Source organism: Melozone crissalis, unplaced genomic scaffold (genome assembly GCF_028551555.1).
Source record: "Melozone crissalis strain CALT ecotype California unplaced genomic scaffold, PUWL_Pcris_2 ptg000005l_1, whole genome shotgun sequence".
Classification (NCBI taxonomy): domain Eukaryota; kingdom Metazoa; phylum Chordata; class Aves; order Passeriformes; family Passerellidae; genus Melozone; species Melozone crissalis.
The window spans coordinates 51617719-51687129 of NW_026535783.1; positions in this window are offsets into that span (position 1 = coordinate 51617719).

Below are 69411 nucleotides of genomic sequence, written 5' to 3' on the forward strand. Positions count from 1 at the left end.
GGGCGCTGCCAGCCCTCTTGCGGCTTCTCTTCCCTGTCTGCCCATCCTCCTTTCTGGGGGGGCTTTTGCTCCTCTTGGCTTCGCTCACAGCCTGGAAATCAAAGAATGCTGTTTCAATGTTTCCTTCCCCTCAGAAAGCTGGAGATGCCTGCGTCCAGCACAAAAATCTCTTGGCCTAAGCAAATCCTTCCAAATCCTCAAGCGCTGAGGAAACGGCTGCCTTTGCCAGCGGGCTGCGGCGGGCTGCCAAGGCAGAGGTTGAAGGGAAATGCTCCTCTTTTCTACTGGCCAAAGGGGTGGGATAAATGTGTGGCTCTCTAGAATTCTACATTTCTTATTTCTACCTCACTGCCTAACATCTATTTCCCTCGGGTTTTCCTCCAGAAAAGTCTAGGGAATGGGATGGAAATGCAGTCAAATTAGGGAAGACAGATGGTTCTACGTTTTATACAAGCCAGAAGAATCTCTCCCTCTCTCTTTCTCTCTCTCTCTCTCACTATTGCCAACGGAATTGCTCTTTGCTGGTAAGGAAAGTCTGAGGGGAGCCACAGCACTGGCAGCTCCTTCTTGGGGAGTATGCTGGGATGCTGCAAAAAGTGCCTGCAAATCTGCAACATCTCCCTGAAGACAGGGATTGCTGATGTCAGGAGGAGTGAAGTGGGGAATGAAGGGTGTGACTGGAGTCAGCAAAGGTGGCAGCCCTTGAGAAAGCCATCTGTAGAGAGTCAAAGCCCATTTGGGTGGTGGTGCGGCTTTCTTGGCTCCAAGTTAGGCTCCAGAATGGCGTATTTCAGGGCAGCAGCACAAGGAAGGCCTGGGCAGCATCTGCTGCACCTTTCCCAGCGCATGGGACGATGTGATGGTGGCAAAGTGGCGACTGGCATGGCTGGCCAGCAGGTTTTCTTCCCTTCTCCCAGTTTCTGCACCCTGCTGGCAGGCCTGGATTTTCTTCCCCCTCACCTGAGCAAGAGTGCTGGCAATTTTATGCTCCTTTTTCCAGGTGTAGTAGTATTCCACACACTGTGCCACGGTCTTAGTCTGGATCTGTTGTGAAGAGAAAAAGAAGGAATCTAAACTTCCTTGGTAGGGTGCATTGGGGAAAAAGTAGAAGATGGAGTAAACTAGGAAGTAAAATCATGAAGTAAATGGAGTAGGGTGTAAAATGAAATCCAGATGGAGAAAGAGAGGCATCATGCAATGTAGTAAACCGTGTATCATGCTAGGTGGTAACACAGGTAATGCACAGATCAACAACAAATGCATCTAGCACAGGTCTTCTTTCCCGGGTTCACTCCAGTTATGGCAGCACAATGTCTTGTGGGAGCACCAGCAGAGCTGTGCGACAAGTCTGGGAGAAGAAATCATCATATTGCAAAGGAGCTTGGAGAAAAGGGCTGGAGAGACAGGATGATCCTTTTGACACAGGCCTTTGATGTCCCGTTTTGTTCCTACTTGAGCAGTTTTGGTACTTGAGAAGAGAGAGACGGAAGCCCAGTGTTTGTTAGCAGATAGAAGCAAGCTTTCCTCGTGATGATCTGCTCAGGTAAAGAATGTGCTGCGGCTTTACCTGCTTCTGGATGAGATGAAAATCCTTGCCGTAGGTGTGGAAAGCCTTTTGGAAGGAGTCCTTCTCCTCAGGTGTCCATCTGTCAGAGCCTGGCAATAAAAAGCAGCAGGTAAATGGATCCCTCGATGCACATGAAGTAGATCGCACTGGCTGCCGAAAGCAAATGGTGGCAGGCCATCATTGACGTGTGAGTAGATGTCTGGTCCCTGAGAAGGTGATGAAGACAAGAGCAGGCATTGCCCAGGGCAAAGGATTGGAAAAGAAGTCAAGCTGAAGGACTAGATGCTGGTGCTTTCCCCAGCCCGCGAGAAGACAAGAGCTTGTGCTGGTGTTAAGCACAATTTGTTGAAGCAGAAACGCATGCCGCAACACTGAAGGGGACGGCAGCATCTGTGAGTGAAGGAAGAAGCTCTGCTTTGCTTACCTGCGTAATGATAACCAGCCAAGGGATGGCCTTGAGGTGTTGCAGGCCCCCCCGAGAGCAACATCTCCAGAGCCTCCTGCAAGATGCAAGGGGAAAAGGCTTTAGCCGCCCCACCACATCCAAAATGAGCCAAAAATCACAGATGCTGCCTTTCAGCTACTTTGCCTCTTCAGACCTTCAAGCAACTGTGTGCCATGTGGGTGAAAGCCTGGGATTTGATCCCAGTGCCTAGTTTTTGCTGCCGCGCCCTTTGATGCTGGTCCCCAAGAGTGGCATTTTGCTCACCAACCCAATGATTTTGCGGCTCCTGAGCCAGAATGGCCTCAGCTGACTGAGGCTTCTGGGAATTTCCCCTCCAAATGTCTTAGAGAAGCCAGAGGTGCAGGCCATTTCCAAGGCAGCAGGCTGCAGGAGCTTGCGCCGCCGCCTCCAGGAGGGAGATTCTCCCTGCTGGAGGCGTTTGGGCTCAGCCGTGACGCAGCTGGAGGAGACCCAGGAGGCAGCACGTGCTCTGCTCCCTGTTAAGAGCCTTCATCAAGGAGCAGGCAGGAAAGGCTGTGCCAGTGGCCGGGCCTTGTGCATTCCCTGTGCCCTGTTGTGTGCGCCCACAGAGCCGCTTCTTACCGGAAGGCTGCCGCGTGCCTGGTGCAGGCAGTGCAGGGCGCGCTCCAGGTCAGCTGCTGGCCCGGGAATGCCACGGGAGCTGGCCATGTCCAGCAGTTCTCTTACTGCAAGCAGAAGAAAAACCCAGGCAAAGTCAGGCTTGAGGCCAGCAAGGGCAAAGGTTGCCATGCAAGGCGGAAGGAAAGGCCAGGAGCTAAAGGCAGCAGCTTGGAGAGCATGAAAAGGAGAGCAAAGACAGGGCCAGCTGAAGCAAGGGCCCCCGCAGTGCTGGCTCTCCCTTCAAAGCAGCTTGTGGAAGAAGAAGTGGAGGCCAATGTCCCCTCTTCCAGTGGCAAATGGGCCTGAGCAATTTGGAGAGCAAGATGCTTGCTCTTTTTCCTGCTCTGCTGCAGAAGCAGAGCATTCTCCTTGCCTCTAAGACTTGTAGATGGGAAGATGGGCGAGACAGGGAGAGAAGCGGAGGCTGCAAAAAGCTGCCTTTCTATGCAAAAGGAGACTTGGAAAGATCCAAGTATGTCAGGGGTGGAAGAAAAGCTTGAAGAGAAGCTACCTCGGTCAGGTTTCTCCATGTCAGAGTCATCTTCCCGCCAGGGCTTCCAGAGCAGGCTTGCAGGCTCTTCATCCTCACTTGGTGCTCTGCTCTGCAGCTCTGGCAGCTCAGCCTGAAAGTCGCTGCCAACATTGATGTGTCTAAAGGAAGAAAGAGGTGGAGGTAAGAAAGGCAAGTGCTGGAGAGAGCCTTCCTGTGGATGCACAGGCTTGAAGCAATCCCAGGCTGACTCTGAAAGAGCAGCTCTCCTCGTGGCCATTGCTCCAGTTTGCTGTCCTTTAAGCCTAGGCCAAAACTCACGGCTGATTGTTGGCTCTTGCTTTCCTTTTCATTGTGCCTGCCCTTTCCACCTGAAAAAGATCCAAAGAATGCTCCAGTTAGAAATGGTTCCGCCAAGGATGTGTCAGTAGGCTTCCTTCTCAACCTCATGGTTGCAAACCCTGAGCTCCTCTGTGCCAGCTCCTTTCTGTTTGCTGTCATTGCCGTGGTTTTGAGGTGGAATTGCCTAGGCAGGAGCCTCTAGCAGTCAGCAGCTTCCTCAGGAGGGGAAGCAGAAGGCCATGCACTACTGTCTTCAGTCCTGGGGCCACTGGCAAGAGGCAAGAGAATGGCCTGCAAGATGTGGCAGTGCAGGCTTAGGGTGGATAGAAGGAAAAGGCTCTTCACGCAGAGGCTGCTTGGCCACTGGAACAGGCTCTGCAGGGAAGGGGTGAGAGCACCAAGGCTGACTGAGCTGCAAAAGTGTTTGGACAGCGCTCTTGGGCACAGGGTGTGATTGTTGAGGCTGCCCTGGGCAGGCCCTGGAGTTGGGCTCAGTGATCTTTGAGAATCCCTTGCAAGGCAGAAAATTCTCTGGTACTGTGATTGTGTTCTTGAGAAGATGGCATTTGACAGCTGCCCCTGAGCATGAGGTAGAAGCAGCCCAGCATGCAGTGAAAAAAGTATCTATAGGATATGAAACTAGAATGTATCTATCAGAGATGTAACTATGGAAGCACATAAGGATTGCTGATACCAGATCATTTTTGAAGTTGAACACGTGTGTTTGAGGACAAGCCCAGTCAAATGGCTCCATGGGCTGAATGAGAGGGATCCCAGAGGAGAAGTGCCATCCTTCTGGTTTTTGCAGGTTTGGAGCAGGTGTGAGCTGAGTCAGGGCATAAGGGGCTTTGTTGACAATGAAGCCCTGAAGTGCTCAGCCATGAAGAATTTGTTTTGGGGTCAGCACAAGCTAGGTTTAGGACTGAAATGGGTGGCAAGAACTTTGAAGCAGGTGATGTGTGGAGGAGGATCGGCAAGTGCACTGTGACAGCTCTCTACATCCCCTATGGAAAGGTCTGTGTTTGCCCGGGAGGCAAGATGACTCCTTTGGAAGGTGCAGCCCGCTTTGAGGTGGAACCTGGTCTGGGGAAAGTGAGCACGCAGGCTGTGTGTGGTGGTTGGTGGGAGAGGCAGCTGGAGCCTCGTGCCCTTGTGTTAGTGCTTTGAGGGCAAACAGGGATTTTCTTACCTTTGACGGTGCCCAAGTGCTGTGGGGATGCCTGGAGGCAGCCGAGGAGACGAGGATGTGGGTGCAGAGGCCGGGTGTGGCGCTGAGTGCGGGAGGTGACTGGTCAGGGACAGTCCAGGAGCTGATCCTGCAGCTGCTGCTCCAGCGCTGCTCCACCAGCCTTTCCACCAAGTGCCGCAGGAGCAGGAGACAACGACCGTTGCTATGGGCACAGCCCAACATTCCATGTAGAAGCCCAGGGGAGCCATGGGACAGAAAGAGGCGTGGGCCACCTCTGGCCCTTTTACTTCTGCTGCTGCAAGCTTGCTCTGAGAGCCTTGCCATTGGGCTTTTCTCCTGAGTCGTCTGAGGAGACGGGCAAAAGCAGTGCAGGGACAGCCCTGGCTCTTCTGGGTGCTTCTCTGCAAGGTGTCTCCAGCTGAACGTGCCCAGGAGCCTGGCTGTGTCCAAGGGCCCAGAACGTCATCTCCTGGCCTGGAGAACCAGCAGGACTGCTGCCACTGGCTCTCCTGCAGCTCTGAGAGGAGCTAGAATTTGCAAGTTGTTTAGCCGAGAGCCAACTCCAAAGCTTCCTCTCAAAGTGGAGGCATTCATGCTGCCCCCTTTCTCACATCTCATTTTGGTGCCCAATAATGTCACTTGATGTTTTCCCTCCTTTGGGCCTCTGAGCTGGTCACTCACCTCATCACTCCTTCCTTGAAACTTAGAGAAAGAGGATGTTTCTCAGGGGAACTGATGGGGACACAGAGACAGGGACAGCAGAGTGGCATTTCTGTAGCAAACATTAATGCAGAATTTCTATATGTCTCTTCCAGCTGCCTTGGAGAAAGTAGCTGTTTGTCGAAAAAGACTCAGGGATTCCTCTAAGAAAGGAACACTGATGGAATTACCTTTCCACACTGATGGCCTTTGCGTTTCTTTTAATACTTAGATGCCAGATAGGACAAAAGCCAGCCAGTTTTGCTGCTTTCCGGCCTATTGTTAAGGCAAAGCAAATCTTGCTTCAGTGCCAATCTTGCTTCCTTGCCAGGCTGCATGTTGGCCACAGGGCAGCAAAGTGAGGGGGCAGCTGTAACAAGTGCCACTGCAAGGCAGATCCTTTGTAGGCTCCAAAGGCCAGCTGCACTGGCTCCATCAGACAAGGGCAAGCTTCCCTGGGCTTCCCAGAAGCAGCCTGGCAATCGCCCCCTGCCTGGCCCCCTCTCCACCCTGCACAGCCCCTGCCACCAAAGCCTTGCTGGGCAGTGCCATTTGCTGGGCTAGATGAAAGAGGGACTTTGCTTCTTCTTTGGTGCAAATACCTAAGCTGTGGGAAGCCAGAGAGAGGATAATGATGCCAGGCGCTCTGCTTTAGCTAAGGAGATGGGTGGAGGCCACGAGCGGGAGAGGGGTCCTTTCAAGAGAAACTGAAACTGAACTGCTGATGCCTTTGTGGTGCAGGTGGATATGAATTGGATAGAATGGCAGGGCTTCTAGAAACGTCCTCCAAGGTGGTCAGGTGCATCAGTCCCCCAAAATGAAACAAAGTTATGTTGCTGGGCTACAAAAAGGACTAAAGCCGTTGCTTTTAGGCCAGAAAAGATGGTGAGAGCAGACAAGTCATTTGGATCCAATTCATTGAATTAAACAAAGCCTCCCTTTCCACTCGCAGCTGAGATTTTTAGGAATCAAAGGATGAAGCGCCAGCGTTATTTCCCTGGCAGTAAAGGAGACACGCCTTTGCCAGTCCTGCCAGCTGAGCAAGGGGCTGGGCCTGGGGGAGGTGGTGCGTGCCCAGATTCTCCTCTCAGGGCAAGTGGCGTGTTTGATTGCCGGAGTGATTTCACACAGACCAAAAGACAAAGTGGAAGAAACATGGTTTAATGATAAAGACAGATTGTGTCTCAACAAAGGCAAAATGACAAAAGTCGGAGCATAGCCAACACCAAGCCTCTAACATTTCCTGATAAATCTAATACTACTAATGAATCTTGAATAATACTCATCTAGCTTAACTAAGAAATTGAGGAGATTCCTATCATGTAAACTAACTAAATAGAATTTCAAGCAGTGTAAAAGCTTAAAAAGCAGTCCTATTCCTATCTAGTCCTATTGACGCCTAACCCTTGCTAGGCCTGCCTGTTAAAGCTGCAGGCTTGTCTAATTTGGTCTTTTCTTCTTGGGGAGAGGCTCTGCTTCTTTGCGAGGGCGATGTCTTCTCCTGTGTTTGTTCCTTTCCTTCATGGTTTCAAACAGCCTGGAAGATAGGAAAGAAACCATCCATTGGTCAATGGAGTACACACCATTAAAGCAAGCAGCAAGATCTCCCTTTTAGTATGAATTTCTGTCTTTTTGGGCAGTGGCACGTTGTGAATTGATCAGAGCATGAGTCCGATCTTTCTTGTTTCAATGCCTTGAAATATCTTCCTCCTTTTGCTGCATCCTCTTTGGAATTTGATCAGCAGCATCAAAGCAAGCTTTGATGGATCTGTTCCTACTTGTATGCAGTGTGTCTTGTTGTTGGGGCAGGGCAAGGTTTCATTGTGAACGCTGGGTTTTAAGGGAGCTGTTTGGGTTTGAGGTGGGTTGTAAGCTTGAGCAGGGCTGCGAGGGGCGATGGTGCAAGCGGCCTGAGGTCGCCCTGCGGCGCCTTTGCAAAGGGTCTGGCTGTTTTAGTGCCAAGGCGCAGGTTGGAGCAGAAAGAGCAGGAACTTGCGCACCGTTTGCACTGGCCGCAGGGAAAGGGGCCTCCCGCCGAAGGGGGCGTCTGGCGCGGTTGGCAGCAGGGACACTGGGCGCTGCCAGCCCTCTTGCGGCTTCTCTTCCCTGTCTGCCCATCCTCCTTTCTGGGGGGGCTTTTGCTCCTCTTGGCTTCGCTCACAGCCTGGAAATCAAAGAATGCTGTTTCAATGTTTCCTTCCCCTCAGAAAGCTGGAGATGCCTGCGTCCAGCACAAAAATCTCTTGGCCTAAGCAAATCCTTCCAAATCCTCAAGCGCTGAGGAAACGGCTGCCTTTGCCAGCGGGCTGCGGCGGGCTGCCAAGGCAGAGGTTGAAGGGAAATGCTCCTCTTTTCTACTGGCCAAAGGGGTGGGATAAATGTGTGGCTCTCTAGAATTCTACATTTCTTATTTCTACCTCACTGCCTAACATCTATTTCCCTCGGGTTTTCCTCCAGAAAAGTCTAGGGAATGGGATGGAAATGCAGTCAAATTAGGGAAGACAGATGGTTCTACGTTTTATACAAGCCAGAAGAATCTCTCCCTCTCTCTTTCTCTCTCTCTCTCTCACTATTGCCAACGGAATTGCTCTTTGCTGGTAAGGAAAGTCTGAGGGGAGCCACAGCACTGGCAGCTCCTTCTTGGGGAGTATGCTGGGATGCTGCAAAAAGTGCCTGCAAATCTGCAACATCTCCCTGAAGACAGGGATTGCTGATGTCAGGAGGAGTGAAGTGGGGAATGAAGGGTGTGACTGGAGTCAGCAAAGGTGGCAGCCCTTGAGAAAGCCATCTGTAGAGAGTCAAAGCCCATTTGGGTGGTGGTGCGGATTTCTTGGCTCCAAGTTAGGCTCCAGAATGGCGTATTTCAGGGCAGCAGCACAAGGAAGGCCTGGGCAGCATCTGCTGCGCCTTTCCCAGCGCATGGGACGATGTGATGGCGGCAAAGTGGCGACTGGCATGGCTGGCCAGCAGGTTTTCTTCCCTTCTCCCAGTTTCTCCACCCTCCTGGCAGGCCTGGATTTTCTTCCCCCTCACCTGAGCAAGAGTGCTGGCAATTTTATGCTCCTTTTTCCAGGTGTAGTAGTATTCCACACACTGTGCCACGGTCTTAGTCTGGATCTGTTGTGAAGAGAAAAAGAAGGAATCTAAACTTCCTTGGTAGGGTGCATTGGGGAAAAAGTAGAAGATGGAGTAAACTAGGAAGTAAAATCATGAAGTAAATGGAGTAGGGTGTAAAATGAAATCCAGATGGAGAAAGAGAGGCATCATGCAATGTAGTAAACCGTGTATCATGCTAGGTGGTAACACAGGTAATGCACAGATCAACAACAAATGCATCTAGCACAGGTCTTCTTTCCCGGGTTCACTCCAGTTATGGCAGCACAATGTCTTGTGGGAGCACCAGCAGAGCTGTGCGACAAGTCTGGGAGAAGAAATCATCATATTGCAAAGGAGCTTGGAGAAAAGGGCTGGAGAGACAGGATGATCCTTTTGACACAGGCCTTTGATGTCCCGTTTTGTTCCTACTTGAGCAGTTTTGGTACTTGAGAAGAGAGAGACGGAAGCCCAGTGTTTGTTAGCAGATAGAAGCAAGCTTTCCTCGTGATGATCTGCTCAGGTAAAGAATGTGCTGCGGCTTGACCTGCTTCTGGATGAGATGAAAATCCTTGCCGTAGGTGTGGAAAGCCTTTTGGAAGGAGTCCTTCTCCTCAGGTGTCCATCTGTCAGAGCCTGGCAATAAAAAGCAGCAGGTAAATGGATCCCTCGATGCACATGAAGTAGATCGCACTGGCTGCCGAAAGCAAATGGTGGCAGGCCATCATTGACGTGTGAGTAGATGTCTGGTCCCTGAGAAGGTGATGAAGACAAGAGCAGGCATTGCCCAGGGCAAAGGATTGGAAAAGAAGTCAAGCTGAAGGACTAGATGCTGGTGCTTTCCCCAGCCCGCGAGAAGACAAGACCTTGTGCTGGTGTTAAGCACAATTTGTTGAAGCAGAAACGCATGCCGCAACACTGAAGGGGACGGCAGCATCTGTGAGTGAAGGAAGAAGCTCTGCTTTGCTTACCTGCGTAATGATAACCAGCCAAGGGATGGCCTTGAGGTGTTGCAGGCCCCCCCGAGAGCAACATCTCCAGAGCCTCCTGCAAGATGCAAGGGGAAAAGGCTTTAGCCGCCCCACCACATCCAAAATGAGCCAAAAATCACAGATGCTGCCTTTCAGCTACTTTGCCTCTTCAGACCTTCAAGCAACTGTGTGCCATGTGGGTGAAAGCCTGGGATTTGATCCCAGTGCCTAGTTTTTGCTGCCGCGCCCTTTGATGCTGGTCCCCAAGAGTGGCATTTTGCTCACCAACCCAATGATTTTGCGGCTCCTGAGCCAGAATGGCCTCAGCTGACTGAGGCTTCTGGGAATTTCCCCTCCAAATGTCTTAGAGAAGCCAGAGGTGCAGGCCATTTCCAAGGCAGCAGGCTGCAGGAGCTTGCGCCGCCGCCTCCAGGAGGGAGATTCTCCCTGCTGGAGGCGTTTGGGCTCAGCCGTGACGCAGCTGGAGGAGACCCAGGAGGCAGCACGTGCTCTGCTCCCTGTTAAGAGCCTTCATCAAGGAGCAGGCAGGAAAGGCTGTGCCAGTGGCCGGGCCTTGTGCATTCCCTGTGCCCTGTTGTGTGCGCCCACAGAGCCGCTTCTTACCGGAAGGCTGCCGCGTGCCTGGTGCAGGCAGTGCAGGGCGCGCTCCAGGTCAGCTGCTGGCCCGGGAATGCCACGGGAGCTGGCCATGTCCAGCAGTTCTCTTACTGCAAGCAGAAGAAAAACCCAGGCAAAGTCAGGCTTGAGGCCAGCAAGGGCAAAGGTTGCCATGCAAGGCGGAAGGAAAGGCCAGGAGCTAAAGGCAGCAGCTTGGAGAGCATGAAAAGGAGAGCAAAGACAGGGCCAGCTGAAGCAAGGGCCCCCGCAGTGCTGGCTCTCCCTTCAAAGCAGCTTGTGGAAGAAGAAGTGGAGGCCAATGTCCCCTCTTCCAGTGGCAAATGGGCCTGAGCAATTTGGAGAGCAAGATGCTTGCTCTTTTTCCTGCTCTGCTGCAGAAGCAGAGCATTCTCCTTGCCTCTAAGACTTGTAGATGGGAAGATGGGCGAGACAGGGAGAGAAGCGGAGGCTGCAAAAAGCTGCCTTTCTATGCAAAAGGAGACTTGGAAAGATCCAAGTATGTCAGGGGTGGAAGAAAAGCTTGAAGAGAAGCTACCTCGGTCAGGTTTCTCCATGTCAGAGTCATCTTCCCGCCAGGGCTTCCAGAGCAGGCTTGCAGGCTCTTCATCCTCACTTGGTGCTCTGCTCTGCAGCTCTGGCAGCTCAGCCTGAAAGTCGCTGCCAACATTGATGTGTCTAAAGGAAGAAAGAGGTGGAGGTAAGAAAGGCAAGTGCTGGAGAGAGCCTTCCTGTGGATGCACAGGCTTGAAGCAATCCCAGGCTGACTCTGAAAGAGCAGCTCTCCTCGTGGCCATTGCTCCAGTTTGCTGTCCTTTAAGCCTAGGCCAAAACTCACGGCTGATTGTTGGCTCTTGCTTTCCTTTTCATTGTGCCTCCCCTTTCCACCTGAAAAAGATCCAAAGAATGCTCCAGTTAGAAATGGTTCCGCCAAGGATGTGTCAGTAGGCTTCCTTCTCAACCTCATGGTTGCAAACCCTGAGCTCCTCTGTGCCAGCTCCTTTCTGTTTGCTGTCATTGCCGTGGTTTTGAGGTGGAATTGCCTAGGCAGGAGCCTCTAGCAGTCAGCAGCTTCCTCAGGAGGGGAAGCAGAAGGCCATGCACTACTGTCTTCAGTCCTGGGGCCACTGGCAAGAGGCAAGAGAATGGCCTGCAAGATGTGGCAGTGCAGGCTTAGGGTGGATAGAAGGAAAAGGCTCTTCACGCAGAGGCTGCTTGGCCACTGGAACAGGCTCTGCAGGGAAGGGGTGAGAGCACCAAGGCTGACTGAGCTGCAAAAGTGTTTGGACAGCGCTCTTGGGCACAGGGTGTGATTGTTGAGGCTGCCCTGGGCAGGCCCTGGAGTTGGGCTCAGTGATCTTTGAGAATCCCTTGCAAGGCAGAAAATTCTCTGGTACTGTGATTGTGTTCTTGAGAAGATGGCATTTGACAGCTGCCCCTGAGCATGAGGTAGAAGCAGCCCAGCATGCAGTGAAAAAAGTATCTATAGGATATGAAACTAGAATGTATCTATCAGAGATGTAACTATGGAAGCACATAAGGATTGCTGATACCAGATCATTTTTGAAGTTGAACACGTGTGTTTGAGGACAAGCCCAGTCAAATGGCTCCATGGGCTGAATGAGAGGGATCCCAGAGGAGAAGTGCCATCCTTCTGGTTTTTGCAGCTTTGGAGCAGGTGTGAGCTGAGTCAGGGCATAAGGGGATTTGTTGACACTGAAGCCCTGAAGTGCTCAGCCATGAAGAATTTGTTTTGGGGTCAGCACAAGCTAGGTTTAGGACTGAAATGGGTGGCAAGAACTTTGAAGCAGGTGATGTGTGGAGGAGGATCGGCAAGTGCACTGTGACAGCTCTCTACATCCCCTATGGAAAGGTCTGTGTTTGCCCGGGAGGCAAGATGACTCCTTTGGAAGGTGCAGCCCGCTTTGAGGTGGAACCTGGTCTGGGGAAAGTGAGCACGCAGGCTGTGTGTGGTGGTTGGTGGGAGAGGCAGCTGGAGCCTCGTGCCCTTGTGTTAGTGCTTTGAGGGCAAACAGGGATTTTCTTACCTTTGACGGTGCCCAAGTGCTGTGGGGATGCCTGGAGGCAGCCGAGGAGACGAGGATGTGGGTGCAGAGGCCGGGTGTGGCGCTGAGTGCGGGAGGTGACTGGTCAGGGACAGTCCAGGAGCTGATCCTGCAGCTGCTGCTCCAGCGCTGCTCCACCAGCCTTTCCACCAAGTGCCGCAGGAGCAGGAGACAACGACCGTTGCTATGGGCACAGCCCAACATTCCATGTAGAAGCCCAGGGGAGCCATGGGACAGAAAGAGGCGTGGGCCACCTCTGGCCCTTTTACTTCTGCTGCTGCAAGCTTGCTCTGAGAGCCTTGCCATTGGGCTTTTCTCCTGAGTCGTCTGAGGAGACGGGCAAAAGCAGTGCAGGGACAGCCCTGGCTCTTCTGGGTGCTTCTCTGCAAGGTGTCTCCAGCTGAACGTGCCCAGGAGCCTGGCTGTGTCCAAGGGCCCAGAACGTCATCTCCTGGCCTGGAGAACCAGCAGGACTGCTGCCACTGGCTCTCCTGCAGCTCTGAGAGGAGCTAGAATTTGCAAGTTGTTCAGCCGAGAGCCAACTCCAAAGCTTCCTCTCAAAGTGGAGGCATTCATGCTGCCCCCTTTCTCACATCTCCTTTTGGTGCCCAATAATGTCACTTGATGTTTTCCCTCCTTTGGGCCTCTGAGCTGGTCACTCACCTCATCACTCCTTCCTTGAAACTTAGAGAAAGAGGATGTTTCTCAGGGGAACTGATGGGGACACAGAGACAGGGACAGCAGAGTGGCATTTCTGTAGCAAACATTAATGCAGAATTTCTATATGTCTCTTCCAGCTGCCTTGGAGAAAGTAGCTGTTTGTCGAAAAAGACTCAGGGATTCCTCTAAGAAAGGAACACTGATGGAATTACCTTTCCACACTGATGGCCTTTGCGTTTCTTTTAATACTTAGATGCCAGATAGGACAAAAGCCAGCCAGTTTTGCTGCTTTCCGGCCTATTGTTAAGGCAAAGCAAATCTTGCTTCAGTGCCAATCTTGCTTCCTTGCCAGGCTGCATGTTGGCCACAGGGCAGCAAAGTGAGGGGGCAGCTGTAACAAGTGCCACTGCAAGGCAGATCCTTTGTAGGCTCCAAAGGCCAGCTGCACTGGCTCCATCAGACAAGGGCAAGCTTCCCTGGGCTTCCCAGAAGCAGCCTGGCAATCGCCCCCTGCCTGGCCCCCTCTCCACCCTGCACAGCCCCTGCCACCAAAGCCTTGCTGGGCAGTGCCATTTGCTGGGCTAGATGAAAGAGGGACTTTGCTTCTTCTTTGGTGCAAATACCTAAGCTGTGGGAAGCCAGAGAGAGGATAATGATGCCAGGCGCTCTGCTTTAGCTAAGGAGATGGGTGGAGGCCACGAGCGGGAGAGGGGTCCTTTCAAGAGAAACTGAAACTGAACTGCTGATGCCTTTGTGGTGCAGGTGGATATGAATTGGATAGAATGGCAGGGCTTCTAGAAACGTCCTCCAAGGTGGTCAGGTGCATCAGTCCCCCAAAATGAAACAAAGTTATGTTGCTGGGCTACAAAAAGGACTAAAGCCGTTGCTTTTAGGCCAGAAAAGATGGTGAGAGCAGACAAGTCATTTGGATCCAATTCATTGAATTAAACAAAGCCTCCCTTTCCACTCGCAGCTGAGATTTTTAGGAATCAAAGGATGAAGCGCCAGCGTTATTTCCCTGGCAGTAAAGGAGACACGCCTTTGCCAGTCCTGCCAGCTGAGCAAGGGGCTGGGCCTGGGGGAGGTGGTGCGTGCCCAGATTCTCCTCTCAGGGCAAGTGGCGTGTTTGATTGCCGGAGTGATTTCACACAGACCAAAAGACAAAGTGGAAGAAACATGGTTTAATGATAAAGACAGATTGTGTCTCAACAAAGGCAAAATGACAAAAGTCGGAGCATAGCCAACACCAAGCCTCTAACATTTCCTGATAAATCTAATACTACTAATGAATCTTGAATAATACTCATCTAGCTTAACTAAGAAATTGAGGAGATTCCTATCATGTAAACTAACTAAATAGAATTTCAAGCAGTGTAAAAGCTTAAAAAGCAGTCCTATTCCTATCTAGTCCTATTGACGCCTAACCCTTGCTAGGCCTGCCTGTTAAAGCTGCAGGCTTGTCTAATTTGGTCTTTTCTTCTTGGGGAGAGGCTCTGCTTCTTTGCGAGGGCGATGTCTTCTCCTGTGTTTGTTCCTTTCCTTCATGGTTTCAAACAGCCTGGAAGATAGGAAAGAAACCATCCATTGGTCAATGGAGTACACACCATTGAAGCAAGCGGCAAGATCTCCCTTTTAGTATGAATTTCTGTCTTTTTGGGCAGTGGCACGTTGTGAATTGATCAGAGCATGAGTCCGATCTTTCTTGTTTCAATGCCTTGAAATATCTTCCTCCTTTTGCTGCATCCTCTTTGGAATTTGATCAGCAGCATCAAAGCAAGCTTTGATGGATCTGTTCCTACTTGTATGCAGTGTGTGTTGTTGTTGGGGCAGGGCAAGGTTTCATTGTGAACGCTGGGTTTTAAGGGAGCTGTTTGGGTTTGAGGTGGGTTGTAAGCTTGAGCAGGGCTGCGAGGGGCGATGGTGCAAGCGGCCTGAGGTCGCCCTGCGGCGCCTTTGCAAAGGGTCTGGCTGTTTTAGTGCCAAGGCGCAGGTTGGAGCAGAAAGAGCAGGAACTTGCGCACCGTTTGCACTGGCCGCAGGGAAAGGGGCCTCCCGCCGAAGGGGGCGTCTGGCGCGGTTGGCAGCAGGGACACTGGGCGCTGCCAGCCCTCTTGCGGCTTCTCTTCCCTGTCTGCCCATCCTCCTTTCTGGGGGGGCTTTTGCTCCTCTTGGCTTCGCTCACAGCCTGGAAATCAAAGAATGCTGTTTCAATGTTTCCTTCCCCTCAGAAAGCTGGAGATGCCTGCGTCCAGCACAAAAATCTCTTGGCCTAAGCAAATCCTTCCAAATCCTCAAGCGCTGAGGAAACGGCTGCCTTTGCCAGCGGGCTGCGGCGGGCTGCCAAGGCAGAGGTTGAAGGGAAATGCTCCTCTTTTCTACTGGCCAAAGGGGTGGGATAAATGTGTGGCTCTCTAGAATTCTACATTTCTTATTTCTACCTCACTGCCTAACATCTATTTCCCTCGGGTTTTCCTCCAGAAAAGTCTAGGGAATGGGATGGAAATGCAGTCAAATTAGGGAAGACAGATGGTTCTACGTTTTATACAAGCCAGAAGAATCTCTCCCTCTCTCTTTCTCTCTCTCTCTCTCACTATTGCCAACGGAATTGCTCTTTGCTGGTAAGGAAAGTCTGAGGGGAGCCACAGCACTGGCAGCTCCTTCTTGGGGAGTATGCTGGGATGCTGCAAAAAGTGCCTGCAAATCTGCAACATCTCCCTGAAGACAGGGATTGCTGATGTCAGGAGGAGTGAAGTGGGGAATGAAGGGTGTGACTGGAGTCAGCAAAGGTGGCAGCCCTTGAGAAAGCCATCTGTAGAGAGTCAAAGCCCATTTGGGTGGTGGTGCGGATTTCTTGGCTCCAAGTTAGGCTCCAGAATGGCGTATTTCAGGGCAGCAGCACAAGGAAGGCCTGGGCAGCATCTGCTGCGCCTTTCCCAGCGCATGGGACGATGTGATGGCGGCAAAGTGGCGACTGGCATGGCTGGCCAGCAGGTTTTCTTCCCTTCTCCCAGTTTCTCCACCCTCCTGGCAGGCCTGGATTTTCGTCCCCCTCACCTGAGCAAGAGTGCTGGCAATTTTATGCTCCTTTTTCCAGGTGTAGTAGTATTCCACACACTGTGCCACGGTCTTAGTCTGGATCTGTTGTGAAGAGAAAAAGAAGGAATCTAAACTTCCTTGGTAGGGTGCATTGGGGAAAAAGTAGAAGATGGAGTAAACTAGGAAGTAAAATCATGAAGTAAATGGAGTAGGGTGTAAAATGAAATCCAGATGGAGAAAGAGAGGCATCATGCAATGTAGTAAACCGTGTATCATGCTAGGTGGTAACACAGGTAATGCACAGATCAACAACAAATGCATCTAGCACAGGTCTTCTTTCCCGGGTTCACTCCAGTTATGGCAGCACAATGTCTTGTGGGAGCACCAGCAGAGCTGTGCGACAAGTCTGGGAGAAGAAATCATCATATTGCAAAGGAGCTTGGAGAAAAGGGCTGGAGAGACAGGATGATCCTTTTGACACAGGCCTTTGATGTCCCGTTTTGTTCCTACTTGAGCAGTTTTGGTACTTGAGAAGAGAGAGACGGAAGCCCAGTGTTTGTTAGCAGATAGAAGCAAGCTTTCCTCGTGATGATCTGCTCAGGTAAAGAATGTGCTGCGGCTTGACCTGCTTCTGGATGAGATGAAAATCCTTGCCGTAGGTGTGGAAAGCCTTTTGGAAGGAGTCCTTCTCCTCAGGTGTCCATCTGTCAGAGCCTGGCAATAAAAAGCAGCAGGTAAATGGATCCCTCGATGCACATGAAGTAGATCGCACTGGCTGCCGAAAGCAAATGGTGGCAGGCCATCATTGACGTGTGAGTAGATGTCTGGTCCCTGAGAAGGTGATGAAGACAAGAGCAGGCATTGCCCAGGGCAAAGGATTGGAAAAGAAGTCAAGCTGAAGGACTAGATGCTGGTGCTTTCCCCAGCCCGCGAGAAGACAAGACCTTGTGCTGGTGTTAAGCACAATTTGTTGAAGCAGAAACGCATGCCGCAACACTGAAGGGGACGGCAGCATCTGTGAGTGAAGGAAGAAGCTCTGCTTTGCTTACCTGCGTAATGATAACCAGCCAAGGGATGGCCTTGAGGTGTTGCAGGCCCCCCCGAGAGCAACATCTCCAGAGCCTCCTGCAAGATGCAAGGGGAAAAGGCTTTAGCCGCCCCACCACATCCAAAATGAGCCAAAAATCACAGATGCTGCCTTTCAGCTACTTTGCCTCTTCAGACCTTCAAGCAACTGTGTGCCATGTGGGTGAAAGCCTGGGATTTGATCCCAGTGCCTAGTTTTTGCTGCCGCGCCCTTTGATGCTGGTCCCCAAGAGTGGCATTTTGCTCACCAACCCAATGATTTTGCGGCTCCTGAGCCAGAATGGCCTCAGCTGACTGAGGCTTCTGGGAATTTCCCCTCCAAATGTCTTAGAGAAGCCAGAGGTGCAGGCCATTTCCAAGGCAGCAGGCTGCAGGAGCTTGCGCCGCCGCCTCCAGGAGGGAGATTCTCCCTGCTGGAGGCGTTTGGGCTCAGCCGTGACGCAGCTGGAGGAGACCCAGGAGGCAGCACGTGCTCTGCTCCCTGTTAAGAGCCTTCATCAAGGAGCAGGCAGGAAAGGCTGTGCCAGTGGCCGGGCCTTGTGCATTCCCTGTGCCCTGTTGTGTGCGCCCACAGAGCCGCTTCTTACCGGAAGGGTGCCGCGTGCCTGGTGCAGGCAGTGCAGGGCGCGCTCCAGGTCAGCTGCTGGCCCGGGAATGCCACGGGAGCTGGCCATGTCCAGCAGTTCTCTTACTGCAAGCAGAAGAAAAACCCAGGCAAAGTCAGGCTTGAGGCCAGCAAGGGCAAAGGTTGCCATGCAAGGCGGAAGGAAAGGCCAGGAGCTAAAGGCAGCAGCTTGGAGAGCATGAAAAGGAGAGCAAAGACAGGGCCAGCTGAAGCAAGGGCCCCCGCAGTGCTGGCTCTCCCTTCAAAGCAGCTTGTGGAAGAAGAAGTGGAGGCCAATGTCCCCTCTTCCAGTGGCAAATGGGCCTGAGCAATTTGGAGAGCAAGATGCTTGCTCTTTTTCCTGCTCTGCTGCAGAAGCAGAGCATTCTCCTTGCCTCTAAGACTTGTAGATGGGAAGATGGGCGAGACAGGGAGAGAAGCGGAGGCTGCAAAAAGCTGCCTTTCTATGCAAAAGGAGACTTGGAAAGATCCAAGTATGTCAGGGGTGGAAGAAAAGCTTGAAGAGAAGCTACCTCGGTCAGGTTTCTCCATGTCAGAGTCATCTTCCCGCCAGGGCTTCCAGAGCAGGCTTGCAGGCTCTTCATCCTCACTTGGTGCTCTGCTCTGCAGCTCTGGCAGCTCAGCCTGAAAGTCGCTGCCAACATTGATGTGTCTAAAGGAAGAAAGAGGTGGAGGTAAGAAAGGCAAGTGCTGGAGAGAGCCTTCCTGTGGATGCACAGGCTTGAAGCAATCCCAGGCTGACTCTGAAAGAGCAGCTCTCCTCGTGGCCATTGCTCCAGTTTGCTGTCCTTTAAGCCTAGGCCAAAACTCACGGCTGATTGTTGGCTCTTGCTTTCCTTTTCATTGTGCCTGCCCTTTCCACCTGAAAAAGATCCAAAGAATGCTCCAGTTAGAAATGGTTCCGCCAAGGATGTGTCAGTAGGCTTCCTTCTCAACCTCATGGTTGCAAACCCTGAGCTCCTCTGTGCCAGCTCCTTTCTGTTTGCTGTCATTGCCGTGGTTTTGAGGTGGAATTGCCTAGGCAGGAGCCTCTAGCAGTCAGCAGCTTCCTCAGGAGGGGAAGCAGAAGGCCATGCACTACTGTCTTCAGTCCTGGGGCCACTGGCAAGAGGCAAGAGAATGGCCTGCAAGATGTGGCAGTGCAGGCTTAGGGTGGATAGAAGGAAAAGGCTCTTCACGCAGAGGCTGCTTGGCCACTGGAACAGGCTCTGCAGGGAAGGGGTGAGAGCACCAAGGCTGACTGAGCTGCAAAAGTGTTTGGACAGCGCTCTTGGGCACAGGGTGTGATTGTTGAGGCTGCCCTGGGCAGGCCCTGGAGTTGGGCTCAGTGATCTTTGAGAATCCCTTGCAAGGCAGAAAATTCTCTGGTACTGTGATTGTGTTCTTGAGAAGATGGCATTTGACAGCTGCCCCTGAGCATGAGGTAGAAGCAGCCCAGCATGCAGTGAAAAAAGTATCTATAGGATATGAAACTAGAATGTATCTATCAGAGATGTAACTATGGAAGCACATAAGGATTGCTGATACCAGATCATTTTTGAAGTTGAACACGTGTGTTTGAGGACAAGCCCAGTCAAATGGCTCCATGGGCTGAATGAGAGGGATCCCAGAGGAGAAGTGCCATCCTTCTGGTTTTTGCAGCTTTGGAGCAGGTGTGAGCTGAGTCAGGGCATAAGGGGATTTGTTGACACTGAAGCCCTGAAGTGCTCAGCCATGAAGAATTTGTTTTGGGGTCAGCACAAGCTAGGTTTAGGACTGAAATGGGTGGCAAGAACTTTGAAGCAGGTGATGTGTGGAGGAGGATCGGCAAGTGCACTGTGACAGCTCTCTACATCCCCTATGGAAAGGTCTGTGTTTGCCCGGGAGGCAAGATGACTCCTTTGGAAGGTGCAGCCCGCTTTGAGGTGGAACCTGGTCTGGGGAAAGTGAGCACGCAGGCTGTGTGTGGTGGTTGGTGGGAGAGGCAGCTGGAGCCTCGTGCCCTTGTGTTAGTGCTTTGAGGGCAAACAGGGATTTTCTTACCTTTGACGGTGCCCAAGTGCTGTGGGGATGCCTGGAGGCAGCCGAGGAGACGAGGATGTGGGTGCAGAGGCCGGGTGTGGCGCTGAGTGCGGGAGGTGACTGGTCAGGGACAGTCCAGGAGCTGATCCTGCAGCTGCTGCTCCAGCGCTGCTCCACCAGCCTTTCCACCAAGTGCCGCAGGAGCAGGAGACAACGACCGTTGCTATGGGCACAGCCCAACATTCCATGTAGAAGCCCAGGGGAGCCATGGGACAGAAAGAGGCGTGGGCCACCTCTGGCCCTTTTACTTCTGCTGCTGCAAGCTTGCTCTGAGAGCCTTGCCATTGGGCTTTTCTCCTGAGTCGTCTGAGGAGACGGGCAAAAGCAGTGCAGGGACAGCCCTGGCTCTTCTGGGTGCTTCTCTGCAAGGTGTCTCCAGCTGAACGTGCCCAGGAGCCTGGCTGTGTCCAAGGGCCCAGAACGTCATCTCCTGGCCTGGAGAACCAGCAGGACTGCTGCCACTGGCTCTCCTGCAGCTCTGAGAGGAGCTAGAATTTGCAAGTTGTTCAGCCGAGAGCCAACTCCAAAGCTTCCTCTCAAAGTGGAGGCATTCATGCTGCCCCCTTTCTCACATCTCCTTTTGGTGCCCAATAATGTCACTTGATGTTTTCCCTCCTTTGGGCCTCTGAGCTGGTCACTCACCTCATCACTCCTTCCTTGAAACTTAGAGAAAGAGGATGTTTCTCAGGGGAACTGATGGGGACACAGAGACAGGGACAGCAGAGTGGCATTTCTGTAGCAAACATTAATGCAGAATTTCTATATGTCTCTTCCAGCTGCCTTGGAGAAAGTAGCTGTTTGTCGAAAAAGACTCAGGGATTCCTCTAAGAAAGGAACACTGATGGAATTACCTTTCCACACTGATGGCCTTTGCGTTTCTTTTAATACTTAGATGCCAGATAGGACAAAAGCCAGCCAGTTTTGCTGCTTTCCGGCCTATTGTTAAGGCAAAGCAAATCTTGCTTCAGTGCCAATCTTGCTTCCTTGCCAGGCTGCATGTTGGCCACAGGGCAGCAAAGTGAGGGGGCAGCTGTAACAAGTGCCACTGCAAGGCAGATCCTTTGTAGGCTCCAAAGGCCAGCTGCACTGGCTCCATCAGACAAGGGCAAGCTTCCCTGGGCTTCCCAGAAGCAGCCTGGCAATCGCCCCCTGCCTGGCCCCCTCTCCACCCTGCACAGCCCCTGCCACCAAAGCCTTGCTGGGCAGTGCCATTTGCTGGGCTAGATGAAAGAGGGACTTTGCTTCTTCTTTGGTGCAAATACCTAAGCTGTGGGAAGCCAGAGAGAGGATAATGATGCCAGGCGCTCTGCTTTAGCTAAGGAGATGGGTGGAGGCCACGAGCGGGAGAGGGGTCCTTTCAAGAGAAACTGAAACTGAACTGCTGATGCCTTTGTGGTGCAGGTGGATATGAATTGGATAGAATGGCAGGGCTTCTAGAAACGTCCTCCAAGGTGGTCAGGTGCATCAGTCCCCCAAAATGAAACAAAGTTATGTTGCTGGGCTACAAAAAGGACTAAAGCCGTTGCTTTTAGGCCAGAAAAGATGGTGAGAGCAGACAAGTCATTTGGATCCAATTCATTGAATTAAACAAAGCCTCCCTTTCCACTCGCAGCTGAGATTTTTAGGAATCAAAGGATGAAGCGCCAGCGTTATTTCCCTGGCAGTAAAGGAGACACGCCTTTGCCAGTCCTGCCAGCTGAGCAAGGGGCTGGGCCTGGGGGAGGTGGTGCGTGCCCAGATTCTCCTCTCAGGGCAAGTGGCGTGTTTGATTGCCGGAGTGATTTCACACAGACCAAAAGACAAAGTGGAAGAAACATGGTTTAATGATAAAGACAGATTGTGTCTCAACAAAGGCAAAATGACAAAAGTCGGAGCATAGCCAACACCAAGCCTCTAACATTTCCTGATAAATCTAATACTACTAATGAATCTTGAATAATACTCATCTAGCTTAACTAAGAAATTGAGGAGATTCCTATCATGTAAACTAACTAAATAGAATTTCAAGCAGTGTAAAAGCTTAAAAAGCAGTCCTATTCCTATCTAGTCCTATTGACGCCTAACCCTTGCTAGGCCTGCCTGTTAAAGCTGCAGGCTTGTCTAATTTGGTCTTTTCTTCTTGGGGAGAGGCTCTGCTTCTTTGCGAGGGCGATGTCTTCTCCTGTGTTTGTTCCTTTCCGTCATGGTTTCAAACACCCTGGAAGATAGGAAAGAAACCATCCATTGGTCAATGGAGTACACACCATTGAAGCAAGCGGCAAGATCTCTCTTTTAGTATGAATTTCTGTCTTTTTGGGCAGTGGCACGTTGTGAATTGATCAGAGCATGAGTCCGATCTTTCTTGTTTCAATGCCTTGAAATATCTTCCTCCTTTTGCTGCATCCTCTTTGGAATTTGATCAGCAGCATCAAAGCAAGCTTTGATGGATCTGTTCCTACTTGTATGCAGTGTGTGTTGTTGTTGGGGCAGGGCAAGGTTTCATTGTGAACGCTGGGTTTTAAGGGAGCTGTTTGGGTTTGAGGTGGGTTGTAAGCTTGAGCAGGGCTGCGAGGGGCGATGGTGCAAGCGGCCTGAGGTCGCCCTGCGGCGCCTTTGCAAAGGGTCTGGCTGTTTTAGTGCCAAGGCGCAGGTTGGAGCAGAAAGAGCAGGAACTTGCGCACCGTTTGCACTGGCCGCAGGGAAAGGGGCCTCCCGCCGAAGGGGGCGTCTGGCGCGGTTGGCAGCAGGGACACTGGGCGCTGCCAGCCCTCTTGCGGCTTCTCTTCCCTGTCTGCCCATCCTCCTTTCTGGGGGGGCTTTTGCTCCTCTTGGCTTCGCTCACAGCCTGGAAATCAAAGAATGCTGTTTCAATGTTTCCTTCCCCTCAGAAAGCTGGAGATGCCTGCGTCCAGCACAAAAATCTCTTGGCCTAAGCAAATCCTTCCAAATCCTCAAGCGCTGAGGAAACGGCTGCCTTTGCCAGCGGGCTGCGGCGGGCTGCCAAGGCAGAGCTTGGAGGGAAATGCTCCTCTTTTCTACTGGCCAAAGGGGTGGGATAAATGTGTGGCTCTCTAGAATTCTACATTTCTTATTTCTACCTCACTGCCTAACATCTATTTCCCTCGGGTTTTCCTCCAGAAAAGTCTAGGGAATGGGATGGAAATGCAGTCAAATTAGGGAAGACAGATGGTTCTACGTTTTATACAAGCCAGAAGAATCTCTCTCTCTCTCTTTCTCTCTCTCTCTCTCACTATTGCCAACGGAATTGCTCTTTGCTGGTAAGGAAAGTCTGAGGGGAGCCACAGCACTGGCAGCTCCTTCTTGGGGAGTATGCTGGGATGCTGCAAAAAGTGCCTGCAAATCTGCAACATCTCCCTGAAGACAGGGATTGCTGATGTCAGGAGGAGTGAAGTGGGGAATGAAGGGTGTGACTGGAGTCAGCAAAGGTGGCAGCCCTTGAGAAAGCCATCTGTAGAGAGTCAAAGCCCATTTGGGTGGTGGTGCGGCTTTCTTGGTTCCAAGTTAGGCTCCAGAATGGCGTATTTCAGGGCAGCAGCACAAGGAAGGCCTGGGCAGCATCTGCTGCGCCTTTCCCAGCGCATGGGACGATGTGATGGTGGCAAAGTGGCGCCTGGCATGGCTGGCCAGCAGGTTTTCTCCCCTTCTCCCAGTTTCTGCACCCTCCTGGCAGGCCTGGATTTTCTTCCCCCTCACCTGAGCAAGAGTGCTGGCAATTTTATGCTCCTTTTTCCAGGTGTAGTAGTATTCCACACACTGTGCCACGGTCTTAGTCTGGATCTGTTGTGAAGAGAAAAAGAAGGAATCTAAACTTCCTTGGTAGGGTGCATTGGGGAAAAAGTAGAAGATGGAGTAAACTAGGAAGTAAAATCATGAAGTAAATGGAGTAGGGTGTAAAATGAAATCCAGATGGAGAAAGAGAGGCATCATGCAATGTAGTAAACCGTGTATCATGCTAGGTGGTAACACAGGTAATGCACAGATCAACAACAAATGCATCTAGCACAGGTCTTCTTTCCCGGGTTCACTCCAGTTATGCCAGCACAATGTCTTGTGGGAGCACCAGCAGAGCTGTGCGACAAGTCTGGGAGAAGAAATCATCATATTGCAAAGGAGCTTGGAGAAAAGGGCTGGAGAGACAGGATGATCCTTTTGACACAGGCCTTTGATGTCCCGTTTTGTTCCTACTTGAGCAGTTTTGGTACTTGAGAAGAGAGAGACGGAAGCCCAGTGTTTGTTAGCAGATAGAAGCAAGCTTTCCTCGTGATGATCTGCTCAGGTAAAGAATGTGCTGCGGCTTTACCTGCTTCTGGATGAGATGAAAATCCTTGCCGTAGGTGTGGAAAGCCTTTTGGAAGGAGTCCTTCTCCTCAGGTGTCCATCTGTCAGAGCCTGGCAATAAAAAGCAGCAGGTAAATGGATCCCTCGATGCACATGAAGTAGATCGCACTGGCTGCCGAAAGCAAATGGTGGCAGGCCATCATTGACGTGTGAGTAGATGTCTGGTCCCTGAGAAGGTGATGAAGACAAGAGCAGGCATTGCCCAGGGCAAAGGATTGGAAAAGAAGTCAAGCTGAAGGACTAGATGCTGGTGCTTTCCCCAGCCCGCGAGAAGACAAGAGCTTGTGCTGGTGTTAAGCACAATTTGTTGAAGCAGAAACGCATGCCACAACACTGAAGGGGACGGCAGCATCTGTGAGTGAAGGAAGAAGCTCTGCTTTGCTTACCTGCGTAATGATAACCAGCCAAGGGATGGCCTTGAGGTGTTGCAGGCCCCCCCGAGAGCAACATCTCCAGAGCCTCCTGCAAGATGCAAGGGGAAAAGGCTTTAGCCGCCCCACCACATCCAAAATGAGCCAAAAATCACAGATGCTGCCTTTCAGCTACTTTGCCTCTTCAGACCTTCAAGCAACTGTATGCCATGTGGGTGAAAGCCTGGGATTTGATCCCAGTGCCTAGTTTTTGCTGCCGCGCCCTTTGATGCTGGTCCCCAAGAGTGGCATTTTGCTCACCAACCCAATGATTTTGCGTCTCCTGAGCCAGAATGGCCTCAGCTGACTGAGGCTTCTGGGAATTTCCCCTCCAAATGTCTTAGAGAAGCCAGAGGTGCAGGCCACTTCCAAGGCAGCAGGCTGCAGGAGCTTGCGCCGCCGCCTCCAGGAGGGAGATTCTCCCTGCTGGAGGCGTTTGGGCTCAGCCGTGACGCAGCTGGAGGAGACCCAGGAGGCAGCACGTGCTCTGCTCCCTGTTAAGAGCCTTCATCAAGGAGCAGGCAGGAAAGGCTGTGCCAGTGGCCGGGCCTTGTGCATTCCCTGTGCCCTGTTGTGTGCGCCCACAGAGCCGCTTCTTACCGGAAGGCTGCCGCGTGCCTGGTGCAGGCAGTGCAGGGCGCGCTCCAGGTCAGCTGCTGGCCCGGGAATGCCACGGGAGCTGGCCATGTCCAGCAGTTCTCTTACTGCAAGCAGAAGAAAAACCCAGGCAAAGTCAGGCTTGAGGCCAGCAAGGGCAAAGGTTGCCATGCAAGGCGGAAGGAAAGGCCAGGAGCTAAAGGCAGCAGCTTGGAGAGCATGAAAAGGAGAGCAAAGACAGGGCCAGCTGAAGCAAGGGCCCCCGCAGTGCTGGCTCTCCCTTCAAAGCAGCTTGTGGAAGAAGAAGTGGAGGCCAATGTCCCCTCTTCCAGTGGCAAATGGGCCTGAGCAATTTGGAGAGCAAGATGCTTGCTCTTTTTCCTGCTCTGCTGCAGAAGCAGAGCATTCTCCTTGCCTCTAAGACTTGTAGATGGGAAGATGGGCGAGACGGGGAGAGAAGCGGAGGCTGCAAAAAGCTGCCTTTCTATGCAAAAGGAGACTTGGAAAGATCCAAGTATGTCAGGGGTGGAAGAAAAGCTTGAAGAGAAGCTACCTCGGTCAGGTTTCTCCATGTCAGAGTCATCTTCCCGCCAGGGCTTCCAGAGCAGGCTTGCAGGCTCTTCATCCTCACTTGGTGCTCTGCTCTGCAGCTCTGGCAGCTCAGCCTGAAAGTCGCTGCCAACATTGATGTGTCTAAAGGAAGAAAGAGGTGGAGGTAAGAAAGGCAAGTGCTGGAGAGAGCCTTCCTGTGGATGCACAGGCTTGAAGCAATCCCAGGCTGACTCTGAAAGAGCAGCTCTCCTCGTGGCCATTGCTCCAGTTTGCTGTCCTTTAAGCCTAGGCCAAAACTCACGGCTGATTGTTGGCTCTTGCTTTCCTTTTCATTGTGCCTCCCCTTTCCACCTGAAAAAGATCCAAAGAATGCTCCAGTTAGAAATGGTTCCGCCAAGGATGTGTCAGTAGGCTTCCTTCTCAACCTCATGGTTGCAAACCCTGAGCTCCTCTGTGCCAGCTCCTTTCTGTTTGCTGTCATTGCCGTGGTTTTGAGGTGGAATTGCCTAGGCAGGAGCCTCTAGCAGTCAGCAGCTTCCTCAGGAGGGGAAGCAGAAGGCCATGCACTACTGTCTTCAGTCCTGGGGCCACTGGCAAGAGGCAAGAGAATGGCCTGCAAGATGTGGCAGTGCAGGCTTAGGGTGGATAGAAGGAAAAGGCTCTTCACGCAGAGGCTGCTTGGCCACTGGAACAGGCTCTGCAGGGAAGGGGTGAGAGCACCAAGGCTGACTGAGCTGCAAAAGTGTTTGGACAGCGCTCTTGGGCACAGGGTGTGATTGTTGAGGCTGCCCTGGGCAGGCCCTGGAGTTGGGCTCAGTGATCTTTGAGAATCCCTTGCAAGGCAGAAAATTCTCTGGTACTGTGATTGTGTTCTTGAGAAGATGGCATTTGACAGCTGCCCCTGAGCATGAGGTAGAAGCAGCCCAGCATGCAGTGAAAAAAGTATCTATAGGATATGAAACTAGAATGTATCTATCAGAGATGTAACTATGGAAGCACATAAGGATTGCTGATACCAGATCATTTTTGAAGTTGAACACGTGTGTTTGAGGACAAGCCCAGTCAAATGGCTCCATGGGCTGAATGAGAGGGATCCCAGAGGAGAAGTGCCATCCTTCTGGTTTTTGCAGCTTTGGAGCAGGTGTGAGCTGAGTCAGGGCATAAGGGGATTTGTTGACACTGAAGCCCTGAAGTGCTCAGCCATGAAGAATTTGTTTTGGGGTCAGCACAAGCTAGGTTTAGGACTGAAATGGGTGGCAAGAACTTTGAAGCAGGTGATGTGTGGAGGAGGATCGGCAAGTGCACTGTGACAGCTCTCTACATCCCCTATGGAAAGGTCTGTGTTTGCCCGGGAGGCAAGATGACTCCTTTGGAAGGTGCAGCCCGATTTGAGGTGGAACCTGGTCTGGGGAAAGTGAGCACGCAGGCTGTGTGTGGTGGTTGGTGGGAGAGGCAGCTGGAGCCTCGTGCCCTTGTGTTAGTGCTTTGAGGGCAAACAGGGATTTTCTTACCTTTGACGGTGCCCAAGTGCTGTGGGGATGCCTGGAGGCAGCCGAGGAGACGAGGATGTGGGTGCAGAGGCCGGGTGTGGCGCTGAGTGCGGGAGGTGACTGGTCAGGGACAGTCCAGGAGCTGATCCTGCAGCTGCTGCTCCAGCGCTGCTCCACCAGCCTTTCCACCAAGTGCCGCAGGAGCAGGAGACAACGACCGTTGCTATGGGCACAGCCCAACATTCCATGTAGAAGCCCAGGGGAGCCATGGGACAGAAAGAGGCGTGGGCCACCTCTGGCCCTTTTACTTCTGCTGCTGCAAGCTTGCTCTGAGAGCCTTGCCATTGGGCTTTTCTCCTGAGTCGTCTGAGGAGACGGGCAAAAGCAGTGCAGGGACAGCCCTGGCTCTTCTGGGTGCTTCTCTGCAAGGTGTCTCCAGCTGAACGTGCCCAGGAGCCTGGCTGTGTCCAAGGGCCCAGAACGTCATCTCCTGGCCTGGAGAACCAGCAGGACTGCTGCCACTGGCTCTCCTGCAGCTCTGAGAGGAGCTAGAATTTGCAAGTTGTTCAGCCGAGAGCCAACTCCAAAGCTTCCTCTCAAAGTGGAGGCATTCATGCTGCCCCCTTTCTCACATCTCCTTTTGGTGCCCAATAATGTCACTTGATGTTTTCCCTCCTTTGGGCCTCTGAGCTGGTCACTCACCTCATCACTCCTTCCTTGAAACTTAGAGAAAGAGGATGTTTCTCAGGGGAACTGATGGGGACACAGAGACAGGGACAGCAGAGTGGCATTTCTGTAGCAAACATTAATGCAGAATTTCTATATGTCTCTTCCAGCTGCCTTGGAGAAAGTAGCTGTTTGTCAAAAAAGACTCAGGGATTCCTCTAAGAAAGGAACACTGATGGAATTACCTTTCCACACTGATGGCCTTTGCGTTTCTTTTAATACTTAGATGCCAGATAGGACAAAAGCCAGCCAGTTTTGCTGCTTTCCGGCCTATTGTTAAGGCAAAGCAAATCTTGCTTCAGTGCCAATCTTGCTTCCTTGCCAGGCTGCATGTTGGCCACAGGGCAGCAAAGTGAGGGGGCAGCTGTAACAAGTGCCACTGCAAGGCAGATCCTTTGTAGGCTCCAAAGGCCAGCTGCACTGGCTCCATCAGACAAGGTCAAGCTTCCCTGGGCTTCCCAGAAGCAGCCTGGCAATCGCCCCCTGCCTGGCCCCCTCTCCACCCTGCACAGCCCCTGCCACCAAAGCCTTGCTGGGCAGTGCCATTTGCTGGGCTAGATGAAAGAGGGACTTTGCTTCTTCTTTGGTGCAAATACCTAAGCTGTGGGAAGCCAGAGAGAGGATAATGATGCCAGGCGCTCTGCTTTAGCTAAGGAGATGGGTGGAGGCCACGAGCGGGAGAGGGGTCCTTTCAAGAGAAACTGAAACTGAACTGCTGATGCCTTTGTGGTGCAGGTGGATATGAATTGGATAGAATGGCAGGGCTTCTAGAAACGTCCTCCAAGGTGGTCAGGTGCATCAGTCCCCCAAAATGAAACAAAGTTATGTTGCTGGGCTACAAAAAGGACTAAAGCCGTTGCTTTTAGGCCAGAAAAGATGGTGAGAGCAGACAAGTCATTTGGATCCAATTCATTGAATTAAACAAAGCCTCCCTTTCCACTCGCAGCTGAGATTTTTAGGAATCAAAGGATGAAGCGCCAGCGTTATTTCCCTGGCAGTAAAGGAGACACGCCTTTGCCAGTCCTGCCAGCTGAGCAAGGGGCTGGGCCTGGGGGAGGTGGTGCGTGCCCAGATTCTCCTCTCAGGGCAAGTGGCGTGTTTGATTGCCGGAGTGATTTCACACAGACCAAAAGACAAAGTGGAAGAAACATGGTTTAATGATAAAGACAGATTGTGTCTCAACAAAGGCAAAATGACAAAAGTCGGAGCATAGCCAACACCAATCTCTAATATTTCCTGATAAATCTAATACTACTAATGAATCTTGAATAATACTCATCTAGCTTAACTAAGAAATTGAGGAGATTCCTATCATGTAAACTAACTAAATAGAATTTCAAGCAGTGTGAAAGCTTAAAAAGCAGTCCTATTCCTATCTAGTCCTATTGACGCCTAACCCTTGCTAGGCCTGCCTGTTAAAGCTGCAGGCTTGTCTAATTTGGTCTTTTCTTCTTGGGGAGAGGCTCTGCTTCTTTGCGAGGGCGATGTCTTCTCCTGTGTTTGTTCCTTTCCGTCATGGTTTCAAACACCCTGGAAGATAGGAAAGAAACCATCCATTGGTCAATGGAGTACACACCATTGAAGCAAGCGGCAAGATCTCCCTTTTAGTATGAATTTCTGTCTTTTTGGGCAGTGGCACGTTGTGAATTGATCAGAGCATGAGTCCGATCTTTCTTGTTTCAATGCCTTGAAATATCTTCCTCCTTTTGCTGCATCCTCTTTGGAATTTGATCAGCAGCATCAAAGCAAGCTTTGATGGATCTGTTCCTACTTGTATGCAGTGTGTCTTGTTGTTGGGGCAGGGCAAGGTTTCATTGTGAACGCTGGGTTTTAAGGGAGCTGTTTGGGTTTGAGGTGGGTTGTAAGCTTGAGCAGGGCTGCGAGGGGCGATGGTGCAAGCGGCCTGAGGTCGCCCTGCGGCGCCTTTGCAAAGGGTCTGGCTGTTTTAGTGCCAAGGCGCAGGTTGGAGCAGAAAGAGCAGGAACTTGCGCACCGTTTGCACTGGCCGCAGGAAAAGGGGCCTCCCGCCGAAGGGGGCGTCTGGCGCGGTTGGCAGCAGGGACACTGGGCGCTGCCAGCCCTCTTGCGGCTTCTCTTCCCTGTCTGCCCATCCTCCTTTCTGGGGGGGCTTTTGCTCCTCTTGGCTTCGCTCACAGCCTGGAAATCAAAGAATGCTGTTTCAATGTTTCCTTCCCCTCAGAAAGCTGGAGATGCCTGCGTCCAGCACAAAAATCTCTTGGCCTAAGCAAATCCTTCCAAATCCTCAAGCGCTGAGGAAACGGCTGCCTTTGCCAGCGGGCTGCGGCGGGCTGCCAAGGCAGAGGTTGAAGGGAAATGCTCCTCTTTTCTACTGGCCAAAGGGGTGGGATAAATGTGTGGCTCTCTAGAATTCTACATTTCTTATTTCTACCTCACTGCCTAACATCTATTTCCCTCGGGTTTTCCTCCAGAAAAGTCTAGGGAATGGGATGGAAATGCAGTCAAATTAGGGAAGACAGATGGTTCTACGTTTTATACAAGCCAGAAGAATCTCTCTCTCTCTCTTTCTCTCTCTCTCTCTCACTATTGCCAACGGAATTGCTCTTTGCTGGTAAGGAAAGTCTGAGGGGAGCCACAGCACTGGCAGCTCCTTCTTGGGGAGTATGCTGGGATGCTGCAAAAAGTGCCTGCAAATCTGCAACATCTCCCTGAAGACAGGGATTGCTGATGTCAGGAGGAGTGAAGTGGGGAATGAAGGGTGTGACTGGAGTCAGCAAAGGTGGCAGCCCTTGAGAAAGCCATCTGTAGAGAGTCAAAGCCCATTTGGGTGGTGGTGCGGCTTTCTTGGCTCCAAGTTAGGCTCCAGAATGGCGTATTTCAGGGCAGCAGCACAAGGAAGGCCTGGGCAGCATCTGCTGCGCCTTTCCCAGCGCATGGGACGATGTGATGGTGGCAAAGTGGCGCCTGGCATGGCTGGCCAGCAGGTTTTCTCCCCTTCTCCCAGTTTCTGCACCCTGCTGGCAGGCCTGGATTTTCTTCCCCCTCACCTGAGCAAGAGTGCTGGCAATTTTATGCTCCTTTTTCCAGGTGTAGTAGTATTCCACACACTGTGCCACGGTCTTAGTCTGGATCTGTTGTGAAGAGAAAAAGAAGGAATCTAAACTTCCTTGGTAGGGTGCATTGGGGAAAAAGTAGAAGATGGAGTAAACTAGGAAGTAAAATCATGAAGTAAATGGAGTAGGGTGTAAAATGAAATCCAGATGGAGAAAGAGAGGCATCATGCAATGTAGTAAACCGTGTATCATGCTAGGTGGTAACACAGGTAATGCACAGATCAACAACAAATGCATCTAGCACAGGTCTTCTTTCCCGGGTTCACTCCAGTTATGGCAGCACAATGTCTTGTGGGAGCACCAGCAGAGCTGTGCGACAAGTCTGGGAGAAGAAATCATCATATTGCAAAGGAGCTTGGAGAAAAGGGCTGGAGAGACAGGGTGATCCTTTTGACACAGGCCTTTGATGTCCCGTTTTGTTCCTACTTGAGCAGTTTTGGTACATGAGAAGAGAGAGACGGAAGCCCAGTGTTTGTTAGCAGATAGAAGCAAGCTTTCCTCGTGATGATCTGCTCAGGTAAAGAATGTGCTGCGGCTTGACCTGCTTCTGGATGAGATGAAAATCCTTGCCGTAGGTGTGGAAAGCCTTTTGGAAGGAGTCCTTCTCCTCAGGTGTCCATCTGTCAGAGCCTGGCAATAAAAAGCAGCAGGTAAATGGATCCCTCGATGCACATGAAGTAGATCGCACTGGCTGCCGAAAGCAAATGGTGGCAGGCCATCATTGACGTGTGAGTAGATGTCTGGTCCCTGAGAAGGTGATGAAGACAAGAGCAGGCATTGCCCAGGGCAAAGGATTGGAAAAGAAGTCAAGCTGAAGGACTAGATGCTGGTGCTTTCCCCAGCCCGCGAGAAGACAAGAGCTTGTGCTGGTGTTAAGCACAATTTGTTGAAGCAGAAACGCATGCCGCAACACTGAAGGGGACGGCAGCATCTGTGAGTGAAGGAAGAAGCTCTGCTTTGCTTACCTGCGTAATGATAACCAGCCAAGGGATGGCCTTGAGGTGTTGCAGGCCCCCCCGAGAGCAACATCTCCAGAGCCTCCTGCAAGATGCAAGGGGAAAAGGCTTTAGCCGCCCCACCACATCCAAAATGAGCCAAAAATCACAGATGCTGCCTTTCAGCTACTTTGCCTCTTCAGACCTTCAAGCAACTGTGTGCCATGTGGGTGAAAGCCTGGGATTTGATCCCAGTGCCTAGTTTTTGCTGCCGCGCCCTTTGATGCTGGTCCCCAAGAGTGGCATTTTGCTCACCAACCCAATGATTTTGCGGCTCCTGAGCCAGAATGGCCTCAGCTGACTGAGGCTTCTGGGAATTTCCCCTCCAAATGTCTTAGAGAAGCCAGAGGTGCAGGCCATTTCCAAGGCAGCAGGCTGCAGGAGCTTGCGCCGCCGCCTCCAGGAGGGAGATTCTCCCTGCTGGAGGCGTTTGGGCTCAGCCGTGACGCAGCTGGAGGAGACCCAGGAGGCAGCACGTGCTCTGCTCCCTGTTAAGAGCCTTCATCAAGGAGCAGGCAGGAAAGGCTGTGCCAGTGGCCGGGCCTTGTGCATTCCCTGTGCCCTGTTGTGTGCGCCCACAGAGCCGCTTCTTACCGGAAGGCTGCCGCGTGCCTGGTGCAGGCAGTGCAGGGCGCGCTCCAGGTCAGCTGCTGGCCCGGGAATGCCACGGGAGCTGGCCATGTCCAGCAGTTCTCTTACTGCAAGCAGAAGAAAAACCCAGGCAAAGTCAGGCTTGAGGCCAGCAAGGGCAAAGGTTGCCATGCAAGGCGGAAGGAAAGGCCAGGAGCTAAAGGCAGCAGCTTGGAGAGCATGAAAAGGAGAGCAAAGACAGGGCCAGCTGAAGCAAGGGCCCCCGCAGTGCTGGCTCTCCCTTCAAAGCAGCTTGTGGAAGAAGAAGTGGAGGCCAATGTCCCCTCTTCCAGTGGCAAATGGGCCTGAGCAATTTGGAGAGCAAGATGCTTGCTCTTTTTCCTGCTCTGCTGCAGAAGCAGAGCATTCTCCTTGCCTCTAAGACTTGTAGATGGGAAGATGGGCGAGACGGGGAGAGAAGCGGAGGCTGCAAAAAGCTGCCTTTCTATGCAAAAGGAGACTTGGAAAAATCCAAGTATGTCAGGGGTGGAAGAAACCTTGAAGAGAAGCTACCTCGGTCAGGTTTTTCCATGTCAGAGTCATCTTCCCGCCAGGGCTTCCAGAGCAGGCTTGCAGGCTCTTCATCCTCACTTGGTGCTCTGCTCTGCAGCTCTGGCAGCTCAGCCTGAAAGTCGCTGCCAACATTGATGTGTCTAAAGGAAGAAAGAGGTGGAGGTAAGAAAGGCAAGTGCTGGAGAGAGCCTTCCTGTGGATGCACAGGCTTGAAGCAATCCCAGGCTGACTCTGAAAGAGCAGCTCTCCTCGTGGCCATTGCTCCAGTTTGCTATCCTTTAAGCCTAGGCCAAAACTCACGGCTGATTGTTGGCTCTTGCTTTCCTTTTCATTGTGCCTCCCCTTTCCACCTGAAAAAGATCCAAAGAATGCTCCAGTTAGAAATGGTTCCGCCAAGGATGTGTCAGTAGGCTTCCTTCTCAACCCCATGGTTGCAAACCCTGAGCTCCTCTGTGCCAGCTCCTTTCTGTTTGCTGTCATTGCCGTGGTTTTGAGGTGGAATTGCCTAGGCAGGAGCCTCTAGCAGTCAGCAGCTTCCTCAGGAGGGGAAGCAGAAGGCCATGCACTACTGTCTTCAGTCCTGGGGCCACTGGCAAGAGGCAAGAGAATGGCCTGCAAGATGTGGCAGTGCAGGCTTAGGGTGGATAGAAGGAAAAGGCTCTTCACGCAGAGGCTGCTTGGCCACTGGAACAGGCTCTGCAGGGAAGGGGTGAGAGCACCAAGGCTGACTGAGCTGCAAAAGTGTTTGGACAGCGCTCTTGGGCACAGGGTGTGATTGTTGAGGCTGCCCTGGGCAGGCCCTGGAGTTGGGCTCAGTGATCTTTGAGAATCCCTTGCAAGGCAGAAAATTCTCTGGTACTGTGATTGTGTTCTTGAGAAGATGGCATTTGACAGCTGCCCCTGAGCATGAGGTAGAAGCAGCCCAGCATGCAGTGAAAAAAGTATCTATAGGATATGAAACTAGAATGTATCTATCAGAGATGTAACTATGGAAGCACATAAGGATTGCTGATACCAGATCATTTTTGAAGTTGAACACGTGTGTTTGAGGACAAGCCCAGTCAAATGGTTCCATGGGCTGAATGAGAGGGATCCCAGAGGAGAAGTGCCATCCTTCTGGTTTTTGCAGGTTTGGAGCAGGTGTGAGCTGAGTCAGGGCATAAGGGGATTTGTTGACACTGAAGCCCTGAACTGCTCAGCCATGAAGAATTTGTTTTGGGGTCAGCACAAGCTAGGTTTAGGACTGAAATGGGTGGCAAGAACTTTGAAGCAGGTGATGTGTGGAGGAGGATCGGCAAGTGCACTGTGACAGCTCTCTACATCCCCTATGGAAAGGTCTGTGTTTGCCCGGGAGGCAAGATGACTCCTTTGGAAGGTGCAGCCCGCTTTGAGGTGGAACCTGGTCTGGGGAAAGTGAGCATGCAGGCTGTGTGTGGTGGTTGGTGGGAGAGGCAGCTGGAGCCTCGTGCCCTTGTGTTAGTGCTTTGAGGGCAAACAGGGATTTTCTTACCTTTGACGGTGCCCAAGTGCTGTGGGGATGCCTGGAGGCAGCCGAGGAGACGAGGATGTGGGTGCAGAGGCCGGGTGTGGCGCTGAGTGCGGGAGGTGACTGGTCAGGGACAGTCCAGGAGCTGATCCTGCAGCTGCTGCTCCAGCGCTGCTCCACCAGCCTTTCCACCAAGTGCCGCAGGAGCAGGAGACAACGACCGTTGCTATGGGCACAGCCCAACATTCCATGTAGAAGCCCAGGGGAGCCATGGGACAGAAAGAGGCGTGGGCCACCTCTGGCCCTTTTACTTCTGCTGCTGCAAGCTTGCTCTGAGAGCCTTGCCATTGGGCTTTTCTCCTGAGTCGTCTGAGGAGACGGGCAAAAGCAGTGCAGGGACAGCCCTGGCTCTTCTGGGTGCTTCTCTGCAAGGTGTCTCCAGCTGAACGTGCCCAGGAGCCTGGCTGTGTCCAAGGGCCCAGAACGTCATCTCCTGGCCTGGAGAACCAGCAGGACTGCTGCCACTGGCTCTCCTGCAGCTCTGAGAGGAGCTAGAATTTGCAAGTTGTTCAGCCGAGAGCCAACTCCAAAGCTTCCTCTCAAAGTGGAGGCATTCATGCTGCCCCCTTTCTCACATCTCCTTTTGGTGCCCAATAATGTCACTTGATGTTTTCCCTCCTTTGGGCCTCTGAGCTGGTCACTCACCTCATCACTCCCTCCTTGAAACTTAGAGAAAGAGGATGTTTCTCAGGGGAACTGATGGGGACACAGAGACAGGGACAGCAGAGTGGCATTTCTGTAGCAAACATTAATGCAGAATTTCTATATGTCTCTTCCAGCTGCCTTGGAGAAAGTAGCTGTTTGTCGAAAAAGACTCAGGGATTCCTCTAAGAAAGGAACACTGATGGAATTACCTTTCCACACTGATGGCCTTTGCGTTTCTTTTAATACTTAGATGCCAGATAGGACAAAAGCCAGCCAGTTTTGCTGCTTTCCGGCCTATTGTTAAGGCAAAGCAAATCTTGCTTCAGTGCCAATCTTGCTTCCTTGCCAGGCTGCATGTTGGCCACAGGGCAGCAAAGTGAGGGGGCAGCTGTAACAAGTGCCACTGCAAGGCAGATCCTTTGTAGGCTCCAAAGGCCAGCTGCACTGGCTCCATCAGACAAGGGCAAGCTTCCCTGGGCTTCCCAGAAGCAGCCTGGCAATCGCCCCCTGCCTGGCCCCCTCTCCACCCTGCACAGCCCCTGCCACCAAAGCCTTGCTGGGCAGTGCCATTTGCTGGGCTAGATGAAAGAGGGACTTTGCTTCTTCTTTGGTGCAAATACCTAAGCTGTGGGAAGCCAGAGAGAGGATAATGATGCCAGGCGCTCTGCTTTAGCTAAGGAGATGGGTGGAGGCCCAGAGCGGGAGAGTGGTCCTTTCAAGAGAAACTGAAACTGAACTGCTGATGCCTTTGTGGTGCAGGTGGATATGAATTGGATAGAATGGCCGGGCTTCTAGAAACGTCCTCCAAGGTGGTCAGGTGCATCAGTCCCCCAAAATGAAACAAAGTTATGTTGCTGGGCTACAAAAAGGACTAAAGCCGTTGCTTTTAGGCCAGAAAAGATGGTGAGAGCAGACAAGTCATTTGGATCCAATTCATTGAATTAAACAAAGCCTCCCTTTCCACTCGCAGCTGAGATTTTTAGGAATCAAAGGATGAAGCGCCAGTGTGATTTCCCTGGCAGTAAAGGAGACACGCCTTTGCCAGTCCTGCCAGCTGAGCAAGGGGCTGGGCCTGGGGGAGGTGGTGCGTGCCCAGATTCTCCTCTCAGGGCAAGTGGCGTGTTTGATTGCCGGAGTGATTTCACACAGACCAAAAGACAAAGTGGAAGAAACATGGTTTAATGATAAAGACAGATTGTGTCTCAACAAAGGCAAAATGACAAAAGTCGGAGCATAGCCAACACCAAGCCTCTAACATTTCCTGATAAATCTAATACTACTAATGAATCTTGAATAATACTCATCTAGCTTAACTAAGAAATTGAGGAGATTCCTATCATGTAAACTAACTAAATAGAATTTCAAGCAGTGTGAAAGCTTAAAAAGCAGTCCTATTCCTATCTAGTCCTATTGACGCCTAACCCTTGCTAGGCCTGCCTGTTAAAGCTGCAGGCTTGTCTAATTTGGTCTTTTCTTCTTGGGGAGAGGCTCTGCTTCTTTGCGAGGGCGATGTCTTCTCCTGTGTTTGTTCCTTTCCTTCATGGTTTCAAACAGCCTGGAAGATAGGAAAGAAACCATCCATTGGTCAATGGAGTACACACCATTGAAGCAAGCGGCAAGATCTCCCTTTTAGTATGAATTTCTGTCTTTTTGGGCAGTGGCACGTTGTGAATTGATCAGAGCATGAGTCCGATCTTTCTTGTTTCAATGCCTTGAAATATCTTCCTCCTTTTGCTGCATCCTCTTTGGAATTTGATCAGCAGCATCAAAGCAAGCTTTGATGGATCTGTTCCTACTTGTATGCAGTGTGTCTTGTTGTTGGGGCAGGGCAAGGTTTCATTGTGAACGCTGGGTTTTAAGGGAGCTGTTTGGGTTTGAGGTGGGTTGTAAGCTTGAGCAGGGCTGCGAGGGGCGATGGTGCAAGCGGCCTGAGGTCGCCCTGCGGCGCCTTTGCAAAGGGTCTGGCTGTTTTAGTGCCAAGGCGCAGGTTGGAGCAGAAAGAGGAGGAACTTGCGCACCGTTTGCACTGGCCGCAGGGAAAGGGGCCTCCCGCCGAAGGGGGCGTCTGGCGCGGTTGGCAGCAGGGACACTGGGCGCTGCCAGCCCTCTTGCGGCTTCTCTTCCCTGTCTGCCCATCCTCCTTTCTGGGGGGGCTTTTGCTCCTCTTGGCTTCGCTCACAGCCTGGAAATCAAAGAATGCTGTTTCAATGTTTCCTTCCCCTCAGAAAGCTGGAGATGCCTGCGTCCAGCACAAAAATCTCTTGGCCTAAGCAAATCCTTCCAAATCCTCAAGCGCTGAGGAAACGGCTGCCTTTGCCAGCGGGCTGCGGCGGGCTGCCAAGGCAGAGGTTGAAGGGAAATGCTCCTCTTTTCTACTGGCCAAAGGGGTGGGATAAATGTGTGGCTCTCTAGAATTCTACATTTCTTATTTCTACCTCACTGCCTAACATCTATTTCCCTCGGGTTTTCCTCCAGAAAAGTCTAGGGAATGGGATGGAAATGCAGTCAAATTAGGGAAGACAGATGGTTCTACGTTTTATACAAGCCAGAAGAATCTCTCTCTCTCTCTTTCTCTCTCTCTCTCTCACTATTGCCAACGGAATTGCTCTTTGCTGGTAAGGAAAGTCTGAGGGGAGCCACAGCACTGGCAGCTCCTTCTTGGGGAGTATGCTGGGATGCTGCAAAAAGTGCCTGCAAATCTGCAACATCTCCCTGAAGACAGGGATTGCTGATGTCAGGAGGAGTGAAGTGGGGAATGAAGGGTGTGACTGGAGTCAGCAAAGGTGGCAGCCCTTGAGAAAGCCATCTGTAGAGAGTCAAAGCCCATTTGGGTGGTGGTGCGGATTTCTTGGCTCCAAGTTAGGCTCCAGAATGGCGTATTTCAGGGCAGCAGCACAAGGAAGGCCTGGGCAGCATCTGCTGCGCCTTTCGCAGCGCATGGGACGATGTGATGGTGGCAAAGTGGCGCCTGGCATGGCTGGCCAGCAGGTTTTCTCCCCTTCTCCCAGTTTCTGCACCCTGCTGGCAGGCCTGGATTTTCTTCCCCCTCACCTGAGCAAGAGTGCTGGCAATTTTATGCTCCTTTTTCCAGGTGTAGTAGTATTCCACACACTGTGCCACGGTCTTAGTCTGGATCTGTTGTGAAGAGAAAAAGAAGGAATCTAAACTTCCTTGGTAGGGTGCATTGGGGAAAAAGTAGAAGATGGAGTAAACTAGGAAGTAAAATCATGAAGTAAATGGAGTAGGGTGTAAAATGAAATCCAGATGGAGAAAGAGAGGCATCATGCAATGTAGTAAACCGTGTATCATGCTAGGTGGTAACACAGGTAATGCACAGATCAACAACAAATGCATCTAGCACAGGTCTTCTTTCCCGGGTTCACTCCAGTTATGGCAGCACAATGTCTTGTGGGAGCACCAGCAGAGCTGTGCGACAAGTCTGGGAGAAGAAATCATCATATTGCAAAGGAGCTTGGAGAAAAGGGCTGGAGAGACAGGATGATCCTTTTGACACAGGCCTTTGATGTCCCGTTTTGTTCCTACTTGAGCAGTTTTGGTACTTGAGAAGAGAGAGACGGAAGCCCAGTGTTTGTTAGCAGATAGAAGCAAGCTTTCCTCGTGATGATCTGCTCAGGTAAAGAATGTGCTGCGGCTTGACCTGCTTCTGGATGAGATGAAAATCCTTGCCGTAGGTGTGGAAAGCCTTTTGGAAGGAGTCCTTCTCCTCAGGTGTCCATCTGTCAGAGCCTGGCAATAAAAAGCAGCAGGTAAATGGATCCCTCGATGCACATGAAGTAGATCGCATTGGCTGCCGAAAGCAAATGGTGGCAGGCCATCATTGACGTGTGAGTAGATGTCTGGTCCCTGAGAAGGTGATGAAGACAAGAGCAGGCATTGCCCAGGGCAAAGGATTGGAAAAGAAGTCAAGCTGAAGGACTAGATGCTGGTGCTTTCCCCAGCCCGCGAGAAGACAAGAGCTTGTGCTGGTGTTAAGCGCAATTTGTTGAAGCAGAAATGCTTGCCGCAACACTGAAGGGGACGGCAGCATCTGTGAGTGAAGGAAGAAGCTCTGCTTTGCTTACCTGCGTAATGATAACCAGCCAAGGGATGGCCTTGAGATGTTGCAGGCCCCCCCGAGAGCAACATCTCCAGAGCCTCCTGCAAGATGCAAGGGGAAAAGGCTTTAGCCGCCCCACCACATCCAAAATGAGCCAAAAATCACAGATGCTGCCTTTCAGCTACTTTGCCTCTTCAGACCTTCAAGCAACTGTATGCCATGTGGGTGAAAGCCTGGGATTTGATCCCAGTGCCTGGTTTTCGCTGCCGCGCCCTTTGATGCTGGTCCCCAAGAGTGGCATTTTGCTCACCAACCCAATGATTTTGCGGCTCCTGAGCCAGAATGGCCTCAGCTGACTGAGGCTTCTGGGAATTTCCCCTCCAAATGTCTTAGAGAAGCCAGAGGTGCAGGCCATTTCCAAGGCAGCAGGCTGCAGGAGCTTGCGCCGCCGCCTCCAGGAGGGAGATTCTCCCTGCTGGAGGCGTTTGGGCTCAGCCGTGACGCAGCTGGAGGAGACCCAGGAGGCAGCACGTGCTCTGCTCCCTGTTAAGAGCCTTCATCAAGGAGCAGGCAGGAAAGGCTGTGCCAGTGGCCGGGCCTTGTGCATTCCCTGTGCCCTGTTGTGTGCGCCCACAGAGCCGCTTCTTACCGGAAGGCTGCCGCGTGCCTGGTGCAGGCAGTGCAGGGCGCGCTCCAGGTCAGCTGCTGGCCCGGGAATGCCACGGGAGCTGGCCATGTCCAGCAGTTCTCTTACTGCAAGCAGAAGAAAAACCCAGGCAAAGTCAGGCTTGAGGCCAGCAAGGGCAAAGGCTGCCATGCAAGGCGGAAGGAAAGGCCAGGAGCTAAAGGCAGCAGCTTGGAGAGCATGAAAAGGAGAGCAAAGACAGGGCCAGCTGAAGCAAGGGCCCCCGCAGTGCTGGCTCTCCCTTCAAAGCAGCTTGTGGAAGAAGAAGTGGAGGCCAATGTCCCCTCTTCCAGTGGCAAATGGGCCTGAGCAATTTGGAGAGCAAGATGCTTGCTCTTTTTCCTGCTCTGCTGCAGAAGCAGAGCATTCTCCTTGCCTCTAAGACTTGTAGATGGGAAGATGGGCGAGACAGGGAGAGAAGCGGAGGCTGCAAAAAGCTGCCTTTCTATGCAAAAGGAGACTTGGAAAGATCCAAGTATGTCAGGGGTGGAAGAAAAGCTTGAAGAGAAGCTACCTCGGTCAGGTTTCTCCATGTCAGAGTCATCTTCCCGCCAGGGCTTCCAGAGCAGGCTTGCGGGCTCTTCATCCTCACTTGGTGCTCTGCTCTGCAGCTCTGGCAGCTCAGCCTGAAAGTCGCTGCCAACATTGATGTGTCTAAAGGAAGAAAGAGGTGGAGGTAAGAAAGGCAAGTGCTGGAGAGAGCCTTCCTGTGGATGCACAGGCTTGAAGCAATCCCAGGCTGACTCTGAAAGAGCACCTCTCCTCGTGGCCATTGCTCCAGTTTGCTGTCCTTTAAGCCTAGGCCAAAACTCACGGCTGATTGTTGGCTCTTGCTTTCCTTTTCATTGTGCCTCCCCTTTCCACCTGAAAAAGATCCAAAGAATGCTCCAGTTAGAAATGGTTCCGCCAAGGATGTGTCAGTAGGCTTCCTTCTCAACCTCATGGTTGCAAACCCTGAGCTCCTCTGTGCCAGCTCCTTTCTGTTTGCTGTCATTGCCGTGGTTTTGAGGTGGAATTGCCTAGGCAGGAGCCTCTAGCAGTCAGCAGCTTCCTCAGGAGGGGAAGCAGAAGGCCATGCACTACTGTCTTCAGTCCTGGGGCCACTGGCAAGAGGCAAGAGAATGGCCTGCAAGATGTGGCAGTGCAGGCTTAGGGTGGATAGAAGGAAAAGGCTCTTCACGCAGAGGCTGCTTGGCCACTGGAACAGGCTCTGCAGGGAAGGGGTGAGAGCACCAAGGCTGACTGAGCTGCAAAAGTGTTTGGACAGCGCTCTTGGGCACAGGGTGTGATTGTTGAGGCTGCCCTGGGCAGGCCCTGGAGTTGGGCTCAGTGATCTTTGAGAATCCCTTGCAAGGCAGAAAATTCTCTGGTACTGTGATTGTGTTCTTGAGAAGATGGCATTTGACAGCTGCCCCTGAGCATGAGGTAGAAGCAGCCCAGCATGCATTGAAAAAAGTATCTATAGGATATGAAACTAGAATGTATCTATCAGAGATGTAACTATGGAAGCACATAAGGATTGCTGATACCAGATCATTTTTGAAGTTGAACACGTGTGTTTGAGGACAAGCCCAGTCAAATGGTTCCATGGGCTGAATGAGAGGGATCCCAGAGGAGAAGTGCCATCCTTCTGGTTTTTGCAGATTTGGAGCAGGTGTGAGCTGAGTCAGGGCATAAGGGGATTTGTTGACACTGAAGCCCTGAAGTGCTCAGCCATGAAGAATTTGTTTTGGGGTCAGCACAAGCTAGGTTTAGGACTGAAATGGGTGGCAAGAACTTTGAAGCAGGTGATGTGTGGAGGAGGATCGGCAAGTGCACTGTGACAGCTCTCTACATCCCCTATGGAAAGGTCTGTGTTTGCCCGGGAGGCAAGATGACTCCTTTGGAAGGTGCAGCCCGCTTTGAGGTGGAACCTGGTCTGGGGAAAGTGAGCATGCAGGCTGTGTGTGGTGGTTGGTGGGAGAGGCAGCTGGAGCCTCGTGCCCTTGTGTTAGTGCTTTGAGGGCAAACAGGGATTTTCTTACCTTTGACGGTGCCCAAGTGCTGTGGGGATGCCTGGAGGCAGCCGAGGAGACGAGGATGTGGGTGCAGAGGCCGGGTGTGGCGCTGAGTGCGGGAGGTGACTGGTCAGGGACAGTCCAGGAGCTGATCCTGCAGCTGCTGCTCCAGCGCTGCTCCACCAGCCTTTCCACCAAGTGCCGCAGGAGCAGGAGACAACGACCGTTGCTATGGGCACAGCCCAACATTCCATGTAGAAGCCCAGGGGAGCCATGGGACAGAAAGAGGCGTGGGCCACCTCTGGCCCTTTTACTTCTGCTGCTGCAAGCTTGCTCTGAGAGCCTTGCCATTGGGCTTTTCTCCTGAGTCGTCTGAGGAGACGGGCAAAAGCAGTGCAGGGACAGCCCTGGCTCTTCTGGGTGCTTCTCTGCAAGGTGTCTCCAGCTGAACGTGCCCAGGAGCCTGGCTGTGTCCAAGGGCCCAGAACGTCATCTCCTGGCCTGGAGAACCAGCAGGACTGCTGCCACTGGCTCTCCTGCAGCTCTGAGAGGAGCTAGAATTTGCAAGTTGTTCAGCCGAGAGCCAACTCCAAAGCTTCCTCTCAAAGTGGAGGCATTCATGCTGCCCCCTTTCTCACATCTCCTTTTGGTGCCCAATAATGTCACTTGATGTTTTCCCTCCTTTGGGCCTCTGAGCTGGTCACTCACCTCATCACTCCCTCCTTGAAACTTAGAGAAAGAGGATGTTTCTCAGGGGAACTGATGGGGACACAGAGACAGGGACAGCAGAGTGGCATTTCTGTAGCAAACATTAATGCAGAATTTCTATATGTCTCTTCCAGCTGCCTTGGAGAAAGTAGCTGTTTGTCGAAAAAGACTCAGGGATTCCTCTAAGAAAGGAACACTGATGGAATTACCTTTCCACACTGATGGCCTTTGCGTTTCTTTTAATACTTAGATGCCAGATAGGACAAAAGCCAGCCAGTTTTGCTGCTTTCCGGCCTATTGTTAAGGCAAAGCAAATCTTGCTTCAGTGCCAATCTTGCTTCCTTGCCAGGCTGCATGTTGGCCACAGGGCAGCAAAGTGAGGGGGCAGCTGTAACAAGTGCCACTGCAAGGCAGATCCTTTGTAGGCTCCAAAGGCCAGCTGCACTGGCTCCATCAGACAAGGGCAAGCTTCCCTGGGCTTCCCAGAAGCAGCCTGGCAATCGCCCCCTGCCTGGCCCCCTCTCCACCCTGCACAGCCCCTGCCACCAAAGCCTTGCTGGGCAGTGCCATTTGCTGGGCTAGATGAAAGAGGGACTTTGCTTCTTCTTTGGTGCAAATACCTAAGCTGTGGGAAGCCAGAGAGAGGATAATGATGCCAGGCGCTCTGCTTTAGCTAAGGAGATGGGTGGAGGCCCAGAGCGGGAGAGTGGTCCTTTCAAGAGAAACTGAAACTGAACTGCTGATGCCTTTGTGGTGCAGGTGGATATGAATTGGATAGAATGGCCGGGCTTCTAGAAACGTCCTCCAAGGTGGTCAGGTGCATCAGTCCCCCAAAATGAAACAAAGTTATGTTGCTGGGCTACAAAAAGGACTAAAGCCGTTGCTTTTAGGCCAGAAAAGATGGTGAGAGCAGACAAGTCATTTGGATCCAATTCATTGAATTAAACAAAGCCTCCCTTTCCACTCGCAGCTGAGATTTTTAGGAATCAAAGGATGAAGCGCCAGCGTGATTTCCCTGGCAGTAAAGGAGACACGCCTTTGCCAGTCCTGCCAGCTGAGCAAGGGGCTGGGCCTGGGGGAGGTGGTGCGTGCCCAGATTCTCCTCTCAGGGCAAGTGGCGTGTTTGATTGCCGGAGTGATTTCACACAGACCAAAAGACAAAGTGGAAGAAACATGGTTTAATGATAAAGACAGATTGTGTCTCAACAAAGGCAAAATGACAAAAGTCGGAGCATAGCCAACACCAAGCCTCTAACATTTCCTGATAAATCTAATACTACTAATGAATCTTGAATAATACTCATCTAGCTTAACTAAGAAATTGAGGAGATTCCTATCATGTAAACTAACTAAATAGAATTTCAAGCAGTGTAAAAGCTTAAAAAGCAGTCCTATTCCTATCTAGTCCTATTGACGCCTAACCCTTGCTAGGCCTGCCTGTTAAAGCTGCAGGCTTGTCTAATTTGGTCTTTTCTTCTTGGGGAGAGGCTCTGCTTCTTTGCGAGGGCGATGTCTTCTCCTGTGTTTGTTCCTTTCCTTCATGGTTTCAAACAGCCTGGAAGATAGGAAAGAAACCATCCATTGGTCAATGGAGTACACACCATTGAAGCAAGCGGCAAGATCTCCCTTTTAGTATGAATTTCTGTCTTTTTGGGCAGTGGCACGTTGTGAATTGATCAGAGCATGAGTCCGATCTTTCTTGTTTCAATGCCTTGAAATATCTTCCTCCTTTTGCTGCATCCTCTTTGGAATTTGATCAGCAGCATCAAAGCAAGCTTTGATGGATCTGTTCCTACTTGTATGCAGTGTGTCTTGTTGTTGGGGCAGGGCAAGGTTTCATTGTGAACGCTGGGTTTTAAGGGAGCTGTTTGGGTTTGAGGTGGGTTGTAAGCTTGAGCAGGGCTGCGAGGGGCGATGGTGCAAGCGGCCTGAGGTCGCCCTGCGGCGCCTTTGCAAAGGGTCTGGCTGTTTTAGTGCCAAGGCGCAGGTTGGAGCAGAAAGAGCAGGAACTTGCGCACCGTTTGCACTGGCCGCAGGGAAAGGGGCCTCCCGCCGAAGGGGGCGTCTGGCGCGGTTGGCAGCAGGGACACTGGGCGCTGCCAGCCCTCTTGCGGCTTCTCTTCCCTGTCTGCCCATCCTCCTTTCTGGGGGGGCTTTTGCTCCTCTTGGCTTCGCTCACAGCCTGGAAATCAAAGAATGCTGTTTCAATGTTTCCTTCCCCTCAGAAAGCTGGAGATGCCTGCGTCCAGCACAAAAATCTCTTGGCCTAAGCAAATCCTTCCAAATCCTCAAGCGCTGAGGAAACGGCTGCCTTTGCCAGCGGGCTGCGGCGGGCTGCCAAGGCAGAGGTTGAAGGGAAATGCTCCTCTTTTCTACTGGCCAAAGGGGTGGGATAAATGTGTGGCTCTCTAGAATTCTACATTTCTTATTTCTACCTCACTGCCTAACATCTATTTCCCTCGGGTTTTCCTCCAGAAAAGTCTAGGGAATGGGATGGAAATGCAGTCAAATTAGGGAAGACAGATGGTTCTACGTTTTATACAAGCCAGAAGAATCTCTCTCTCTCTCTTTCTCTCTCTCTCTCTCACTATTGCCAACGGAATTGCTCTTTGCTGGTAAGGAAAGTCTGAGGGGAGCCACAGCACTGGCAGCTCCTTCTTGGGGAGTATGCTGGGATGCTGCAAAAAGTGCCTGCAAATCTGCAACATCTCCCTGAAGACAGGGATTGCTGATGTCAGGAGGAGTGAAGTGGGGAATGAAGGGTGTGACTGGAGTCAGCAAAGGTGGCAGCCCTTGAGAAAGCCATCTGTAGAGAGTCAAAGCCCATTTGGGTGGTGGTGCGGCTTTCTTGGCTCCAAGTTAGGCTCCAGAATGGCGTATTTCAGGGCAGCAGCACAAGGAAGGCCTGGGCAGCATCTGCTGCGCCTTTCGCAGCGCATGGGACGATGTGATGGTGGCAAAGTGGCGCCTGGCATGGCTGGCCAGCAGGTTTTCTCCCCTTCTCCCAGTTTCTGCACCCTGCTGGCAGGCCTGGATTTTCTTCCCCCTCACCTGAGCAAGAGTGCTGGCAATTTTATGCTCCTTTTTCCAGGTGTAGTAGTATTCCACACACTGTGCCACGGTCTTAGTCTGGATCTGTTGTGAAGAGAAAAAGAAGGAATCTAAACTTCCTTGGTAGGGTGCATTGGGGAAAAAGTAGAAGATGGAGTAAACTAGGAAGTAAAATCATGAAGTAAATGGAGTAGGGTGTAAAATGAAATCCAGATGGAGAAAGAGAGGCATCATGCAATGTAGTAAACCGTGTATCATGCTAGGTGGTAACACAGGTAATGCACAGATCAACAACAAATGCATCTAGCACAGGTCTTCTTTCCAGGGTTCACTCCAGTTATGGCAGCACAATGTCTTGTGGGAGCACCAGCAGAGCTGTGCGACAAGTCTGGGAGAAGAAATCATCATATTGCAAAGGAGCTTGGAGAAAAGGGCTGGAGAGACAGGATGATCCTTTTGACACAGGCCTTTGATGTCCCGTTTTGTTCCTACTTGAGCAGTTTTGGTACTTGAGAAGAGAGAGACGGAAGCCCAGTGTTTGTTAGCAGATAGAAGCAAGCTTTCCTCGTGATGATCTGCTCAGGTAAAGAATGTGCTGCGGCTTGACCTGCTTCTGGATGAGATGAAAATCCTTGCCGTAGGTGTGGAAAGCCTTTTGGAAGGAGTCCTTCTCCTCAGGTGTCCATCTGTCAGAGCCTGGCAATAAAAAGCAGCAGGTAAATGGATCCCTCGATGCACATGAAGTAGATCGCATTGGCTGCCGAAAGCAAATGGTGGCAGGCCATCATTGACGTGTGAGTAGATGTCTGGTCCCTGAGAAGGTGATGAAGACAAGAGCAGGCATTGCCCAGGGCAAAGGATTGGAAAAGAAGTCAAGCTGAAGGACTAGATGCTGGTGCTTTCCCCAGCCCGCGAGAAGACAAGAGCTTGTGCTGGTGTTAAGCGCAATTTGTTGAAGCAGAAACGCTTGCCGCAACACTGAAGGGGACGGCAGCATCTGTGAGTGAAGGAAGAAGCTCTGCTTTGCTTACCTGCGTAATGATAACCAGCCAAGGGATGGCCTTGAGATGTTGCAGGCCCCCCCGAGAGCAACATCTCCAGAGCCTCCTGCAAGATGCAAGGGGAAAAGGCTTTAGCCGCCCCACCACATCCAAAATGAGCCAAAAATCACAGATGCTGCCTTTCAGCTACTTTGCCTCTTCAGACCTTCAAGCAACTGTATGCCATGTGGGTGAAAGCCTGGGATTTGATCCCAGTGCCTGGTTTTCGCTGCCGCGCCCTTTGATGCTGGTCCCCAAGAGTGGCATTTTGCTCACCAACCCAATGATTTTGCGGCTCCTGAGCCAGAATGGCCTCAGCTGACTGAGGCTTCTGGGAATTTCCCCTCCAAATGTCTTAGAGAAGCCAGAGGTGCAGGCCATTTCCAAGGCAGCAGGCTGCAGGAGCTTGCGCCGCCGCCTCCAGGAGGGAGATTCTCCCTGCTGGAGGCGTTTGGGCTCAGCCGTGACGCAGCTGGAGGAGACCCAGGAGGCAGCACGTGCTCTGCTCCCTGTTAAGAGCCTTCATCAAGGAGCAGGCAGGAAAGGCTGTGCCAGTGGCCGGGCCTTGTGCATTCCCTGTGCCCTGTTGTGTGCGCCCACAGAGCCGCTTCTTACCGGAAGGCTGCCGCGTGCCTGGTGCAGGCAGTGCAGGGCGCGCTCCAGGTCAGCTGCTGGCCCGGGAATGCCACGGGAGCTGGCCATGTCCAGCAGTTCTCTTACTGCAAGCAGAAGAAAAACCCAGGCAAAGTCAGGCTTGAGGCCAGCAAGGGCAAAGGCTGCCATGCAAGGCGGAAGGAAAGGCCAGGAGCTAAAGGCAGCAGCTTGGAGAGCATGAAAAGGAGAGCAAAGACAGGGCCAGCTGAAGCAAGGGCCCCCGCAGTGCTGGCTCTCCCTTCAAAGCAGCTTGTGGAAGAAGAAGTGGAGGCCAATGTCCCCTCTTCCAGTGGCAAATGGGCCTGAGCAATTTGGAGAGCAAGATGCTTGCTCTTTTTCCTGCTCTGCTGCAGAAGCAGAGCATTCTCCTTGCCTCTAAGACTTGTAGATGGGAAGATGGGCGAGACAGGGAGAGAAGCGGAGGCTGCAAAAAGCTGCCTTTCTATGCAAAAGGAGACTTGGAAAGATCCAAGTATGTCAGGGGTGGAAGAAAAGCTTGAAGAGAAGCTACCTCGGTCAGGTTTCTCCATGTCAGAGTCATCTTCCCGCCAGGGCTTCCAGAGCAGGCTTGCGGGCTCTTCATCCTCACTTGGTGCTCTGCTCTGCAGCTCTGGCAGCTCAGCCTGAAAGTCGCTGCCAACATTGATGTGTCTAAAGGAAGAAAGAGGTGGAGGTAAGAAAGGCAAGTGCTGGAGAGAGCCTTCCTGTGGATGCACAGGCTTGAAGCAATCCCAGGCTGACTCTGAAAGAGCAGCTCTCCTCGTGGCCATTGCTCCAGTTTGCTGTCCTTTAAGCCTAGGCCAAAACTCACGGCTGATTGTTGGCTCTTGCTTTCCTTTTCATTGTGCCTCCCCTTTCCACCTGAAAAAGATCCAAAGAATGCTCCAGTTAGAAATGGTTCCGCCAAGGATGTGTCAGTAGGCTTCCTTCTCAACCTCATGGTTGCAAACCCTGAGCTCCTCTGTGCCAGCTCCTTTCTGTTTGCTGTCATTGCCGTGGTTTTGAGGTGGAATTGCCTAGGCAGGAGCCTCTAGCAGTCAGCAGCTTCCTCAGGAGGGGAAGCAGAAGGCCATGCACTACTGTCTTCAGTCCTGGGGCCACTGGCAAGAGGCAAGAGAATGGCCTGCAAGATGTGGCAGTGCAGGCTTAGGGTGGATAGAAGGAAAAGGCTCTTCACGCAGAGGCTGCTTGGCCACTGGAACAGGCTCTGCAGGGAAGGGGTGAGAGCACCAAGGCTGACTGAGCTGCAAAAGTGTTTGGACAGCGCTCTTGGGCACAGGGTGTGATTGTTGAGGCTGCCCTGGGCAGGCCCTGGAGTTGGGCTCAGTGATCTTTGAGAATCCCTTGCAAGGCAGAAAATTCTCTGGTACTGTGATTGTGTTCTTGAGAAGATGGCATTTGACAGCTGCCCCTGAGCATGAGGTAGAAGCAGCCCAGCATGCATTGAAAAAAGTATCTATAGGATATGAAACTAGAATGTATCTATCAGAGATGTAACTATGGAAGCACATAAGGATTGCTGATACCAGATCATTTTTGAAGTTGAACACGTGTGTTTGAGGACAAGCCCAGTCAAATGGCTCCATGGGCTGAATGAGAGGGATTCCAGAGGAGAAGTGCCATCCTTCTGGTTTTTGCAGATTTGGAGCAGGTGTGAGCTGAGTCAGGGCATAAGGGGATTTGTTGACACTGAAGCCCTGAAGTGCTCAGCCATGAAGAATTTGTTTTGGGGTCAGCACAAGCTAGGTTTAGGACTGAAATGGGTGGCAAGAACTTTGAAGCAGGTGATGTGTGGAGGAGGATCGGCAAGTGCACTGTGACAGCTCTCTACATCCCCTATGGAAAGGTCTGTGTTTGCCCGGGAGGCAAGATGACTCCTTTGGAAGGTGCAGCCCGCTTTGAGGTGGAACCTGGTCTGGGGAAAGTGAGCACGCAGGCTGTGTGTGGTGGTTGGTGGGAGAGGCAGCTGGAGCCTCGTGCCCTTGTGTTAGTGCTTTGAGGGCAAACAGGGATTTTCTTACCTTTGACGGTGCCCAAGTGCTGTGGGGATGCCTGGAGGCAGCCGAGGAGACGAGGATGTGGGTGCAGAGGCCGGGTGTGGCGCTGAGTGCGGGAGGTGACTGGTCAGGGACAGTCCAGGAGCTGATCCTGCAGCTGCTGCTCCAGCGCTGCTCCACCAGCCTTTCCACCAAGTGCCGCAGGAGCAGGAGACAACGACCGTTGCTATGGGCACAGCCCAACATTCCATGTAGAAGCCCAGGGGAGCCATGGGACAGAAAGAGGCGTGGGCCACCTCTGGCCCTTTTACTTCTGCTGCTGCAAGCTTGCTCTGAGAGCCTTGCCATTGGGCTTTTCTCCTGAGTCGTCTGAGGAGACGGGCAAAAGCAGTGCAGGGACAGCCCTGGCTCTTCTGGGTGCTTCTCTGCAAGGTGTCTCCAGCTGAACGTGCCCAGGAGCCTGGCTGTGTCCAAGGGCCCAGAACGTCATCTCCTGGCCTGGAGAACCAGCAGGACTGCTGCCACTGGCTCTCCTGCAGCTCTGAGAGGAGCTAGAATTTGCAAGTTGTTCAGCCGAGAGCCAACTCCAAAGCTTCCTCTCAAAGTGGAGGCATTCATGCTGCCCCCTTTCTCACATCTCCTTTTGGTGCCCAATAATGTCACTTGATGTTTTCCCTCCTTTGGGCCTCTGAGCTGGTCACTCACCTCATCACTCCCTCCTTGAAACTTAGAGAAAGAGGATGTTTCTCAGGGGAACTGATGGGGACACAGAGACAGGGACAGCAGAGTGGCATTTCTGTAGCAAACATTAATGCAGAATTTCTATATGTCTCTTCCAGCTGCCTTGGAGAAAGTAGCTGTTTGTCGAAAAAGACTCAGGGATTCCTCTAAGAAAGGAACACTGATGGAATTACCTTTCCACACTGATGGCCTTTGCGTTTCTTTTAATACTTAGATGCCAGATAGGACAAAAGCCAGCCAGTTTTGCTGCTTTCCGGCCTATTGTTAAGGCAAAGCAAATCTTGCTTCAGTGCCAATCTTGCTTCCTTGCCAGGCTGCATGTTGGCCACAGGGCAGCAAAGTGAGGGGGCAGCTGTAACAAGTGCCACTGCAAGGCAGATCCTTTGTAGGCTCCAAAGGCCAGCTGCACTGGCTCCATCAGACAAGGGCAAGCTTCCCTGGGCTTCCCAGAAGCAGCCTGGCAATCGCCCCCTGCCTGGCCCCCTCTCCACCCTGCACAGCCCCTGCCACCAAAGCCTTGCTGGGCAGTGCCATTTGCTGGGCTAGATGAAAGAGGGACTTTGCTTCTTCTTTGGTGCAAATACCTAAGCTGTGGGAAGCCAGAGAGAGGATAATGATGCCAGGCGCTCTGCTTTAGCTAAGGAGATGGGTGGAGGCCCAGAGCGGGAGAGTGGTCCTTTCAAGAGAAACTGAAACTGAACTGCTGATGCCTTTGTGGTGCAGGTGGATATGAATTGGATAGAATGGCCGGGCTTCTAGAAACGTCCTCCAAGGTGGTCAGGTGCATCAGTCCCCCAAAATGAAACAAAGTTATGTTGCTGGGCTACAAAAAGGACTAAAGCCGTTGCTTTTAGGCCAGAAAAGATGGTGAGAGCAGACAAGTCATTTGGATCCAATTCATTGAATTAAACAAAGCCTCCCTTTCCACTCGCAGCTGAGATTTTTAGGAATCAAAGGATGAAGCGCCAGCGTGATTTCCCTGGCAGTAAAGGAGACACGCCTTTGCCAGTCCTGCCAGCTGAGCAAGGGGCTGGGCCTGGGGGAGGTGGTGCGTGCCCAGATTCTCCTCTCAGGGCAAGTGGCGTGTTTGATTGCCGGAGTGATTTCACACAGACCAAAAGACAAAGTGGAAGAAACATGGTTTAATGATAAAGACAGATTGTGTCTCAACAAAGGCAAAATGACAAAAGTCGGAGCATAGCCAACACCAAGCCTCTAACATTTCCTGATAAATTTAATACTACTAATGAATCTTGAATAATACTCATCTAGCTTAACTAAGAAATTGAGGAGATTCCTATCATGTAAACTAACTAAATAGAATTTCAAGCAGTGTAAAAGCTTAAAAAGCAGTCCTATTCCTATCTAGTCCTATTGACGCCTAACCCTTGCTAGGCCTGCCTGTTAAAGCTGCAGGCTTGTCTAATTTGGTCTTTTCTTCTTGGGGAGAGGCTCTGCTTCTTTGCGAGGGCGATGTCTTCTCCTGTGTTTGTTCCTTTCCTTCATGGTTTCAAACAGCCTGGAAGATAGGAAAGAAACCATCCATTGGTCAATGGAGTACACACCATTGAAGCAAGCGGCAAGATCTCCCTTTTAGTATGAATTTCTGTCTTTTTGGGCAGTGGCACGTTGTGAATTGATCAGAGCATGAGTCCGATCTTTCTTGTTTCAATGCCTTGAAATATCTTCCTCCTTTTGCTGCATCCTCTTTGGAATTTGATCAGCAGCATCAAAGCAAGCTTTGATGGATCTGTTCCTACTTGTATGCAGTGTGTCTTGTTGTTGGGGCAGGGCAAGGTTTCATTGTGAACGCTGGGTTTTAAGGGAGCTGTTTGGGTTTGAGGTGGGTTGTAAGCTTGAGCAGGGCTGCGAGGGGCGATGGTGCAAGCGGCCTGAGGTCTCCCTGCGGCGCCTTTGCAAAGGGTCTGGCTGTTTTAGTGCCAAGGCGCAGGTTGGAGCAGAAAGAGCAGGAACTTGCGCACCGTTTGCACTGGCCGCAGGGAAAGGGGCCTCCCGCCGAAGGGGGCGTCTGGCGCGGTTGGCAGCAGGGACACTGGGCGCTGCCAGCCCTCTTGCGGCTTCTCTTCCCTGTCTGCCCATCCTCCTTTCTGGGGGGGCTTTTGCTCCTCTTGGCTTCGCTCACAGCCTGGAAATCAAAGAATGCTGTTTCAATGTTTCCTTCCCCTCAGAAAGCTGGAGATGCCTGCGTCCAGCACAAAAATCTCTTGGCCTAAGCAAATCCTTCCAAATCCTCAAGCGCTGAGGAAACGGCTGCCTTTGCCAGCGGGCTGCGGCGGGCTGCCAAGGCAGAGGTTGAAGGGAAATGCTCCTCTTTTCTACTGGCCAAAGGGGTGGGATAAATGTGTGGCTCTCTAGAATTCTACATTTCTTATTTCTACCTCACTGCCTAACATCTATTTCCCTCGGGTTTTCCTCCAGAAAAATCTAGGGAATGGGATGGAAATGCAGTCAAATTAGGGAAGACAGATGGTTCTACGTTTTATACAAGCCAGAAGAATCTCTCTCTCTCTCTTTCTCTCTCTCTCTCTCACTATTGCCAACGGAATTGCTCTTTGCTGGTAAGGAAAGTCTGAGGGGAGCCACAGCACTGGCAGCTCCTTCTTGGGGAGTATGCTGGGATGCTGCAAAAAGTGCCTGCAAATCTGCAACATCTCCCTGAAGACAGGGATTGCTGATGTCAGGAGGAGTGAAGTGGGGAATGAAGGGTGTGACTGGAGTCAGCAAAGGTGGCAGCCCTTGAGAAAGCCATCTGTAGAGAGTCAAAGCCCATTTGGGTGGTGGTGCGGCTTTCTTGGCTCCAAGTTAGGCTCCAGAATGGCGTATTTCAGGGCAGCAGCACAAGGAAGGCCTGGGCAGCATCTGCTGCGCCTTTCCCAGCGCATGGGACGATGTGATGGTGGCAAAGTGGCGCCTGGCATGGCTGGCCAGCAGGTTTTCTCCCCTTCTCCCAGTTTCTGCACCCTGCTGGCAGGCCTGGATTTTCTTCCCCCTCACCTGAGCAAGAGTGCTGGCAATTTTATGCTCCTTTTTCCAGGTGTAGTAGTATTCCACACACTGTGCCACGGTCTTAGTCTGGATCTGTTGTGAAGAGAAAAAGAAGGAATCTAAACTTCCTTGGTAGGGTGCATTGGGGAAAAAGTAGAAGATGGAGTAAACTAGGAAGTAAAATCATGAAGTAAATGGAGTAGGGTGTAAAATGAAATCCAGATGGAGAAAGAGAGGCATCATGCAATGTAGTAAACCGTGTATCATGCTAGGTGGTAACACAGGTAATGCACAGATCAACAACAAATGCATCTAGCACAGGTCTTCTTTCCCGGGTTCACTCCAGTTATGGCAGCACAATGTCTTGTGGGAGCACCAGCAGAGCTGTGCGACAAGTCTGGGAGAAGAAATCATCATATTGCAAAGGAGCTTGGAGAAAAGGGCTGGAGAGACAGGATGATCCTTTTGACACAGGCCTTTGATGTCCCGTTTTGTTCCTACTTGAGCAGTTTTGGTACTTGAGAAGAGAGAGACGGAAGCCCAGTGTTTGTTAGCAGATAGAAGCAAGCTTTCCTCGTGATGATCTGCTCAGGTAAAGAATGTGCTGCGGCTTTACCTGCTTCTGGATGAGATGAAAATCCTTGCCGTAGGTGTGGAAAGCCTTTTGGAAGGAGTCCTTCTCCTCAGGTGTCCATCTGTCAGAGCCTGGCAATAAAAAGCAGCAGGTAAATGGATCCCTCGATGCACATGAAGTAGATCGCATTGGCTGCCGAAAGCAAATGGTGGCAGGCCATCATTGACGTGTGAGTAGATGTCTGGTCCCTGAGAAGGTGATGAAGACAAGAGCAGGCATTGCCCAGGGCAAAGGATTGGAAAAGAAGTCAAGCTGAAGGACTAGATGCTGGTGCTTTCCCCAGCCCGCGAGAAGACAAGAGCTTGTGCTGGTGTTAAGCGCAATTTGTTGAAGCAGAAACGCTTGCCGCAACACTGAAGGGGACGGCAGCATCTGTGAGTGAAGGAAGAAGCTCTGCTTTGCTTACCTGCGTAATGATAACCAGCCAAGGGATGGCCTTGAGATGTTGCAGGCCCCCCCGAGAGCAACATCTCCAGAGCCTCCTGCAAGATGCAAGGGGAAAAGGCTTTAGCCGCCCCACCACATCCAAAATGAGCCAAAAATCACAGATGCTGCCTTTCAGCTACTTTGCCTCTTCAGACCTTCAAGCAACTGTATGCCATGTGGGTGAAAGCCTGGGATTTGATCCCAGTGCCTGGTTTTCGCTGCCGCGCCCTTTGATGCTGGTCCCCAAGAGTGGCATTTTGCTCACCAACCCGATGATTTTGCGGCTCCTGAGCCAGAATGGCCTCAGCTGACTGAGGCTTCTGGGAATTTCCCCTCCAAATGTCTTAGAGAAGCCAGAGGTGCAGGCCATTTCCAAGGCAGCAGGCTGCAGGAGCTTGCGCCGCCGCCTCCAGGAGGGAGATTCTCCCTGCTGGAGGCGTTTGGGCTCAGCCGTGACGCAGCTGGAGGAGACCCAGGAGGCAGCACGTGCTCTGCTCCCTGTTAAGAGCCTTCATCAAGGAGCAGGCAGGAAAGGCTGTGCCAGTGGCCGGGCCTTGTGCATTCCCTGTGCCCTGTTGTGTGCGCCCACAGAGCCGCTTCTTACCGGAAGGGTGCCGCGTGCCTGGTGCAGGCAGTGCAGGGCGCGCTCCAGGTCAGCTGCTGGCCCGGGAATGCCACGGGAGCTGGCCATGTCCAGCAGTTCTCTTACTGCAAGCAGAAGAAAAACCCAGGCAAAGTCAGGCTTGAGGCCAGCAAGGGCAAAGGCTGCCATGCAAGGCGGAAGGAAAGGCCAGGAGCTAAAGGCAGCAGCTTGGAGAGCATGAAAAGGAGAGCAAAGACAGGGCCAGCTGAAGCAAGGGCCCCCGCAGTGCTGGCTCTCCCTTCAAAGCAGCTTGTGGAAGAAGAAGTGGAGGCCAATGTCCCCTCTTCCAGTGGCAAATGGGCCTGAGCAATTTGGAGAGCAAGATGCTTGCTCTTTTTCCTGCTCTGCTGCAGAAGCAGAGCATTCTCCTTGCCTCTAAGACTTGTAGATGGGAAGATGGGCGAGACAGGGAGAGAAGCGGAGGCTGCAAAAAGCTGCCTTTCTATGCAAAAGGAGACTTGGAAAGATCCAAGTATGTCAGGGGTGGAAGAAAAGCTTGAAGAGAAGCTACCTCGGTCAGGTTTCTCCATGTCAGAGTCATCTTCCCGCCAGGGCTTCCAGAGCAGGCTTGCGGGCTCTTCATCCTCACTTGGTGCTCTGCTCTGCAGCTCTGGCAGCTCAGCCTGAAAGTCGCTGCCAACATTGATGTGTCTAAAGGAAGAAAGAGGTGGAGGTAAGAAAGGCAAGTGCTGGAGAGAGCCTTCCTGTGGATGCACAGGCTTGAAGCAATCCCAGGCTGACTCTGAAAGAGCAGCTCTCCTCGTGGCCATTGCTCCAGTTTGCTGTCCTTTAAGCCTAGGCCAAAACTCACGGCTGATTGTTGGCTCTTGCTTTCCTTTTCATTGTGCCTCCCCTTTCCACCTGAAAAAGATCCAAAGAATGCTCCAGTTAGAAATGGTTCCGCCAAGGATGTGTCAGTAGGCTTCCTTCTCAACCTCATGGTTGCAAACCCTGAGCTCCTCTGTGCCAGCTCCTTTCTGTTTGCTGTCATTGCCGTGGTTTTGAGGTGGAATTGCCTAGGCAGGAGCCTCTAGCAGTCAGCAGCTTCCTCAGGAGGGGAAGCAGAAGGCCATGCACTACTGTCTTCAGTCCTGGGGCCACTGGCAAGAGGCAAGAGAATGGCCTGCAAGATGTGGCAGTGCAGGCTTAGGGTGGATAGAAGGAAAAGGCTCTTCACGCAGAGGCTGCTTGGCCACTGGAACAGGCTCTGCAGGGAAGGGGTGAGAGCACCAAGGCTGACTGAGCTGCAAAAGTGTTTGGACAGCGCTCTTGGGCACAGGGTGTGATTGTTGAGGCTGCCCTGGGCAGGCCCTGGAGTTGGGCTCAGTGATCTTTGAGAATCCCTTGCAAGGCAGAAAATTCTCTGGTACTGTGATTGTGTTCTTGAGAAGATGGCATTTGACAGCTGCCCCTGAGCATGAGGTAGAAGCAGCCCAGCATGCATTGAAAAAAGTATCTATAGGATATGAAACTAGAATGTATCTATCAGAGATGTAACTATGGAAGCACATAAGGATTGCTGATACCAGATCATTTTTGAAGTTGAACACGTGTGTTTGAGGACAAGCCCAGTCAAATGGCTCCATGGGCTGAATGAGAGGGATTCCAGAGGAGAAGTGCCATCCTTCTGGTTTTTGCAGATTTGGAGCAGGTGTGAGCTGAGTCAGGGCATAAGGGGATTTGTTGACACTGAAGCCCTGAAGTGCTCAGCCATGAAGAATTTGTTTTGGGGTCAGCACAAGCTAGGTTTAGGACTGAAATGGGTGGCAAGAACTTTGAAGCAGGTGATGTGTGGAGGAGGATCGGCAAGTGCACTGTGACAGCTCTCTACATCCCCTATGGAAAGGTCTGTGTTTGCCCGGGAGGCAAGATGACTCCTTTGGAAGGTGCAGCCCGCTTTGAGGTGGAACCTGGTCTGGGGAAAGTGAGCACGCAGGCTGTGTGTGGTGGTTGGTGGGAGAGGCAGCTGGAGCCTCGTGCCCTTGTGTTAGTGCTTTGAGGGCAAACAGGGATTTTCTTACCTTTGACGGTGCCCAAGTGCTGTGGGGATGCCTGGAGGCAGCCGAGGAGACGAGGATGTGGGTGCAGAGGCCGGGTGTGGCGCTGAGTGCGGGAGGTGACTGGTCAGGGACAGTCCAGGAGCTGATCCTGCAGCTGCTGCTCCAGCGCTGCTCCACCAGCCTTTCCACCAAGTGCCGCAGGAGCAGGAGACAACGACCGTTGCTATGGGCACAGCCCAACATTCCATGTAGAAGCCCAGGGGAGCCATGGGACAGAAAGAGGCGTGGGCCACCTCTGGCCCTTTTACTTCTGCTGCTGCAAGCTTGCTCTGAGAGCCTTGCCATTGGGCTTTTCTCCTGAGTCGTCTGAGGAGACGGGCAAAAGCAGTGCAGGGACAGCCCTGGCTCTTCTGGGTGCTTCTCTGCAAGGTGTCTCCAGCTGAACGTGCCCAGGAGCCTGGCTGTGTCCAAGGGCCCAGAACGTCATCTCCTGGCCTGGAGAACCAGCAGGACTGCTGCCACTGGCTCTCCTGCAGCTCTGAGAGGAGCTAGAATTTGCAAGTTGTTCAGCCGAGAGCCAACTCCAAAGCTTCCTCTCAAAGTGGAGGCATTCATGCTGCCCCCTTTCTCACATCTCCTTTTGGTGCCCAATAATGTCACTTGATGTTTTCCCTCCTTTGGGCCTCTGAGCTGGTCACTCACCTCATCACTCCCTCCTTGAAACTTAGAGAAAGAGGATGTTTCTCAGGGGAACTGATGGGGACACAGAGACAGGGACAGCAGAGTGGCATTTCTGTAGCAAACATTAATGCAGAATTTCTATATGTCTCTTCCAGCTGCCTTGGAGAAAGTAGCTGTTTGTCGAAAAAGACTCAGGGATTCCTCTAAGAAAGGAACACTGATGGAATTACCTTTCCACACTGATGGCCTTTGCGTTTCTTTTAATACTTAGATGCCAGATAGGACAAAAGCCAGCCAGTTTTGCTGCTTTCCGGCCTATTGTTAAGGCAAAGCAAATCTTGCTTCAGTGCCAATCTTGCTTCCTTGCCAGGCTGCATGTTGGCCACAGGGCAGCAAAGTGAGGGGGCAGCTGTAACAAGTGCCACTGCAAGGCAGATCCTTTGTAGGCTCCAAAGGCCAGCTGCACTGGCTCCATCAGACAAGGGCAAGCTTCCCTGGGCTTCCCAGAAGCAGCCTGGCAATCGCCCCCTGCCTGGCCCCCTCTCCACCCTGCACAGCCCCTGCCACCAAAGCCTTGCTGGGCAGTGCCATTTGCTGGGCTAGATGAAAGAGGGACTTTGCTTCTTCTTTGGTGCAAATACCTAAGCTGTGGGAAGCCAGAGAGAGGATAATGATGCCAGGCGCTCTGCTTTAGCTAAGGAGATGGGTGGAGGCCCAGAGCGGGAGAGTGGTCCTTTCAAGAGAAACTGAAACTGAACTGCTGATGCCTTTGTGGTGCAGGTGGATATGAATTGGATAGAATGGCCGGGCTTCTAGAAACATCCTCCAAGGTGGTCAGGTGCATCAGTCCCCCAAAATGAAACAAAGTTATGTTGCTGGGCTACAAAAAGGACTAAAGCCGTTGCTTTTAGGCCAGAAAAGATGGTGAGAGCAGACAAGTCATTTGGATCCAATTCATTGAATTAAACAAAGCCTCCCTTTCCACTCGCAGCTGAGATTTTTAGGAATCAAAGGATGAAGCGCCAGCGTGATTTCCCTGGCAGTAAAGGAGACACGCCTTTGCCAGTCCTGCCAGCTGAGCAAGGGGCTGGGCCTGGGGGAGGTGGTGCGTGCCCAGATTCTCCTCTCAGGGCAAGTGGCGTGTTTGATTGCCGGAGTGATTTCACACAGACCAAAAGACAAAGTGGAAGAAACATGGTTTAATGATAAAGACAGATTGTGTCTCAACAAAGGCAAAATGACAAAAGTCGGAGCATAGCCAACACCAAGCCTCTAACATTTCCTGATAAATCTAATACTACTAATGAATCTTGAATAATACTCATCTAGCTTAACTAAGAAATTGAGGAGATTCCTATCATGTAAACTAACTAAATAGAATTTCAAGCAGTGTAAAAGCTTAAAAAGCAGTCCTATTCCTATCTAGTCCTATTGACGCCTAACCCTTGCTAGGCCTGCCTGTTAAAGCTGCAGGCTTGTCTAATTTGGTCTTTTCTTCTTGGGGAGAGGCTCTGCTTCTTTGCGAGGGCGATGTCTTCTCCTGTGTTTGTTCCTTTCCTTCATGGTTTCAAACAGCCTGGAAGATAGGAAAGAAACCATCCATTGGTCAATGGAGTACACACCATTGAAGCAAGCGGCAAGATCTCCCTTTTAGTATGAATTTCTGTCTTTTTGGGCAGTGGCACGTTGTGAATTGATCAGAGCATGAGTCCGATCTTTCTTGTTTCAATGCCTTGAAATATCTTCCTCCTTTTGCTGCATCCTCTTTGGAATTTGATCAGCAGCATCAAAGCAAGCTTTGATGGATCTGTTCCTACTTGTATGCAGTGTGTGTTGTTGTTGGGGCAGGGCAAGGTTTCATTGTGAACGCTGGGTTTTAAGGGAGCTGTTTGGGTTTGAGGTGGGTTGTAAGCTTGAGCAGGGCTGCGAGGGGCGATGGTGCAAGCGGCCTGAGGTCGCCCTGCGGCGCCTTTGCAAAGGGTCTGGCTGTTTTAGTGCCAAGGCGCAGGTTGGAGCAGAAAGAGGAGGAACTTGCGCACCGTTTGCACTGGCCGCAGGGAAAGGGGCCTCCCGCCGAAGGGGGCGTCTGGCGCGGTTGGCAGCAGGGACACTGGGCGCTGCCAGCCCTCTTGCGGCTTCTCTTCCCTGTCTGCCCATCCTCCTTTCTGGGGGGGCTTTTGCTCCTCTTGGCTTCGCTCACAGCCTGGAAATCAAAGAATGCTGTTTCAATGTTTCCTTCCCCTCAGAAAGCTGGAGATGCCTGCGTCCAGCACAAAAATCTCTTGGCCTAAGCAAATCCTTCCAAATCCTCAAGCGCTGAGGAAACGGCTGCCTTTGCCAGCGGGCTGCGGCGGGCTGCCAAGGCAGAGGTTGAAGGGAAATGCTCCTCTTTTCTACTGGCCAAAGGGGTGGGATAAATGTGTGGCTCTCTAGAATTCTACATTTCTTATTTCTACCTCACTGCCTAACATCTATTTCCCTCGGGTTTTCCTCCAGAAAAATCTAGGGAATGGGATGGAAATGCAGTCAAATTAGGGAAGACAGATGGTTCTACGTTTTATACAAGCCAGAAGAATCTCTCTCTCTCTCTTTCTCTCTCTCTCTCTCACTATTGCCAACGGAATTGCTCTTTGCTGGTAAGGAAAGTCTGAGGGGAGCCACAGCACTGGCAGCTCCTTCTTGGGGAGTATGCTGGGATGCTGCAAAAAGTGCCTGCAAATCTGCAACATCTCCCTGAAGACAGGGATTGCTGATGTCAGGAGGAGTGAAGTGGGGAATGAAGGGTGTGACTGGAGTCAGCAAAGGTGGCAGCCCTTGAGAAAGCCATCTGTAGAGAGTCAAAGCCCATTTGGGTGGTGGTGCGGCTTTCTTGGCTCCAAGTTAGGCTCCAGAATGGCGTATTTCAGGGCAGCAGCACAAGGAAGGCCTGGGCAGCATCTGCTGCGCCTTTCGCAGCGCATGGGACGATGTGATGGTGGCAAAGTGGCGCCTGGCATGGCTGGCCAGCAGGTTTTCTCCCCTTCTCCCAGTTTCTGCACCCTGCTGGCAGGCCTGGATTTTCTTCCCCCTCACCTGAGCAAGAGTGCTGGCAATTTTATGCTCCTTTTTCCAGGTGTAGTAGTATTCCACACACTGTGCCACGGTCTTAGTCTGGATCTGTTGTGAAGAGAAAAAGAAGGAATCTAAACTTCCTTGGTAGGGTGCATTGGGGAAAAAGTAGAAGATGGAGTAAACTAGGAAGTAAAATCATGAAGTAAATGGAGTAGGGTGTAAAATGAAATCCAGATGGAGAAAGAGAGGCATCATGCAATGTAGTAAACCGTGTATCATGCTAGGTGGTAACACAGGTAATGCACAGATCAACAACAAATGCATCTAGCACAGGTCTTCTTTCCCGGGTTCACTCCAGTTATGGCAGCACAATGTCTTGTGGGAGCACCAGCAGAGCTGTGCGACAAGTCTGGGAGAAGAAATCATCATATTGCAAAGGAGCTTGGAGAAAAGGGCTGGAGAGACAGGATGATCCTTTTGACACAGGCCTTTGATGTCCCGTTTTGTTCCTACTTGAGCAGTTTTGGTACTTGAGAAGAGAGAGACGGAAGCCCAGTGTTTGTTAGCAGATAGAAGCAAGCTTTCCTCGTGATGATCTGCTCAGGTAAAGAATGTGCTGCGGCTTGACCTGCTTCTGGATGAGATGAAAATCCTTGCCGTAGGTGTGGAAAGCCTTTTGGAAGGAGTCCTTCTCCTCAGGTGTCCATCTGTCAGAGCCTGGCAATAAAAAGCAGCAGGTAAATGGATCCCTCGATGCACATGAAGTAGATCGCATTGGCTGCCGAAAGCAAATGGTGGCAGGCCATCATTGACGTGTGAGTAGATGTCTGGTCCCTGAGAAGGTGATGAAGACAAGAGCAGGCATTGCCCAGGGCAAAGGATTGGAAAAGAAGTCAAGCTGAAGGACTAGATGCTGGTGCTTTCCCCAGCCCGCGAGAAGACAAGAGCTTGTGCTGGTGTTAAGCGCAATTTGTTGAAGCAGAAACGCTTGCCGCAACACTGAAGGGGACGGCAGCATCTGTGAGTGAAGGAAGAAGCTCTGCTTTGCTTACCTGCGTAATGATAACCAGCCAAGGGATGGCCTTGAGATGTTGCAGGCCCCCCCGAGAGCAACATCTCCAGAGCCTCCTGCAAGATGCAAGGGGAAAAGGCTTTAGCCGCCCCACCACATCCAAAATGAGCCAAAAATCACAGATGCTGCCTTTCAGCTACTTTGCCTCTTCAGACCTTCAAGCAACTGTATGCCATGTGGGTGAAAGCCTGGGATTTGATCCCAGTGCCTGGTTTTCGCTGCCGCGCCCTTTGATGCTGGTCCCCAAGAGTGGCATTTTGCTCACCAACCCGATGATTTTGCGGCTCCTGAGCCAGAATGGCCTCAGCTGACTGAGGCTTCTGGGAATTTCCCCTCCAAATGTCTTAGAGAAGCCAGAGGTGCAGGCCATTTCCAAGGCAGCAGGCTGCAGGAGCTTGCGCCGCCGCCTCCAGGAGGGAGATTCTCCCTGCTGGAGGCGTTTGGGCTCAGCCGTGACGCAGCTGGAGGAGACCCAGGAGGCAGCACGTGCTCTGCTCCCTGTTAAGAGCCTTCATCAAGGAGCAGGCAGGAAAGGCTGTGCCAGTGGCCGGGCCTTGTGCATTCCCTGTGCCCTGTTGTGTGCGCCCACAGAGCCGCTTCTTACCGGAAGGCTGCCGCGTGCCTGGTGCAGGCAGTGCAGGGCGCGCTCCAGGTCAGCTGCTGGCCCGGGAATGCCACGGGAGCTGGCCATGTCCAGCAGTTCTCTTACTGCAAGCAGAAGAAAAACCCAGGCAAAGTCAGGCTTGAGGCCAGCAAGGGCAAAGGCTGCCATGCAAGGCGGAAGGAAAGGCCAGGAGCTAAAGGCAGCAGCTTGGAGAGCATGAAAAGGAGAGCAAAGACAGGGCCAGCTGAAGCAAGGGCCCCCGCAGTGCTGGCTCTCCCTTCAAAGCAGCTTGTGGAAGAAGAAGTGGAGGCCAATGTCCCCTCTTCCAGTGGCAAATGGGCCTGAGCAATTTGGAGAGCAAGATGCTTGCTCTTTTTCCTGCTCTGCTGCAGAAGCAGAGCATTCTCCTTGCCTCTAAGACTTGTAGATGGGAAGATGGGCGAGACAGGGAGAGAAGCGGAGGCTGCAAAAAGCTGCCTTTCTATGCAAAAGGAGACTTGGAAAGATCCAAGTATGTCAGGGGTGGAAGAAAAGCTTGAAGAGAAGCTACCTCGGTCAGGTTTCTCCATGTCAGAGTCATCTTCCCGCCAGGGCTTCCAGAGCAGGCTTGCGGGCTCTTCATCCTCACTTGGTGCTCTGCTCTGCAGCTCTGGCAGCTCAGCCTGAAAGTCGCTGCCAACATTGATGTGTCTAAAGGAAGAAAGAGGTGGAGGTAAGAAAGGCAAGTGCTGGAGAGAGCCTTCCTGTGGATGCACAGGCTTGAAGCAATCCCAGGCTGACTCTGAAAGAGCAGCTCTCCTCGTGGCCATTGCTCCAGTTTGCTGTCCTTTAAGCCTAGGCCAAAACTCACGGCTGATTGTTGGCTCTTGCTTTCCTTTTCATTGTGCCTCCCCTTTCCACCTGAAAAAGATCCAAAGAATGCTCCAGTTAGAAATGGTTCCGCCAAGGATGTGTCAGTAGGCTTCCTTCTCAACCTCATGGTTGCAAACCCTGAGCTCCTCTGTGCCAGCTCCTTTCTGTTTGCTGTCATTGCCGTGGTTTTGAGGTGGAATTGCCTAGGCAGGAGCCTCTAGCAGTCAGCAGCTTCCTCAGGAGGGGAAGCAGAAGGCCATGCACTACTGTCTTCAGTCCTGGGGCCACTGGCAAGAGGCAAGAGAATGGCCTGCAAGATGTGGCAGTGCAGGCTTAGGGTGGATAGAAGGAAAAGGCTCTTCACGCAGAGGCTGCTTGGCCACTGGAACAGGCTCTGCAGGGAAGGGGTGAGAGCACCAAGGCTGACTGAGCTGCAAAAGTGTTTGGACAGCGCTCTTGGGCACAGGGTGTGATTGTTGAGGCTGCCCTGGGCAGGCCCTGGAGTTGGGCTCAGTGATCTTTGAGAATCCCTTGCAAGGCAGAAAATTCTCTGGTACTGTGATTGTGTTCTTGAGAAGATGGCATTTGACAGCTGCCCCTGAGCATGAGGTAGAAGCAGCCCAGCATGCATTGAAAAAAGTATCTATAGGATATGAAACTAGAATGTATCTATCAGAGATGTAACTATGGAAGCACATAAGGATTGCTGATACCAGATCATTTTTGAAGTTGAACACGTGTGTTTGAGGACAAGCCCAGTCAAATGGCTCCATGGGCTGAATGAGAGGGATTCCAGAGGAGAAGTGCCATCCTTCTGGTTTTTGCAGATTTGGAGCAGGTGTGAGCTGAGTCAGGGCATAAGGGGATTTGTTGACACTGAAGCCCTGAAGTGCTCAGCCATGAAGAATTTGTTTTGGGGTCAGCACAAGCTAGGTTTAGGACTGAAATGGGTGGCAAGAACTTTGAAGCAGGTGATGTGTGGAGGAGGATCGGCAAGTGCACTGTGACAGCTCTCTACATCCCCTATGGAAAGGTCTGTGTTTGCCCGGGAGGCAAGATGACTCCTTTGGAAGGTGCAGCCCGCTTTGAGGTGGAACCTGGTCTGGGGAAAGTGAGCACGCAGGCTGTGTGTGGTGGTTGGTGGGAGAGGCAGCTGGAGCCTCGTGCCCTTGTGTTAGTGCTTTGAGGGCAAACAGGGATTTTCTTACCTTTGACGGTGCCCAAGTGCTGTGGGGATGCCTGGAGGCAGCCGAGGAGACGAGGATGTGGGTGCAGAGGCCGGGTGTGGCGCTGAGTGCGGGAGGTGACTGGTCAGGGACAGTCCAGGAGCTGATCCTGCAGCTGCTGCTCCAGCGCTGCTCCACCAGCCTTTCCACCAAGTGCCGCAGGAGCAGGAGACAACGACCGTTGCTATGGGCACAGCCCAACATTCCATGTAGAAGCCCAGGGGAGCCATGGGACAGAAAGAGGCGTGGGCCACCTCTGGCCCTTTTACTTCTGCTGCTGCAAGCTTGCTCTGAGAGCCTTGCCATTGGGCTTTTCTCCTGAGTCGTCTGAGGAGACGGGCAAAAGCAGTGCAGGGACAGCCCTGGCTCTTCTGGGTGCTTCTCTGCAAGGTGTCTCCAGCTGAACGTGCCCAGGAGCCTGGCTGTGTCCAAGGGCCCAGAACGTCATCTCCTGGCCTGGAGAACCAGCAGGACTGCTGCCACTGGCTCTCCTGCAGCTCTGAGAGGAGCTAGAATTTGCAAGTTGTTCAGCCGAGAGCCAACTCCAAAGCTTCCTCTCAAAGTGGAGGCATTCATGCTGCCCCCTTTCTCACATCTCCTTTTGGTGCCCAATAATGTCACTTGATGTTTTCCCTCCTTTGGGCCTCTGAGCTGGTCACTCACCTCATCACTCCCTCCTTGAAACTTAGAGAAAGAGGATGTTTCTCAGGGGAACTGATGGGGACACAGAGACAGGGACAGCAGAGTGGCATTTCTGTAGCAAACATTAATGCAGAATTTCTATATGTCTCTTCCAGCTGCCTTGGAGAAAGTAGCTGTTTGTCGAAAAAGACTCAGGGATTCCTCTAAGAAAGGAACACTGATGGAATTACCTTTCCACACTGATGGCCTTTGCGTTTCTTTTAATACTTAGATGCCAGATAGGACAAAAGCCAGCCAGTTTTGCTGCTTTCCGGCCTATTGTTAAGGCAAAGCAAATCTTGCTTCAGTGCCAATCTTGCTTCCTTGCCAGGCTGCATGTTGGCCACAGGGCAGCAAAGTGAGGGGGCAGCTGTAACAAGTGCCACTGCAAGGCAGATCCTTTGTAGGCTCCAAAGGCCAGCTGCACTGGCTCCATCAGACAAGGGCAAGCTTCCCTGGGCTTCCCAGAAGCAGCCTGGCAATCGCCCCCTGCCTGGCCCCCTCTCCACCCTGCACAGCCCCTGCCACCAAAGCCTTGCTGGGCAGTGCCATTTGCTGGGCTAGATGAAAGAGGGACTTTGCTTCTTCTTTGGTGCAAATACCTAAGCTGTGGGAAGCCAGAGAGAGGATAATGATGCCAGGCGCTCTGCTTTAGCTAAGGAGATGGGTGGAGGCCCAGAGCGGGAGAGTGGTCCTTTCAAGAGAAACTGAAACTGAACTGCTGATGCCTTTGTGGTGCAGGTGGATATGAATTGGATAGAATGGCCGGGCTTCTAGAAACATCCTCCAAGGTGGTCAGGTGCATCAGTCCCCCAAAATGAAACAAAGTTATGTTGCTGGGCTACAAAAAGGACTAAAGCCGTTGCTTTTAGGCCAGAAAAGATGGTGAGAGCAGACAAGTCATTTGGATCCAATTCATTGAATTAAACAAAGCCTCCCTTTCCACTCGCAGCTGAGATTTTTAGGAATCAAAGGATGAAGCGCCAGCGTGATTTCCCTGGCAGTAAAGGAGACACGCCTTTGCCAGTCCTGCCAGCTGAGCAAGGGGCTGGGCCTGGGGGAGGTGGTGCGTGCCCAGATTCTCCTCTCAGGGCAAGTGGCGTGTTTGATTGCCGGAGTGATTTCACACAGACCAAAAGACAAAGTGGAAGAAACATGGTTTAATGATAAAGACAGATTGTGTCTCAACAAAGGCAAAATGACAAAAGTCGGAGCATAGCCAACACCAAGCCTCTAACATTTCCTGATAAATCTAATACTACTAATGAATCTTGAATAATACTCATCTAGCTTAACTAAGAAATTGAGGAGATTCCTATCATGTAAACTAACTAAATAGAATTTCAAGCAGTGTAAAAGCTTAAAAAGCAGTCCTATTCCTATCTAGTCCTATTGACGCCTAACCCTTGCTAGGCCTGCCTGTTAAAGCTGCAGGCTTGTCTAATTTGGTCTTTTCTTCTTGGGGAGAGGCTCTGCTTCTTTGCGAGGGCGATGTCTTCTCCTGTGTTTGTTCCTTTCCTTCATGGTTTCAAACAGCCTGGAAGATAGGAAAGAAACCATCCATTGGTCAATGGAGTACACACCATTGAAGCAAGCGGCAAGATCTCCCTTTTAGTATGAATTTCTGTCTTTTTGGGCAGTGGCACGTTGTGAATTGATCAGAGCATGAGTCCGATCTTTCTTGTTTCAATGCCTTGAAATATCTTCCTCCTTTTGCTGCATCCTCTTTGGAATTTGATCAGCAGCATCAAAGCAAGCTTTGATGGATCTGTTCCTACTTGTATGCAGTGTGTGTTGTTGTTGGGGCAGGGCAAGGTTTCATTGTGAACGCTGGGTTTTAAGGGAGCTGTTTGGGTTTGAGGTGGGTTGTAAGCTTGAGCAGGGCTGCGAGGGGCGATGGTGCAAGCGGCCTGAGGTCGCCCTGCGGCGCCTTTGCAAAGGGTCTGGCTGTTTTAGTGCCAAGGCGCAGGTTGGAGCAGAAAGAGCAGGAACTTGCGCACCGTTTGCACTGGCCGCAGGGAAAGGGGCCTCCCGCCGAAGGGGGCGTCTGGCGCGGTTGGCAGCAGGGACACTGGGCGCTGCCAGCCCTCTTGCGGCTTCTCTTCCCTGTCTGCCCATCCTCCTTTCTGGGGGGGCTTTTGCTCCTCTTGGCTTCGCTCACAGCCTGGAAATCAAAGAATGCTGTTTCAATGTTTCCTTCCCCTCAGAAAGCTGGAGATGCCTGCGTCCAGCACAAAAATCTCTTGGCCTAAGCAAATCCTTCCAAATCCTCAAGCGCTGAGGAAACGGCTGCCTTTGCCAGCGGGCTGCGGCGGGCTGCCAAGGCAGAGGTTGAAGGGAAATGCTCCTCTTTTCTACTGGCCAAAGGGGTGGGATAAATGTGTGGCTCTCTAGAATTCTACATTTCTTATTTCTACCTCACTGCCTAACATCTATTTCCCTCGGGTTTTCCTCCAGAAAAATCTAGGGAATGGGATGGAAATGCAGTCAAATTAGGGAAGACAGATGGTTCTACGTTTTATACAAGCCAGAAGAATCTCTCTCTCTCTCTTTCTCTCTCTCTCTCTCACTATTGCCAACGGAATTGCTCTTTGCTGGTAAGGAAAGTCTGAGGGGAGCCACAGCACTGGCAGCTCCTTCTTGGGGAGTATGCTGGGATGCTGCAAAAAGTGCCTGCAAATCTGCAACATCTCCCTGAAGACAGGGATTGCTGATGTCAGGAGGAGTGAAGTGGGGAATGAAGGGTGTGACTGGAGTCAGCAAAGGTGGCAGCCCTTGAGAAAGCCATCTGTAGAGAGTCAAAGCCCATTTGGGTGGTGGTGCGGCTTTCTTGGCTCCAAGTTAGGCTCCAGAATGGCGTATTTCAGGGCAGCAGCACAAGGAAGGCCTGGGCAGCATCTGCTGCGCCTTTCGCAGCGCATGGGACGATGTGATGGTGGCAAAGTGGCGCCTGGCATGGCTGGCCAGCAGGTTTTCTCCCCTTCTCCCAGTTTCTGCACCCTGCTGGCAGGCCTGGATTTTCTTCCCCCTCACCTGAGCAAGAGTGCTGGCAATTTTATGCTCCTTTTTCCAGGTGTAGTAGTATTCCACACACTGTGCCACGGTCTTAGTCTGGATCTGTTGTGAAGAGAAAAAGAAGGAATCTAAACTTCCTTGGTAGGGTGCATTGGGGAAAAAGTAGAAGATGGAGTAAACTAGGAAGTAAAATCATGAAGTAAATGGAGTAGGGTGTAAAATGAAATCCAGATGGAGAAAGAGAGGCATCATGCAATGTAGTAAACCGTGTATCATGCTAGGTGGTAACACAGGTAATGCACAGATCAACAACAAATGCATCTAGCACAGGTCTTCTTTCCCGGGTTCACTCCAGTTATGGCAGCACAATGTCTTGTGGGAGCACCAGCAGAGCTGTGCGACAAGTCTGGGAGAAGAAATCATCATATTGCAAAGGAGCTTGGAGAAAAGGGCTGGAGAGACAGGATGATCCTTTTGACACAGGCCTTTGATGTCCCGTTTTGTTCCTACTTGAGCAGTTTTGGTACTTGAGAAGAGAGAGACGGAAGCCCAGTGTTTGTTAGCAGATAGAAGCAAGCTTTCCTCGTGATGATCTGCTCAGGTAAAGAATGTGCTGCGGCTTGACCTGCTTCTGGATGAGATGAAAATCCTTGCCGTAGGTGTGGAAAGCCTTTTGGAAGGAGTCCTTCTCCTCAGGTGTCCATCTGTCAGAGCCTGGCAATAAAAAGCAGCAGGTAAATGGATCCCTCGATGCACATGAAGTAGATCGCATTGGCTGCCGAAAGCAAATGGTGGCAGGCCATCATTGACGTGTGAGTAGATGTCTGGTCCCTGAGAAGGTGATGAAGACAAGAGCAGGCATTGCCCAGGGCAAAGGATTGGAAAAGAAGTCAAGCTGAAGGACTAGATGCTGGTGCTTTCCCCAGCCCGCGAGAAGACAAGAGCTTGTGCTGGTGTTAAGCGCAATTTGTTGAAGCAGAAACGCTTGCCGCAACACTGAAGGGGACGGCAGCATCTGTGAGTGAAGGAAGAAGCTCTGCTTTGCTTACCTGCGTAATGATAACCAGCCAAGGGATGGCCTTGAGATGTTGCAGGCCCCCCCGAGAGCAACATCTCCAGAGCCTCCTGCAAGATGCAAGGGGAAAAGGCTTTAGCCGCCCCACCACATCCAAAATGAGCCAAAAATCACAGATGCTGCCTTTCAGCTACTTTGCCTCTTCAGACCTTCAAGCAACTGTATGCCATGTGGGTGAAAGCCTGGGATTTGATCCCAGTGCCTGGTTTTCGCTGCCGCGCCCTTTGATGCTGGTCCCCAAGAGTGGCATTTTGCTCACCAACCCGATGATTTTGCGGCTCCTGAGCCAGAATGGCCTCAGCTGACTGAGGCTTCTGGGAATTTCCCCTCCAAATGTCTTAGAGAAGCCAGAGGTGCAGGCCATTTCCAAGGC